Source organism: Camelina sativa, chromosome 17 (genome assembly GCF_030686135.1).
Source record: "Camelina sativa cultivar CO46 ecotype springtype chromosome 17, ASM3068613v1".
NCBI lineage: Eukaryota > Viridiplantae > Streptophyta > Magnoliopsida > Brassicales > Brassicaceae > Camelina > Camelina sativa.
Genome location: NC_141896.1, coordinates 35,335,504 through 35,402,788, shown reverse-complemented (window position 1 = coordinate 35,402,788; position 67,285 = coordinate 35,335,504). Strand labels below are relative to the sequence as shown.

General features: G+C 38.1%; 5 protein-coding genes and 3 pseudogenes across 12 annotated transcripts; 3 read left to right on the top strand and 5 right to left on the bottom strand.

Moving 5' to 3' along the window:
* Window positions 1–24,597: 24,597 nt before the first annotated feature.
* LOC104758273 (F-box protein At1g49990 pseudogene) lies at window positions 24,598–26,931 on the bottom strand (annotated as a pseudogene). 4 transcript variants are annotated; one of them, XR_015586286.1, is made up of 3 exons: window positions 25,608–26,931; window positions 25,377–25,437; window positions 24,598–24,914 (listed from the first exon to the last, which is right to left on the bottom strand). The product of XR_015586286.1 is annotated as an F-box protein At1g49990 pseudogene, transcript variant X1 (transcript). The 4 variants fall into 4 exon arrangements; XR_015586287.1 differs by having other exon boundaries at window positions 24,598–24,881; window positions 25,608–26,915; XR_015586289.1 differs by having other exon boundaries at window positions 25,377–25,417; window positions 25,608–26,915.
* Window positions 26,932–30,680: 3,749 nt separating this feature from the next.
* LOC104758276 (DNA polymerase kappa) lies at window positions 30,681–35,773 on the bottom strand. 2 transcript variants are annotated; one of them, XM_010481103.3, is made up of 15 exons: window positions 35,574–35,773; window positions 35,246–35,418; window positions 34,950–35,123; window positions 34,726–34,849; window positions 34,535–34,635; window positions 34,340–34,426; window positions 34,130–34,225; window positions 33,607–33,727; window positions 33,349–33,477; window positions 32,982–33,073; window positions 32,790–32,901; window positions 32,117–32,687; window positions 31,914–32,027; window positions 31,331–31,756; window positions 30,681–31,032 (listed from the first exon to the last, which is right to left on the bottom strand). In XM_010481103.3, exons 1-14 carry the CDS (start codon window positions 35,659–35,661, stop codon window positions 31,732–31,734), a joined length of 2,007 nt encoding a protein of 668 aa, XP_010479405.1. In that variant the 5' UTR covers window positions 35,662–35,773; the 3' UTR covers window positions 30,681–31,032; window positions 31,331–31,731. The 2 variants fall into 2 exon arrangements, with proteins under 2 accessions (XP_010479405.1, XP_087352461.1); XM_087496335.1 differs by having other exon boundaries at window positions 32,790–32,896.
* Window positions 35,774–39,746: 3,973 nt separating this feature from the next.
* Window positions 39,747–40,643, bottom strand: LOC104758277 (uncharacterized). Its single transcript, XM_010481104.3, has 3 exons — window positions 40,312–40,643; window positions 40,165–40,211; window positions 39,747–40,061 (listed from the first exon to the last, which is right to left on the bottom strand). Exons 1-3 carry the CDS (start codon window positions 40,517–40,519, stop codon window positions 39,927–39,929), a joined length of 390 nt encoding a protein of 129 aa, XP_010479406.1. The 5' UTR covers window positions 40,520–40,643; the 3' UTR covers window positions 39,747–39,926.
* A 42-nt stretch (window positions 40,644–40,685) lies between these two features.
* LOC104758278 (ATP-dependent Clp protease proteolytic subunit-related protein 1, chloroplastic) lies at window positions 40,686–43,537 on the top strand. The gene is made up of 9 exons (XM_010481106.3): window positions 40,686–41,141; window positions 41,629–41,744; window positions 41,885–42,094; window positions 42,204–42,308; window positions 42,485–42,547; window positions 42,659–42,770; window positions 42,890–42,951; window positions 43,035–43,217; window positions 43,311–43,537. Exons 1-9 carry the CDS (start codon window positions 40,907–40,909, stop codon window positions 43,386–43,388), a joined length of 1,164 nt encoding a protein of 387 aa, XP_010479408.1. The 5' UTR covers window positions 40,686–40,906; the 3' UTR covers window positions 43,389–43,537.
* On the bottom strand, window positions 43,407–46,709 carry LOC104758279 (nucleobase-ascorbate transporter 4). Its single transcript, XM_010481107.3, has 14 exons — window positions 46,307–46,709; window positions 46,075–46,172; window positions 45,806–45,982; window positions 45,625–45,725; window positions 45,463–45,538; window positions 45,313–45,372; window positions 45,044–45,228; window positions 44,864–44,960; window positions 44,688–44,774; window positions 44,539–44,597; window positions 44,339–44,430; window positions 44,179–44,256; window positions 43,936–44,096; window positions 43,407–43,841 (listed from the first exon to the last, which is right to left on the bottom strand). Exons 1-14 carry the CDS (start codon window positions 46,395–46,397, stop codon window positions 43,623–43,625), a joined length of 1,581 nt encoding a protein of 526 aa, XP_010479409.1. The 5' UTR covers window positions 46,398–46,709; the 3' UTR covers window positions 43,407–43,622.
* Window positions 46,710–55,440: 8,731 nt separating this feature from the next.
* Window positions 55,441–58,549, bottom strand: LOC104758281 (uncharacterized). 3 transcript variants are annotated; one of them, XM_087496332.1, is made up of 12 exons: window positions 58,433–58,549; window positions 58,249–58,342; window positions 58,041–58,168; window positions 57,906–57,952; window positions 57,660–57,827; window positions 57,241–57,437; window positions 57,089–57,151; window positions 56,925–57,012; window positions 56,308–56,456; window positions 56,110–56,191; window positions 55,946–56,018; window positions 55,441–55,825 (listed from the first exon to the last, which is right to left on the bottom strand). In XM_087496332.1, exons 6-9 carry the CDS (start codon window positions 57,349–57,351, stop codon window positions 56,428–56,430), a joined length of 291 nt encoding a protein of 96 aa, XP_087352458.1. In that variant the 5' UTR covers window positions 57,352–57,437; window positions 57,660–57,827; window positions 57,906–57,952; window positions 58,041–58,168; window positions 58,249–58,342; window positions 58,433–58,549; the 3' UTR covers window positions 55,441–55,825; window positions 55,946–56,018; window positions 56,110–56,191; window positions 56,308–56,427. The 3 variants fall into 3 exon arrangements, with proteins under 3 accessions (XP_087352458.1, XP_087352459.1, XP_087352460.1); XM_087496333.1 differs by having other exon boundaries at window positions 58,051–58,168; XM_087496334.1 differs by having other exon boundaries at window positions 58,132–58,168.
* Window positions 58,550–59,772: 1,223 nt separating this feature from the next.
* On the top strand, window positions 59,773–61,325 carry LOC147924755 (pentatricopeptide repeat-containing protein At4g21705, mitochondrial-like; annotated as a pseudogene).
* Window positions 61,326–61,771: 446 nt separating this feature from the next.
* On the top strand, window positions 61,772–66,847 carry LOC147924754 (F-box/LRR-repeat protein At1g48400 pseudogene; annotated as a pseudogene).
* The last annotated feature ends 438 nt before the right edge of the window (window positions 66,848–67,285 follow it).

The following is a 67,285-nucleotide window of genomic DNA, read 5'->3' as shown; positions in this document are numbered from 1 at the left end:
CATTCTACCCACGTTCATCTTTCTCTGAGTACAGAACTGGCCAAGCTAGTACTGAATCAGAGGAAAGTGTAGAACAAATTTTAACAAAAAGCCAAGGGAAAAAACCAATTATTTTTCAAGCACCAATAGCTGAACCAGTTCAACAATCAGAAGTGGGATCGTCTAACTTTCCTACTTCCCCAACAGCTTCAGATTTTAAAAAAATAAATGTTATTATTAAACCATTTACAATAGACAAAGATTACCTTAAAGAAGAATTTTTAGCAGATAAAAACAAAGATAAAAGAAAATGGTATTTTCAAGCTTTTAATAAAGAAAAACTTACAACTTTTAGAGAAATATGGTATAACTACATGGAAAATATAGAAGTAAATATTCCATTTTTCACATGGTTTGAAACATACGCTTTAGAAAATGGCATATGCTACCATATAAAAATAAATCAATAAACACTAGTTCCACATTATATCACACATGGGAAATGACTAACGGAGAAATACACAAATCAGTCCATCCACCTTTGAAAGATATAAAAATTCACACTCCCCAAAGACAAGTAATAGCTACACCTTTTAGAACTGGGGCAAACCAAGATGATAAAGATTCAATATATATGGCTGACCTTAAAATAGTATATGAACAAAATAATTATCAAAGTCAAATATTACACACTATTTCACAACAAATAGATAACCTCGATAACAAAATAGAAAAAGACGAGAAAAACATAACAACAAACTATCAACCGTTATCTCCACCCTTTAACGCAGTCTCACCACCTCTCTTCAAACCATTAACAAAACCTCTTAAATTCCCTGAAAATGAAATTTTAAAATCAATCTCAACTAGACTAGATAGACTAGACAAAGCCAAGGGGATGAATAATATTGATGAAAACATTCAATCTGAAACCGATATAGAAATAAATAGAATAAAAAGGAACTTTCAACCATCCAAAAAACCATACTATCCAAGGCACTCACCACCTGACTTATTATTTGAAGAACATCATAAATTTCCCTCAACAAACTTTTACAACGGAGAAGGCATATATGAATGGAATATAGATGGTAGATCCGAATATGAAATGATGAATTTATTTCAAGAAATGGGGATGGCAACCCTATCCTATAAAGCTAAAGGAATGTCAGACCACCAAGCATGTGTCATGCTAATCTCGGGCTTCAATGGAGCCTTAAAATTTTGGTGTGACAATGCTTTAGGCGTAGAAAATCAAAATTCCATTCTAAACCATACTGAAACTAGAAGAGTAGAAGGAGAAGATGGTTTTTATGAAGAAGACCAAGTTCAAAACGCTGTAGAAGTATTACTTCACACCATTACCATGCACTTTGTAGGAAACCCTTCGGAAGAACTAACAAGTAAAAAACTTATTTTAACAAATCTTAGATGTCCAACACTAGGGGACTTTAAATGGTATAAAGATATATTTATAACCAACATATTTCAAAGACACGACTGCAACCAACCCTTCTGGAAAGAATGGTTCATCGCAGGATTACCATCATTTTTCGCAGAACGATTAATTAATAAACTAAAAGATTATTCTGGAGGACAACCAATACCATGGGATACAATAACCTATGGTCAATTGTTTGCCTTCATTAAAAAGGAAGGACTATAAATATGCCAAGAACACAAAGATAAACAACAAAGTAACAAATTTAAATTTGGAGAAACTATGGGTTCATTTTGTGAACAATATGGTTATAACCATCTAACTCCACCTTCTAGAGAAAGACGAAAACTACGCAAACAAAATAAACCTTTTTATCCACAACCTTATAATAAAAAGAAAAGATTTACAAAGAAATTTTCAAACTCATACTATACAAAAAACAAAAACACTAACGAAAAACCAACTAGAAAAGAAAGAATTATATGCTGGAACTGTAAAAGGCCAGGACATAAATCTACAGATTGTAAAATGAAAAGAAAAATCAATGAAATATTTCACGATCAACAAGACATTAGAGAAAAATTAGAAAAATTACTTCTTTCAGAAACTGAAAATTCAGAAGAACTCAGTAGCGACCCTTCTCTAGACATAATAGAAGATGAAAGTGACACATCCTCTCAAAATTCTGAAAATATCTCAGATGGAATATGCAATTGTAAAACAATAAATGTAATTACAAAAGACATTGATAAACAATTTTTAATAGATATTATAGATAAAATAGATGATCAAGAAACAAAAAAGGAATATTTATTAAAATTAAAAGATCTAGTGCAACGAGAAAATCAATTATTAACTCCACAACCTTTTAGTCTTAACAAAATAATAGAAAATATCCCTCTCCAACACTATTTAAACAAGTAACTACTGGTGAATTACAAGGAGAAGTTAAAAATTTAAAAATATATATTCACATAAAAGAATTACAACAAATAGTTCACCAACATCAACTTCACCAATTGCAAGTAGACGCTAGATTAGCCCTTATAGAACCAAAACTCCATGAATCTCCACCCACAACAATGGACCAACCCTCCACAAGTAACCCTGAAAACCATAAACAAATAAAAGAAGAAGAAGAATATATCCAGATAATAAACAAAATAAACTATCAAAAATGGTATACAAAAATCACATTACACATAGGGTATGATTTTAAACTAGAGACAATAGCACTTCTAGATACAGGAGCTGACTATAATTGTATTAGAGAAGGAATAGTTCCTACAAAATTCTATGAAAAAACATATGAGAAACTTAGTAGTGCAAACGGAAGTAGTTTAAAGGTCAACTATAAATTACCTAAAGCAAAAATCTGTAACAAAAATTATTGTTTTAAAACTCAATTTATCCTTGTAAAAAACTTAAGCCAAGAAGTTATACTAGGAACTCCATTTTTTACACAAATTTATCCGTTTAAAGTTACAGAACTAGGAATTACCACAAAAATTGTAGGAGAAAAAATAATGTTTGAATTTCTATCCCCAATGAAAACAAAAGAAATCTTAGCCTTACAAAATTCAAAAATAGAGAAATCCATAAACTTAATAGACGGGAAACAAAAACAGATACAATATCTACAACAAGAAATTAAATACCAACAGATAGAAAAACAACTAAGTGAACCACAAGTCACAAATAAAATAAAAACATTAGAAGCCGAACTACTAAACCAAGTATGTTCTGAACTCCCAAATGCCTTTTGGGAAAGAAAAAAACATATTGTTGAAATACCCTACGAGAAAGATTTTAATGAAAAAAATATTCCAACTAAAGCTAGACCCATTCAAATGAATCAAGAACTTCTAGAACATTGCAAAAAAAGAAATACAAGAATTACTAGATAAAAACTTAATAAGAAAATCTAAATCTCCTTGGAGTTGTTCAGCATTTTATGTAAACAACCAAGCTGAAAAAGAAAGAGGAGTACCACGCTTAGTAATCAACTATAAACCCTTAAACAATGTAATACAATTGATAAGATACCCAATACCAAACAAAAGAGATCTATTAAAACGATTATATGATGCTTGTATATTCTCTAAATTTGACATGAAAAGTGGATTTTGGCAAATACAAATTGTCGAGAAGGATAAATATAAAACAGCATTTACAGTGCCTTTTGGGCATTATGAATGGAATGTTATGCCTTTCGGTTTAAAAAATGCACCATCCGAATTTCAAAATATAATGAATGAAATATTTAACCACTACTCCACCTTCTCTATTGTATACATAGATGATGTTTTAATATATTCAAAATCTATCGACCAACACTTTAAACATCTATACACCTTTTTAAACATTGTTAAAAAGCATGGACTAGTAGTATCCGCAAAAAAGATGCAAATATTTCAAACAAAAATACGTTTTTTAGGCCACAACATATATCAAGGTACTATAACACCTATATCTAGATCTATAGAATTTGCAAATAAATTTCCAGATGAAATAAAAAAAAAATCACAATTACAAAGATTTTTAGGTTGCTTAAACTACATATCTGATTTTCTACCTAATCTTCGAAAAACTATACAACCATTATTTCAACGATTACAAAAGAACCCCATACCATGGTCAAGTCTGCATACTAGTCTAGTCCAGGATATCAAGAAAAAGGTTATAACACTACCATGTCTAGTCATCCCACACCCCAATGCATTCATGGTAGTAGAGACAGATGCATCAGAAATAGGTTACGGGGGGATCCTTAAACAGAAAATGCCAGAATCTACCCAAGAGTCTATAGTTCGTTTCCACTCAGGAGTTTGGCTTGGACCACAAAAGAATTACTCTACAGTTAAAAAGGAAGTTTTATCTATAGTAAATTGTATTTCTAAATTTCAAGATGATTTAATAAACGAAAAGTTTTTACTACGTGTCGATTGAAATCGGCCAAAGAGATTTTACAAAAGGATGTTAAAAACTTAGTTTCTAAACAAATATTTGCTAGATGGCAAGCTATTTTATCTGTTTTTGATTTTGATATACAATATATAAAAGGAGAAAATAATTCTTTACCTGATTTTCTAACAAGGGAGTATTTACAGGGAAAATCTCAAGATCACCAAAATGAGTGAAACACAAAAGAAACCAATGAGTGCATCAGACTACGTCAAGAATCAACCACATTTACAAGGAAAGCAATTAACCACTAGCAACCAATTCTCTCCGTTGGCGGAATTTCCTCCCCTATCCTATGCAAAAGCCGTCAACCCCCAGCCACAAAAAATATCCAATCCATCCACCTCACAAAAAACCGTAGACCAAAAATCGTCCTACTTCCTTAAACCACAACGCCAACACCTTATTACAACCTCATTTACCAAACCAATATCCCTTAAAGACCTAACCCAATATACCAACCGCATATTTTACGAAGAAAGCCAATACCTTACCGACAACCTTACCAAAAACCGCACATTCTACAAATTCATTCTCGTAGACACCAAATCAGTAGAAATAACCCACCATACCGACAAGAATGACTCAAACCTCATTTCCTACTCCACCTGCAAAATCCTCAAAGTATGCAATCCCCAAGATCTCGGATTCATAAACCTGCACACTGCAAAAGAATTCTCCATCCCGGGGTTCCATATTCCAAGATTTACCTACATAGATTACCAGAAAGCCTTTATCCACACCTTTTACTTGCGAACCTATGATCACTCCTGGTTCCTCTCCTTCGACTTTCATTGCCCCAAGACAATACCAGGATGGTTCTACGAATGGTGGTAGTGGTTTGGCCCAACCGATGACATATATCCTCCCCAAATACTCAAGGTTTCACTACCCTACTACACTAAACACGAAAAGCACCAACTCATCGGCCCTCTACCAAAGATAGCCTTCCACATAGATATGGGAATACCCTGGATACTATCTTGGCACTACAACCTTCTACCCATCTTACCGGAGATGCCATATTCACTAGTCCGAGAATTCAGAATCAAATGGTGGGACAAGTACAACCTCGACCGCTGCTCTTTATCCAACTTGGAGAAATGGATCCAGACACATCAACAAATTAAGCAATCCATAGCTACAGTATCCCGAACATTACCACCTATTCAAACGAAAACTTCGCCCCGCAAACCACCAAGTCCTACAGAATCAACGACTTCGTCCTCCGGATCCAAGAAAAGTAAAGGCAAAGAAAAACTCAAGAAACTCCTCGAGACAATTGCGATGCAAATATCCTCCTCAGACGACGAAGATGATGTAACGCAAGACAACAATACGCAAGACGACAATCCATTTTAAAACATCTTTATCTGAGAAAAAAAAAAGAAAAAAGTGAAAGTATGCTACTACAGCTCTTTTAAATATTTTGAAATCATGCTTGTAATATAACTACATATATATTTAGTATATAATTTTGTAGAAGAAAGAAGCAACCTCTTCCACCGACTCTATCAAGACTCCAATTTTCAAGACAAGATGAAGACAAAAACTCAATTATGCAACAGCTCAACTATCAATACAAGACTTCAAGACCAAGAAATGAAGACTTCAAGACTATAACAAGACAAAGACTTCAATCAACAAAGGATTACTCATCTATCGCAATCTCAAAAATAGGACACGTCTACAACAATTTATGCAACTTAATGCAACTTCATCCAGCTTTGTATAAATAAGGAAGTGAGAGTAATAGGAGAGGGCAGAGTGTTTTTTAGCGATCATTCACAAATTCCCTATACATCCTACTCTCTAGTTTTCATAAGTTTGTTTTCAAAGTTTGTACCTTTACTCTTGTATTTAAACCAAGTTTAAATAAAGTAAGTTTTAATCATCTCTCTTGTCTTTATTTTAAGTTAATCGTTTTATCTATAAACTTGTTTTTTCCTATACTTATACAACAATCTAATATATATTCTATATATATTATTCTGGATTTTGTTTTAAGAACGAATGGTATCAGATGAAACGATCGACCTTTTTTTTTAATAAATAAATAATAAATATAATATAATAAAATAAACTACAACTAGTGGTTCCATACCCACTAGCCACCTAACCACAAACACATTCAACAGCGGAAATAACCAACCAATATTCAATAATAATCCAATAATAAAATATAACCATTTCCAACATAATCAATATCCAAAACAACAGGAATCATAGAACCAGCAACCTAGCAATGTTCTAATAACCCAACTCTAGCAACCTAGCAAAGTCAGACAACATAAAACAGAGTCCCTAGAACATCCTCCTCTTCATTGCCTGGATTCCACGATCATACTTTGCCTTTACCTGCACCACAAACACATATTGCAATGCATGAGTATTTAATAAACACTCAGTAAGGCAATCCTCCCATCTACTGGGCTATACACAGAAGCAATAGAGTATCAATAATCATCACACAACAATCAACAACAACGAATAACAAACCAGGACTTAGCATCGACCGACGCCACACATGCATCGACCGATGCCAAATGGGGAAGCATCGATCGACACCGAAGCTGCATCGGTCGATACCCAGTCTGCATCGACCGACGCATGCTCGACGTAACACGAAAACCCTAGAGTTTTACGCGCCGTCCTCGCACTTGCATCGACCGATGCAAGATATGCATCGATCGACGCAACGTCGAGCACCGTGATTTCCCCGAAGCTTCTCGCCGGATCTTCGTTCCTACAACCACAAAACTCGATCCCAAGCCACAAGAAAGCTTCCTAACGTCCCTAGCAACGATCTAACAAGCCTAACAACACACAACAAGCAGATTAAAGAATCCTCTAGCTTAGATAAGCCATGGTCATGCACTTACCTTTGCCACAGAAGAACTAAGCCTCAAACAATCAAGAACAAGCCTCTAGGAAGCTCCTACAACGATCCCAGCTACAGATCTCACCAAGAAAAGCCTCAAATCTCCAGAAATCACCAAGAACACTGAAAAACCTTTTCTCTCTTTCGTTTCCTCTCAAAAACGGCCAAACTCGCCGAATGAGACAAAAAGTCGACTTAAGGGTTTCCCTAACCCAAAACGCAGCGTTTGACTTAAGTCAAAACGCAGAGAATTGCACATGCATCGACCGATGCACCTCTTGCATCGACCGATGCAATCCCCTAAACCGGGATTTCGGTTCATGGATGTTACAATTCTCCCCCACCAAACTGGATTTGTCCTCGAATCCCAAACAACCATCAGCCAAGGACTCCCGTGCAACCGTCTCCACGGCCCGCACTCCTCCGACCGATCCACAGAAGGTCACCTCTAGGCAATAAACTCACGCTCCAGGCGTCATTTGCTCTTGACTTTTTGGACTTTCCTTTACTCATAGGCCTAAACCTTGAGTTTTTATTGGCTCCTCATCAGACCTAAGTCTGCAAGCCAAATGATATAAGGAAAAATCCAAACTCGTCTCTCGGGTTGCCACCCTACAGCGCGCCCCCGAATCGTCATCCGAAGTCGATATACCAACCATATTCCCAAGCCACAAAGTCTATGAATATGGCAGTACTAGGAGAACCTAAGTCCCCCAAGAGTCGCGAGCAAACGATTCTGAACACGTCTGAGTCCTATCCCTATCCAGGTTTCCTTCCCGTGACTCGCGTAAAAACATCTCAATGTTCTACCAGCCACATATTCCCTCACTGGAATACTTCATGACCACACAAGGATCATATACACGCCACACGGGCCGCCACAAAGGCCAACAAAATATCCTCACGAGGACCGCCACCAAGGCCAACAAATGTCCTAAAAAGGACCGCCACCAAGGCCACTCGTCCCAAAGGACCGTCACAAAGACCATCTGTCCCGAAGGACCGTCACAAAGACCATCTGTCCCGAAGGACCGTCACAAAGACCATCTGTCCCGAAGGACCGTCACAAAGACCATCTGTCCCGAAGGACCGTCACAAAGACCATCTGTCCCAAAGGACCGTCACAAAGACACTCTGGCTAAACAGCCCGCCACAAAGGCCAACAAATGGCTAAAAGCCCGCCACAAAGGCCACACAATTGGCTAAAAGCCCGCCACAAAGGCCACACAATGTCTAACAAGACCGCCACACACAGGCACTCTGACTCGAAAGTCCGCCACAAAGGCCACACAATGTCTAACAAGACCGCCACATACAGGCACTCTGACTCGAAAGTCCGCCACAAAGGCACAAAAGCCCCTCCAAGGCTTCCCACCGCTAAAATGGACAAATTCTGACTCCCACAGAACTTCCCATATTTAGCACTTTCCATTTTTTGAACTTTCCAATTTTAGAAACTTCTCTTCACAACCCCGCCTCACGGAAACTTTGTACCCCAAACACCACCTCATCTTGTTACTGAGTCGCACAACCAACCACCCCAAGCGACCGAGTAACAAGAGAGATGGGCTGGGATACTCCATTCCCGCTCCAGCCACGGATTACAGATGGGACCAGGCTAAACAAGCTCACGTCGCGGCTTGCTTCTTATACCACTTCTTGAACCTTGCCTTCATCCTTGCCTCAGGCTCCCAAGTCTGCTCCTCAACACCATCACAGTCCCACAGGACTCTCATCAAAGGAATCTTCTTTTTCCGAAGTTCCTTGATCTTCCTCTCGAGAACCCTCACTGGTCTCGCCTCCACAGTCATGTTAGGCTGAAGATCCTCAGGAATCTTAGCCAACACCTGCTCACCCTCACGGAGGCACTTCCGCAACATAGACACATGGAAAACCTTATGGAATGCACGCATAACCTCAGGTAACTCCAATCTATATGCCACTGGTCCAACCCGCTCAATCACTCTGAATGGACCCATATACCTCGGACTCAACTTAGTCTCTGACAATGACCTGTTCGGACCCCGCAACATGGCCATCTTGAGGTACACTCTGTCTCCTACCTGAAACTCAAGATCTCTCCTCCTCCTATCAGCATAACTCGTCTGCCTATCCTAAGCCTCTTTCATGTTCAGCTTGAGAACCTGAATCTTCTCTGAGGTCTCCTGAACAATACTAGCACCAAACATACTCCTCTCCCCCACCTGAGTCCAGCATAATGGTGTACGACATGGTCTCCCATACAAAGCCTCATAAGGAGCCATCTTAATACTCGCCTGATAGCTGTTATTGTAAGCAAACTCTACCAGGTTCAGGTGATCTGCCCAATGGCCACCCCAATCCAACACACACATCTTCAGCAAATCCTCCAGCGTCTGGATCGTCCTCTCAGACTGTCCATCTGTCTGGGGATGATAAGCTGTACTCATATGCACCTTAGTGCCCATCTCTGCCTGAAATGCCTTCCAGAACACCGAAGTGAACTTGGAATCTCTGTCAGACACAATGCTCGCTGGCACCCCATGCAATCTGACTATCTCTCTCACATACTTCTTAGCCAAGACCGCTGCTCCATCAGTCTTCTTAATGGCTAGAAAATGTGCAGACTTAGTCAACCGGTCCACAATGACCCAAATAGCATCAAAGGTCCGTGACACTGGCAATCCTACCACGAAATCCATGGTGATCATATCCCACTTCCACTCAGGAATGGGTAAACTCTTCAGTAACCCGCCAGGAACCTGATGCTCAGCCTTCACTAGCTGACACACATCACACCTCGAAACCCAACTAGCTACATCCTTCTTCATCCCGACCCAATGATAGTACCTCTTGAGATCACGGTACATCTTAGTCGCTCCTGGATGAATAGACAACTTGCTCGCATGAGCCTCTCTCAGAATCTCCTGCCTCAACTCCTCATCCTTGGGCACACACACGACCGTGCACCAAGATAGTACCATTATCTGAGACCTGATACTCTGAATCCACATCCTTAGAGGCATTCACCAGCCCCAAATCCTTCTCCTGAGCCAACCGCACTCTACTCAGAAGATCTGCTCTATCTACTGCTTCCAAACCCAACGGTTCCTGTGAAACAGCACATAAGCTCAAAGCACTAATCTCCCCTACCAGAGACTCCAACTCCTGCTCCTGAGCCGAAGCTACCCTCTTCCGACTCAGAGCATCTGCAACCGTGTTAGCCTTACCAGGATGATAGGCTATCTCCAAATCATAATCTGCCACAAGCTCCATCCACCGCCTCTGTCTCAAATTCAACTCAGGCTGAGTGAATATATACTTCAGGCTCTTATGATCTGTAAACACTTGTACCTTTGCACCATAAAGATAAGATCTCCAAATCTTCAGGGCAAAAACTACAGCACCCATCTCCAAGTCATGAGTAGGATAGTTGCCTTCATGCACCCGTAACTGCCGCGAAGCATAGGCAATTACCTTCCCATGCTGCATCAGAACACACCCCAAACCAACTCTAGATGCATCTGTATAAACCACATAGGGTTCTCCCTGCTCAGGCAAAGCCAACACTGGCGCAGTAGTCAACATCTCCTTCAGGCTTGCAAAGCCTTCCTCACACTCTTCTGACCAGACAAAAGGAACATCCTTCCCTGTCAACTTAGTCATAGGACGTGCTCTGCTTGCAAACCCCTGCACAAATCTCCTGTAGTAACCTGCCAATCCAAGGAAACTTCTGATCTCTGTGGCATTCTACGGTCTAGGCCAATCTCTGATAGCCTGAATCTTCTCTGGATCTACAGAAACCCCCTCTGCAGAAACAATGTGACCCAGAAAGCCCATCTCACGCTGCCAAAAACTACACTTGCTCAACTTGGCAAACAACTTCTGCTCCCGCAGCTTCTCCATAACTGCCCTCAAATGCACTGCATGCTCCTCAGGACTCTTAGAATAAACCAGGATATCGTCGATGAAAATGATGACAGATACATCCAGAAACTCCTGAAACACACTGTTCATCAATCTCATAAACGCTGCTGGCGCGTTTGTCAATCCGAAGGGCATCACCACAAACTCATAGTGCCCATACCTCGTCCTGAAAGCAGTCTTCCTCACATCTGCCTCATCTATCGGTATCTGATGATAACCCGACGCCAGATCTACCTTAGAGAACCAAGTAGCACCCCTCAACTGATCCAACAACTCATCGATCCTAGGAAGAGGATACTTGTTCTTCACAGTGACCCGGTTCAAACCCCGATAATCAATACACAACCTGAAACTTCCATCCTTCTTCTTCACAAACAACACCGGCGCTCCCCACGGTGATACACTAGGACGGATGAATCCCTTACTCAATAAATCCTCTAACTGCTTCTTCAGCTCTGCCATCTCTGCTGGAGCCATCCTGTAAGGAGCCTTGGATAACGGCAACGTCCCTGGTTCCAGTTCAATGGTGAAAGGATCCGACCGAGATGGTGGTAATCCCTGCAAAGACAGAAACACATCCTCAAACTCCTCCACTACCGGAATACCGCCAACCGTAGACTTCCCCACTGACTCTGGCATAGATATAGTAACCAAATAAGCCTCACGGCCCTTCTCGATCATCTTCCCAGCCTGAATGGCTGAGATCACGAGACTCCCCGAAGTCGGTCTAATACCCTGGAATACCAACTTCCCTCATGAACGCTCAAACTCCACTCTACCCCGGTGGCAATCCAAATGCACCCTATGCCGATGCAACCAATCCATCCCGAGAATAACATCATACAGCTCCACTGGACTGATAAGCAAATCTGCTGGCCATGACTCTCCTGCGATCTGAATATCAATTCCTCTAGCCCGTCCAATCACTCTCAGGAACTCACCTCCCGCAACCCTGACAACTCCTGCATGCTCTCCAGGATCCCCGCTGATCCCCGCACACTCTGCACACTCTGGAGTAATGAAGCTATGCGAAGCTCCAGAATCAAACATAACGTGGGACTTAAACCCGCCCACCAACAAGGTCCCTGTGATCGCCCCGTCACTGGTTCCACCAGTCTCAGCTGTCGTGTAAACCCGTGGCGCCTGCTCAATCTGTGCCACCTGCTGACCTCCAGGCTCCACCTGCTGCAACGCTGCCACTGCTGCCGGCTGCAACTTGGGACAAAAAGGCCTGATGTGCCCTGTCTCCCTACGGTGATAACATACCCGTGGTCCTGTCGACGGAACACTCCTCTTGGGACAACTAGCAACCCTGTGATCTCTGCTCCCACAACCGAACCAACCTGCACCACTCGGCTTCTGCGTAGCCTCCCACTTCCTCTTGGTTCCCTGAGCATGCCTACCGCCCCTGCTAGAACCACCCTGCTGCTGAGCCTTACTAGGCTGAACTGCTGGAGTAACCGACACTGACTGTGCCCGGATATCCTCCTCAATCTCTGCTGCAGTCTCAACCAGCTCTGCACGCGTAGCATAATACCTCCCTCTATAGTGAACTCTCAAATCATCACGTAGAGCCCTCATAAACCTCCTGACCTGAGCCTCCTCAGGCTCCATAGCCCGACCCCCATAACACAGAAGTCGACTGAACTCCAAGTCCAGCTCCCGCACTGACCGTGTCCCCTGAGACAACTGAAGGAACTGCACCTCCAGACGATCCAATGCCTCTCTAGGAAAATACTTGCGGTTGAACTCCAAAATGAAGTCAGCCCAAGCCATCTCCCGCTGCACCCTCCTAGCAGCCACAGATCTCCACCACAACTCAGCATCACCACTCAAAAAGTAGACCCCTATGTCCACCCAGAACTCCTCAGGACATCTCAGAGTATGGAAGTTACGTTCCACTCTCGTCCTCCACGCATCCGCAGCAGTAGGATCTACACCTCCCGAAAACTGCTCAGTACGCAACCGACCCATCTCTGTCAACATGCTGAGATAACGAGCATGGACCCCCGCATCCGCAGCCACTGGCTGCCGCTCCTCCGCCACCACTGGTGGCACTACCTGAGCCCGAGCCGGTACCACTGGTGGTAACCGCTCTAACACCTGTGCTAGCAAAGCCGCAACGTCAACACCAGGGACTCCACCTGCTGGGACCCCCACACCCGGGACCCTAGCATCAGTGGCCACTGGAGCATCAACACCGCCCCCTCTTGCCACACTCATGGAATCCCCCGGAACACCCTGCCACTCGCCAACACCCTAAGCTGTCACACTCTGGTCCTCGGTCTCACTAACCACTGGGGCTCTGCCCCTACCACGACCACGTCCGCGATCACGTCCGCGTCCACGACCTCGACCAGCCACAGCATCCTCTCTAACCATCTGCACTACCATGAACAGAAGGCTAAGCAAACAATTTCTATTATAACACAGAAACATAAACTCACCGTGGAATCACACACTCGGCTCGAAGAGGATGTTCTAGGACTCCATGCCACACATAATTGACTAACTCACATAATCAATCAAGACATGCAATCCCAAACATCTACAACAGAAACCTAGTGAACCCAAACCTAGAACCGTAAGGGCTCTGATACCAAAATGAAACGACCGACCTTTTTTTTCTTAATTAACAAATAATAAATATAATATAATAAAATAAAATACAACTAGTGGTCCCATATCCACTAGCCACCTAACCACAAACACATTCAACAGCGGAAATAACCAACCAATATTCAATAATAATCCAATAATAAAATATAACCATTTCCAACATAATCAATATCCAAAACAACAGGAATCATAGAACCAGCAACCTAGCAATGTTCTAATGACCCAACTCTAGCAACCTAGCAAAGCCAGACAACATAAAACCGAGTCCCTAGAACATCCTCCTCTTCATTGCCTGGATTCCACGATCACACTTTGCCTTTACCTGCACCACAAACACATATTGCAATGCATGAGTATTTAATAAACACTCAGTAAGGCAATCCTCCCATCTACTGGGCTATACACACAAGCAATAGAGTATCAATAATCATCACACAACAATCAACAACAACGAATAACAAACCAGGACTTAGCATCGACCGACGCCACACATGCATCGACCGATGCCAACTGGGGAAGCATCGATCGACACCGAAGCTGCATCGACCGATGCAAGTTACACTTGCATCAGTTGATACCCAGTCTGCATCGACCGACGCATGCTCGACGTAACACGAAAACCCTAGAGTTTTACGCGCCGTCCTCGCACTTGCATCGACCGATGCAAGATATGCATCGATCGACGCAACGTCGAGCACCATGATTTCCCCGAAGCTTCTCGCCGGATCTTCGTTCCTACAACCACAAAACTCGATCCCAAGCCACAAGAAAGCTTCCTAACGTCCCTAGCAACGATCTAACAAGCCTAACAACACACAACAAGCAGATTAAAGAATCCTCTAGCTTAGATAAGCCATGGTCATGCACTTACCTTTGCCACAGAAGAACTAAGCCTCAAACAATCAAGAACAAGCCTCTAGGAAGCTCCTACAACGATCCCAGCTACAGATCTCACCAAGAAAAGCCTCAAATCTCCAGAAATCACCAAGAACACTCAAAAACCTTTTCTCTCTTTCGTTTCCTCTCAAAAACGGCCAAACTCGCCGAATGAGACAAAAAGTCGACTTAAGGGTTTCCCTAACCCAAAACGCAGCGTTTGACTTAAGTCAAAACGCAGAGAATTGCACATGCATCGACCGATGCAATCCCCTAAACCGGGATTTCGGTTCACGGATGTTACATCAGAGCCAAGAGATTTTTACCTATAGTATGAATAATATATGTTTATCTTAAAACATCCAAGCTAAAAGATACATGTTTAACCTATACTTAAGCCTAGTGTTAGAAACCAAGCTACCAGTACCTTGTCAAAACGTTGATAGCATAGGTGTTCCAGGCTGTAAGACCAGGAGGCAGTGAGTCCGTTGGTAAGCCCATGCGTCAGACGCCATCGATAAGATCGGTTAGTTTGCATTTTTAGCATCAGTTTAAGGATACTTTAAACATGGCATCTAAGGTTAGGAAGTTTTTTTAAGTCTAAGCATGCATCATCCTCTACATCTCAAAAAACAATTAATTCAAGAGAAATTATGTCAAAAATTACAACTTTTAATCAAGAAATATCAAAAGATCAACTACCGCATGTTAATCCACAAAATATATATCAAATAGGAGCTTTTGATTTTAAAACTGCATATTCAATCAAAGAACATGAACAAACTTTATCATTACAAAATGAATTTGAAGAAATTAAACTACTTTCTTCTATGGCTTTAGAAAACTATAAAAGAAAAAACTTTAATTATATTCATTTTGGTCTAATACAAATAGCAATTAAACATTTATCTAGAACAGGGATTGATTCTCCAATACTTATGTTATTAAGAGATAAAACACTTTTAAAATTTGATGACTCTTTATTAGGAGCAGTACAGTCAAACTTATGTAACGGAGCTATATATTTTAATTGTGCACCAAATTTTCAAGTAAGCTGACCTTACAATATTTAATACTTTAGTTTTAAACGTACATTAACAAATAGAAAGTGTACGTTGTTACTTATAGTTTGTGGATTATTATACTTTAGTTTTATTATACTTTAGTTTTTCTTTAGTTTTATTATACAAAGAGCATCAAACAAGAATATTTATTATACTTTAGTTTTTCTTTTTCGCGTCTTTATTAACTTTGTGAATTGTCTTACCAAGTCAGACCCTTTTACATCATCTTCCTTCACTTCTTCACAGTCCTTCATGTCATCCACCTCTTTAACTTCGCCACAAGAGCCAGACCCTTCCTTGTTTGATGTAAACACCAATTTTCTTCTCTTTTTTAAAAAAACAAGATAGTCAAAAGCTTTTGGTTTCAAGTAAAGCTTTTGGGAAGGATGAAGAATGGGTGAAACAACCGACCTTTTTTTTTTTTTAATAATGAATAATAAATATAATATAATAAATAACTACAACTAGTGGTCCCATACCCACTAGCCACCTAACCACATTCACAACTAACAGCAGAACAACATACCAATAGATATCCAATAAACCAATAACCAATAAAATAATATCCAGTATTGATTCCAAACAGCATAATTCAAATAACCAGCAATCCTAACAATGCTCTAAGACTCAACTCTAGCAACCTAACAATGCCAGGTAAACAATCCATCGAGTCCCTAGAATATCCTCCTCTTCATTGCCTTTGATTCCACGATCACACTTTGCCTTTACCTGCACACCACAAACAACAATTGAGATGCGTAAGTATTATCACAAATACTTAGTGAGGCAATCCTCCCATCTACTAGGCTATACACACAAGCAATAAGATCTCTACATGCCACAAACAACAATCAAATAAACAAACCAGGCAATATACAAGGCATACAACAATCCGTCGTAGCTGAAAGAAGGGTGTCGACCGACACCAGAAGGGGTCGATCGACACTGACAATCTGGTGTCGACCGACAACATACTGGTGTCGACCGACACCCTGCCCGACACTCCCGAAAACCCTAGTTTGTGTCGACCGACACCTCCACATGGCATCGATAACCACTCGCCAAAGTCTCGAGCCGTCCTCGCGTTAGTGTCGACCGACACCCAACTGGTGTCGACCGACACCGTTGCCGAGCAGCGATTTCCTTTGATCAAAATCTCTGAATCTCGCCTCCAATCTTCTCCAATCCGCTCCTTGCACTCCCAGAAGCCAAACCCAGCCAAAACAACGACGAAATACCATAGAGAACTCAAAGAAACAACCACATAAGCACCAAATCACATAAAATCTAGAGATCTTAGCTTAGATAAGCCATGGTCATGCACTCACCTCTTTGCAGGAAGATTCTGACCAATAAGAACAAATTCCCTCACTCCTAGCAAGCTTCTACCACTTTCCCAGCCTCAGATCTTCCAAGAACAGCAAGGAATCTCACCAATCTCTCTCAAAAGCTCCAGAACCAACTCTCTCCTTTGTTTTTCTCTAAAAGCGGCCAAATAACACAAAAACACGACCCTAGGTCGTTTTCCCCCTTTTACAACTCGATTTTAGGGATTTCCTAAACCAACCACGCAAACCGGGCAATTAAAATCGAACCGACCAAACCGGCTACAACTAGTGTCGATCGATACCTCATGTGGTGTCGATCGACACCCTCACCAAAATCTCAAAATTCGGTTTGCGGGTGTTACAATTCTCCCCCACCAATCTAGATTCGTCCTCGAATCTCGAACAACCATCAGCCAAGGACTCATATGCAGCCGTCTCCACGGCCCGCACTCCTCCGACCGATCTACAGAAGGTCACCTATAGGCGATAGACTCACGCTCCAGGCGTCATTTGCTCTCGACTTTTGGACTTTCCTCTACTCATAGGCCTAAACCTTGAGTTTTTATTGGCTCCTCATCAGACGTTAGTCTGCATGCCAAATGTTGGCTCCTCATCGGGCCTAAGCCCGCATGCCATAACATATGAGGAAAAGTCCAAACTCGTCTCTCGGGTTGCCACCCTACAGCGCGCCCCCGGATTGTCATCCGAAGTCGATATACCAACCATACTCCCGAGCCACAAAGTCTCTGAATATGGCGGTACTAGGAGAACCTAAGTCCCCCAAGAGTCGCGAGCAAACGATTCTGAACACGTCTGAGTCCTATCCCTATCCAGGTTTCCTTCCCGTGGCTCGCGTAAAAACATCTCAATGTCCTACCAACCACATATCCCCTCACCGGGATACCCCATGACCACACAAGGATCATATACACGCCACAAGGGCCGCCACAAAGGCCAACAAAATGTCCTAACGAGGACCGCCACCAAGGCCAAACAAATGTCCTAAAGAGGACTGCCACCAAGGCCACTCGTCCCGAAGGACCGTCACAAAGACCATCTGTCCCGAAGGACCGTCACAAAGACCATCTGTCCCGAAGGACCGTCACAAAGACCATCCGTCCTGAAGGACCTTCACAAACACCATCAGTCCCGAAGGACCGTCACAAAGACCATCCGTCCCGAAGGACCGTCACAAGGACACTCTGGCTAAACAGCCCGCCACAAAGGCCAACAATTGGCTAAAAGCCCGCCACAAAGGACACACAATTGGCTAAAAGCCCGCCTTAAAGGCCACACAATGTCTAAAAAGACCGCCACACATAGGCACACTGACTCGAAAGTCCGCCACAAAGGCCACACAATGTCTAAAAGACCGCCACACACAGGCACACTGACTCGAAAGTCCGCCACAAAGACCACAAAAGCCCTTCCAAGGCTTCCCACCGCTAAAAATAGATAAATTCTAATTCCCGTAAAACTTTCCATATTTAGCACTTTCCATTTTTGGAAACTTTCCACTTTTGGAAACCTCTATTCCAGGAAACTTTCCTCCAAAACCCCGCCTCACGGAAACTTTGTACCCCGAACACCACCTCATCTTGTTACTGAGTTGCACAACCAACCATCCCAAGCAACCGAGTAACAAGAGAGATGGGCTGGAATACTCCATTCCCGCTCCAGCCACGGATTACAGATGGGACCTAGCTAGACAAGTTCAAGTCGCGGCTTGCTTCTCATACCACTTCTTAAACCTTGCCTTCATCTTCGCCTCAGGCTCCCAAGTCTGCTCCTCAACACCATCACAGTCCCACAGGACACTCATCAAAGGAATCTTCTTCTTCCAAAGTTCCTTGATCCTCCTCTCGAGAACCCTCACTGGTCTCGCCTCCAATGTCATGTTAGGCTGAAGATCCTCAGGAATCTTAGCCAACACCTGCTCACCCTCACGGAGACACTTCCGCAACATAGACACATGGAAACCTTATGGAATGCACGCATAACCTCGGGTAACTCCAGTCTACATGCCACTGGTCCAACCCGCTCAATCACTCTGAATGGGCCCATATACCTTTGACTCAACTTAATCTCTGACAATGACCTGTTCGGACCCTGCAACATGGCCATCTTGAGGTACACTCTGTCTCCTACATAAAACTCAAGATCTCTCCCCCTCCTATCGGCATAACTCCTCTGCCTATCCTGAGCTTCCTTCATGTTTAGCTTGAGAACCCGAATCTTCTCTGAGGTCTCCTGAACAAAACTAGCACCAAACATGCTCCTCTCTCCCACCTGAGTCCAGCATAATGGTGTACGACATGGTCTCCCATACAAAGCCTCATAAGGAGCCATCTTAATACTCGCCTGATAACTGTTGTTGTAAGCAAACTCTACCAGGTTCAGGTGATCTGCCCAATGGCCACCCCAATCCAACACACACATCCTCAGCAAATCCTCCAGCGTTTGGATTGTCCTCTCAGACTGTCCATCTATCTGGGGATGATAAGCTGTACTCATATGCACCTTAGTGCCCATCTCTGTCTGAAATGCCTTCCAGAACACTGAAGTGAACTTAGAATCTCTGTCAGACACAATGCTCGCTGGCACCCCATGCAATCTGACTATCTCTCTCACATACTTCTTAGCCAAGACCGCTGCTCCATCAGTCTTCTTAATGGCCAGAAAATGTGCTGACTTAGTCAACCGGTCCACAATGACCCAAATAGCATCAAAGGTCCGTGACACTGGCAATCCTACCACAAAATCCATCGTGATCATATCCCACTTCCACTCTCGAATGGTAGACTCTTTAGTAATCTGCTTGGAACCTGATGCTCAGCCTTCACCAGCTGACACACGTCGCACCTCGCGACCCAACTAGCTACAACCTTCTTCATCCCGACCTAATGATAGTACCTCTTGAGATCACGGTACATCTTAGTCGCTCCTAGATGAATAGAAAACATGCTCGTATGAGCCTCCCTCAAGATCTCCTATCTCAAATCCTCATCCTTGGGCACACAAATCCGACCGTGCACCAAGATAGTACCATTAGTTGAGACCTGATACTCTGAATCAACATCCTTAGAGACATTCACCAGCCCCAAATCCTTCTCCTGAGCCAACCACACCCTGCTCAGAAGATCCGCTCTATAAGCCGCCTCCTAACCCAATGGTTCTCGAGAAAACCGCACACAAGCTCAACGCACTGATCTCTCCTACCAGAGACTTCATCTCCTGGTCCTGTAGTAACCTGTCAAACCAAGGAAACTCCTGATCTTAGTGATATTCTGTAGTCTAGGCCAATCCCTGATAGCCTGAATCTTCTCCAGATCTACAGAAACTCACTCTGCAGAAACAGTGTGACCCAGAGAACCCATCTCAAGCTGCCAAAAACTACACTTGCTCAACTTAGTAAACAACTTTTGCTCCCGCAGCTTCTCCAGAACTGCCCTCAAATTCACTGCATACTCCTTAGGACTCTTAGAAAATACCAGGATATCGTCGACGAAAATGATGACAGACACATCAAGAAACTCATGAAGCACACTGTTCATCAATCTCATAAACGTTGTTGGTACGTTAGTCAACCCAAAAAGGCATCTCCACGAACTCATAATGCCCATACCTCATCCTGAAAGCCGTCTTTCTCACATCTACCTCATCTACCGGTATCTGATGATAACTCGACGCTAGATCTACCTTAGAGAACCAAGTAGCACCCCTCAACTGATCCAACAACTCATAGATCCTAGGAAGAGGGTACTTGTTCTTCACAGTGACCCGGTTCAAACCCCGATAATCAATGCACAACCGGAAACTCCCCACAATGACACACTAGGACGGATGAATCCCTTACTTAACAAATCCTCTAGCTGCTTCTTCAGCTCTACCAAACAAACACTCCAGTATGCCGACATCAACTCGAAGCCACCTGAATGTCAACCCTCTTGTTCGTCCAAGAACCTCTAGTAACTTGTCTCTTAGGGAAAACTTCCACAAGATAGATTAATCCAAAATTAGCTTTCCGCTTAGCTATTCTCCACAGCAAATCATCAATACGAGCGTAATAAAACAAACAAGTACCATACGTTCGCATATTCCGATTCACTGTATCAAATGTTTTGCAGACCGCCAATTTAACCTACTTGACTTGTTTCCCCCCCCCCCCCAGCAAGCTTACCAAAACCTTAACTCTAGTAACCCTGTCCATCTCCAATGAACTTCATCCACCATCGTCGCAACGATTAGTTTATCCTGCCATGAAGGCTTCTCTTGAATCTTATGTACCTGGCAACCATGCCCTTACCGGCTCATATCTGCTGCAGCTCTCCTCCCGGGACTCCAGCACCACCGGCCACTCAATCCTGGCACATCAGCCACACATTCTTGACCACTCTGGTCATAAAACCCTGGCCCACCAGCCAACATAATCCTAAAATCCAATATTAAACCATCATCACTCTTGAGGTCTACATTCCATCGTTATGTTTATACTCACGTTCTATACATTGCTTGCTCCCACCTCTTCCACTCTTAGGTCACAACCTTTGAGTCATACCGATCTCACTCTCAGACCAGCGTCTTCGAGTTATACCGTCTCACTCTTGGACCACAATCCTCAAGATCTTGGTATCAGGGGAACTACTCATCCCCTCAGGAGAACAACGTCCCCTCTGCCACTCTCGGAGCCCTCATCCCCTCGAGCTATCGGTATTCAGGGGAATCACCATCCCCTCAGGAGCAACAATCCTTAACGACTAAAAACATCTCTCGACACAATTACCTCTTGTGGTCCGAGTATAACATTGCAATGTTACACCTGCCCACTCAACTTATAATTTCCAACTGCATTAACCACCACGCAGAGAAATATCTGCTCCAACTGCATATGTCCACCTATCCGCCTCTCTAGGCCCGATACCTCTTGAGAATAATCTCATACCGGTCATCTACAACTGCTCCATCCTCTTAACATAAGGTGGAAAGTCCTCAACATCTGCAGCCCTCGACTGCACCCCGCCACATGCGGCACAACTGGAGCCTACACTGGTACCCCTCTCGGTAACCGCTCCAACAGCACGCCAACAGATCCGCCAAGCGATCATCTCGACCCTGGGCTCCACCTGCTGCAACCCCACACCTGGGTTCCCAGCACCCCCGGCACGCTCACCGGCTAATCCCCTCTGGTCCCTCCTGATACGCTTGCGACCCTCTGACGTACCTCCTCGTGGAACTCTGGACCACACACTCGCTGGCCTCGGGACCCGCCCGACAATGACCACGACCACGTCCCTGTCCACGACCAACAACTCAAACACCTTAACCACTGATCTTCCAAGAACAGAGGCTAACAAGCAGAAAACAAATCAATACCACACAAAGAAACATAACAATAAATCACCGTGGAATCTCATTGAAGGCTCGAAGAGGATGTTCTAGGACTCCATGCCACACACAATTGACTAACTCACATAATCAATCAAGACATACAAATCCCAAACATCTACAGCACAAAAGCCTAGTGAACCCAAACCTAGAACCGTAAGGGCTCTGATACCAAAATGAAACAACCGACCTTTTTTTTTTTTTAATAATAAATAATAAATATAATATAATAAATAACTACAACTAGTGGTCCCATACCCACTAGCCACCTAACCACATTCACAACCAACAGTGGAACAACATACCAATAGATATCCAATAAACCAATAACCAATAAAATAATATCCAGTATTGATTCCAAACAGCATAATTCAAATAACCAGCAATCCTAACAATGCTCTAAGACTCAACTCTAGCAACCTAACAATGCCAGGTAAACAATCAATCGAGTCCCTAGAATATCCTCCTCTTCATTGCCTTTGATTCCACGATCACACTTTGCCTTTACCTGCACACCACAAACAACAATTGAGATGCGTAAGTATTATCACAAATACTTAGTGAGGCAATCCTCCCATCTACTAGGCTATACACACAAGCAATAAGATCTCTACATGCCACAAACAACAATCAAATAAACAAACCAGGCAATATACAAGGCATACAACAATCCGTCGTAGCTGAAAGAAGGGTGTCGACCGACACCAGAAGGTGTCGATCGACACTGACAATCTGGTGTCGACCGACACCCTGCCCGACATTCCCGAAAACCCTAGTTTGTGTCGACCGACACCTCTACATGGCATCGATCGACACTCGCCAAAGTCTCGAGCCGTCCTCGCGTTGGTGTCGACCGACACCCCAACTGGTGTTGACCGACACTGTTGCCGAGCAGCGATTTCCTTCGATCAAAAACTCCGAATCTCGCCTCCAATCTTCTCCAATCCGCTCCTTGCACTCCCAGAAGCCAAACCCAGCCAAAACAACGACAAAATACCATAGAGAACTCAAAGAAACAACCACATAAGCACCAAATACATAAAATCTAGAGATCTTAGCTTAGATAAGCCATGGTCATGCACTCACCTCTTTGCAGGAAGATTCTGACCAATAAGAACGAATTCCCTCACTCCTAGCAAGCTTCTACCACTTTCCCAGCCTCAGATCTTCCAAGAACAGCAAGGAATCTCACCAATCTCTCTCAAAAGCTCCAGAACCAACTCTCTCCTTTGTTTTTCTCTAAAAGCGGCCAAATAACACAAAAACACGACCCTAGGTCGTTTTCCCCCTTTTACAACTCGATTTTAGGGATTTCCTAAACCAACCACGCAAACCGGGCGGCAATTAAAATCGAACCGACCAAACCGGCTACAACTAGTGTCGATCGACACCTCCTGTGGTGTCGATCGACACCCTCACCAAAATCTCAAAATTCGGTTTGCGGGTGTTACAATGGGGTTTGGACCTTTTGGTGCCATGAACAGGTTTTGGGAAAGACAAAAAAGAGGTTTTGATGGAAGGAAAACCAAAGATAACATTGTGTGTTTTTTATTGTTGTTGTGGAGAAAAGTGAAGATGAAGATGAAGGATGAAGTTGATAGAAGAAGATGAAGTTGAGAGTAGAAGACAATTGTTGTTTAAAAAATAAATCAAGTCAAAGCATTTTGAGTCAGTCTTTTTTATTTTGAATGGTAATTCACCGAAGTGGAAATAGTAGTAAAAGAGGTGAAAATTTGGTTTAATGATAGATGATATAGAGATATTAGCAATTCATTATATAACTTACACATAACATAATAATCAATGCATCTAATTGTCCTTCTTTTCTTCTATTCCACATCTTTATTATCTTTGTGAATTGTTTTTTTTTTGTTTTTACATTAGATGCTACACTGATATATCATCATACTTAGATTATTATTATTATTTTTTTTGTGTTTTGTTAACAACATACATTGTACCCTAGTGACTCAATAACAACACTAATACAAATTACTAATGTGTTGCGTTGGTATAGGCCATAGTGTATGTTGTTTCAAAAATTAATGAATTAAATAGTATATAATTAAACCCTTAAAAGCAAAACATAAAAAGCTTTTCAGTGAATCAGATTGTAATTCTTATTTTAAACAAATTTAAACCAAACCAAAAGGATTTTTGATTTTTGTTTTTAATATTCATTTACCCATAATGTTTTTTTTTCTTTTGCATATGCATGTTGTGACAATAACAAGATTGCACCCAGAGTTTTTTTTTTTTTAATATGAAGCCCAAATGTAAAATATTCATGTACAACAAAATCTGGAACACGCTTTTAAACCTAAAGTTTCCAACTCATGTATCAGCTAAAACTCTCTTTACATATTCTTACACAAGAGTGTGTTGTCCGTCAATGATACAAGCTGGCGTTAAGTATACCTCATGTATGTCCCGCTCTTCTGCCAATAGAAATCACTTGTTTCTTCTCAGATCTAAAAGATATGAATATTCGAATAAACATAACTCTAAAATGAACAACAGCAACTTTACAAAAACAAACTGTTACGATGAATAATTGCAATTTTTCGTAAAACACACAACTAAAATTTTTTTACAGATTTTTTTTTGAAAAATTATTCAAAAAGTAAAATTGAAAAAACACAACTTTTAGTGACTTTTATTCGGATTGTTATTATATATAAATTATGTTTGAGAGAGGCCATAAATGTTTGGAAGATTGTAAGTGGTTTTTATAAATTTTAGTTTTTAGATTTTAGATTTTGAAAAAAGTAATTACAAATTAATGGAAAATTGAAAAATAAAATTCTAGATCAAAAACAGACTATTTGTTTAATTTTTCAGACTTGGTAGATCACTTTTTTTATCTTCTTTTGAATTTAAAATTTTTCGCTGAAGACTTTATGAGATCATTAGAAGGTAAAAGAAAAAATTACCGTTGATATAATTCCCAATGAGAAACCTTGCCAACGTCAACCTAGAATCACAAGTAAGAGACTGTGGTCTATATAAATAGGATGCATAACCAAAGATAACATCGCAGAGCTGATTGACCTTATATACTGATTAGTAAGCTAGCGATTATGTTATGATTATAAACCAAAATACATATTAAAGAGAGAAAAAAATAAGCTTTTGCAATAAGTAATTGAAATTTGAAAAATTACCAACTCCCTAAAAAAAGGACAATCAATTTGGTGGACGGGGCACCGAGTCCATCCACTGTGGAAGCACAAATTGGGATAATATAATGGGATATACATCGTGAGTAGCTTCCATATACCCATTACAATCACATGTGTTTATGCGACAACAGCCTTCACTACTAGTCCACTTCTCTGATTCTTGATGAACAATAAACTCTTGGGTCCGCAAGTTACCCGTTACCAAACAATGGTCTCTTTTACGCCATAGGTAGACGATATCAGTATCAAATGGATTCATCGCAATGGGAATACAAAAGGCAAAAGACCATGCCACGTTGATTTCCCGTGAAAGTTGCCACCATCCGTTCTCGGAGTTGTCATTCATCCGTTCTGTTTGAAATCGTCGTAAAATGTAGATAACATCTCCTCCTGAAGTAGTCAAGCACCTCTTACCATTAATTTGGTTAAATATACTAGGGTCAGGGAGAGGTATAACTTGACATTGATCATCATCTTCAGGGCCATAGAAGTCAAAAGATACAATGACCTCATGTTTAGTAGAACTACCTCTTCGTTCCCACATGTAAAGCGTCCCGTTGAGATTCACGGGAGGGTGGTTAACGGGACGAGAGTTTAAAAGTCTCTTCAAAGTCCATAACCCTGTCTCGGACGAATATACATACACTCTCCGTACATACATCCCCCGGTCTCTAGCTTCAACATTTTGACAAGTCCTAACGACTTTGAAGCTTGAAACGACGCCGGCCTTGTCCTCACGCGTTACCAAACCCGTTGCGGCACATGGACATGGAGGCGGAGGTATTTCAACCCATTGTTGTAAAACTGGATTACCAACGAAGGATTTATAACTGCGAGTCGTGCTCTCGAAGACGTCAATCCAACTCAATCCGTTGGAAGAAGCAACGTAGAAGTATTTAGTGGTGGTAGGGAGATTCGGAGGCGTGATATAAGAAGCTAAAGGTTTGGGAAGATTCCATCTCATGCATCCATGGAAGCTTATGGCTTCTGTAATGGGATGACTATAACCAGTTGGGAACATGATCGACCATGACGAAGAGGAGTTCCGGTGCAAAGAAGTGAAGACGAGGCGGAAGTAGGACGATTCTATTACTGTTTTCCAGCTTTTGCACACCAGTTTGAATCCTGCGATGCTTCTCAATGGGAACATCACGAATATCTCCACCAATATGGCATCTGGGATTGTTCTTACTTCGGTCTCCATTGGGATTTTGCTAAAGCTCGTATAAGGTGGGCATGTTTCATATGATGGATGAAATCTCTCTTTTATAATGTGGCTTTACGTTTCGAATTAAGTAACAAGTGTATGAAGATGGACAACAAAATTAGATAAAATAGAATTAGATAAAAATTTTAAATTTCTATTTTATATATATCTGTTTTAAAGATATATATCAATAATTAGATAAAATTATCTATACATTTTAATTAGATATACTAATGTCACTAAACAATGCTATTATTCTTAAATAAAATTATGAAACATATCTTTTCACTTTATTTCTATTTTTTCAAATAAATATAGAAATTTATTTGCATTTATAGATTTGAAGACATTATAGATTTTGCATTTATATCCTACAAAAGGAGTGATAATATACATTTATTTGCATTGTCTATTTAATTTTGCATTGCTCTTTCCCATTAGAATACCAATACTGTACATATGATTTCTTGGACTTTATAGAAAGAGAAAAAAATTATAAGATAGGAATCTTATATAATATGACAAGGTTTTTTTTTTTAACATTGCCTATCGATGCGACATTTGGCGTTTTATTTTTGCAACAGGTGTACTTTACATTAATTTGAAGTTTGATCTTTAAAATTTATTTATTTAGAAAAGTATTCATTTCTTTTATCTTCCACTACCAAATCTTTAATTATTTTCGTTTGTATTATTTATAATATTATTTTATAGCAAGAATCTATATAGTTTATTTTGGTAAAAACAAAATCGTTTTACAAGAATATATTTCATCTAATTTAATTTATAAAACGATTTATAAATTCCTTACTAATGTTCCTTTAAATTTTTTTACTCTTCGTCTACCAAATCTTTAATAATTTTTGGTTTTTAATTTAGTATTATTTCATAGTAAAAATCTCTATAGTTTACTTTTGTTAAAGAAAAAGTAATCTATTTTACAAAGATATATTTATTCTATTTTGTTTTTACGATTTATAAATTATTCACTTATTTTTTTATCACAACCGTAACTTTATTACTTAACTATTTTTATCGGTTTCACATGTCAATATTTACTATATATTAAACTATAATAAAATAGAGTTGTGAGAAATTATCATTTGGTACCACCTATTTTTTTAATATGTGTCATTTTTACAATTTTAATCAAATAAAAAGATACATTATTGCTAATCTAAAACTGAATTGTCTACACACATTTTTTTTAATTTGGGACATTTTATTTGTTCAGTTTTTTTTAGATTACATTTACTTCTCTCAATCAATTACCTTTATGACATTATGGATGGACGTTTTCTTTTGTTCAAACTATTCATGTTGCAATAATGTATATGACCAAATTAATTACAATTAATATGCTTTATAACTGTATTTATTGCCATGAATGTGATTACTCAGAATAATGTGTCAATAAATTCCTTACAAACTTCAAACAATGTTTAGTGTTTTATATAAGATCCAATGTTCACATGACTAATAATGAAGAAAATGATCACTCACTATATGTCTTTCTTTTCCCATCATTTCCCATGGTATTTTTTATTTTATTTTTTCTTATGAAGTTTTTTGTGAAAAAAACATGATGTCTGGCAGTATGATGATTAACAGATTAATTTCTCTATAACTATTTGAAGAAATCGTTTACAAAGCCATGTCAATGTTTTTTTTTTGGGTATCAGAGTTTTGTCAATATTTATTAGCTTCTTTCAAAGGATTATGTTTTATATAGTCATGATTTTAAGTTTTTGTATTGTTTTGTAATGTGGTTTTTTTTGTTGTCAATCATTGGGCCACAACAGGCCGGCCCATTAGCATAATCCCTACATTCATAGGGAGCAGGACTCGATCCCTGGTGTGATGGTGTCTTGTAATGTGGTTTTTTAACTTTGAAACTATAGTTAGAAGTCTTAAGTGATGAAGATGAGCCTAATGCTTGACTCCTAAAGAACAATCTCTTTGGCTTTGAACATTCACTCATAATATTATAGTTGTAAGTCCCTTAGATTTCTCCTCTTAAGTCCATTTAATTTATACGATTTATAAATTCCTCACTAATATTCCTTTAAATTTTTTTACTCTTCATCTACCAAATCTTTAATTATTTTTGGTTTTTAAATTAGTATTATTTCATAGTAAAAATCTCTATAGTTTACTTTTGTTAAAGAAAAAGTAATTTACAAAGATATTTTATTCTATTTTGTTTTTACGATTTATAAATTATTCACTTATTTTTTTATCACAACCGTAACTTTATTACTCAACTATTTTTATCGGTTTCACATGTCAATATTTACTATATATTAAACTATAATAAAGTAGAGTTGTAAGAAATTATCATTTGGTACCACTCTATTTTTTTAACATGTGTCATTTTTTCAATTTTAATCAAATAAAAAGATACATTATTGCTAATCTAAAACTGAATTGTCTACACACATTTTTTTAATTTGGGACATTTTATTATGTTCAGTTTTTTTAGATTACATTTACTTCTCTCAATCAGTTACTTTTATGACATTATGGATGGACGTTTTCTTTTGTTCAAACTATTCATGTTGCAATAATGCATATGACCAAATTAATTACAATTAATATGCTTTATAACTGTATTTATTGCCATGAATGTGATTACTCAAAATAATGTGTCAATAAATTCCTTACAAACTTCAAACAATGTTTAGTGTATTATATAAGATCCAATGTTCACATGACTAATAATGAAGAAAATAATCACTCACTATATGTCTTTCTTTTCCCATGGTATTTTTTAATTTTATTTTTTCTTATGAAGTTTTTTTTGAAAAAACATGAGGTCTTGCAGTATGATGATTAACAGATTAATTTCTCTATGACTATATTTGAAGAAATCGTTTACAAAGCCATGCCAATGTTTTTTTTTTTGGGTATCAGAGTTTTGTCAATATTTATTAGCTTCTTTCAAAGGATTATGTTTTATGATAGCCATGATTTTAAGTTTTTGCATTGTTTTGTAATGTGGTTTTTTAACTTTCAAACTATAGTTAGAAGTCTTAAGTGATGAAGATGAGCCTAATGCTTGACTCCTAAAGCACAATCTCTTTGGCTTTGAACATTCACTCATAATATTATAGTCACTAGAATATATTTCTAAGTTTATGTTTTGTAAATTTGCTTTGTTTTTCGTTATTAAAAGTTCTTTATCCCCATTACAAAAAAATATTTTACTTTGCATATTGATCAAAAGATTGAGCCTAATTTTACCGTGTAATGCATATATATATATATGGTGAAAAGATCACATTCTTCTTTATACCTCTTTGGAATCACTTCCCAAACTTTACAACATCCTTTTGCATTACACGGAAAAAAATTACACACTTATTGTAAAATATTTAATATATATATATATACACATATTGTAACCTCAATACTTTCATCATAGACATATGTCAATCGTTAAAGTGATATAAATTAACAAGTAGACTCACTTGTACAAAAGCAAAACTACTTTAATATTGCATTGGTATTTTTTGAGTTACCAATTATACCTCATGTCTATTTTCCTGTAACCCTTACTCCATCCGTCATTATGCTGAAAAAAACTACACCATTTCCAATGGTTTTCTATATTTTTTTTTGTTTGAATTTTATATTTTACATTTAGGATATAGTTTTGAAGAGATATGGTTTAATATTTAGAGTATAAGATTAAAAACATGATGCTATTTTAGTATTTTTAGAATTTTAGAAATAATTTGCTAAATTAAAACCAAAACTTATTTTTATCCAATATATATGAAAATTGTCCTTTTTTAACACACTAATAAATATAAACTCATAAATGTATGTATTTAAATTCTTTTCAATGCATATATAATATCATGTACATTTCATATATAATTTAATGAAATTTTATTTTACATACAAAATTTTTGATTTATAATCCACACATCGCGTGAGTAAATTTCTAGTATAAATATAATTTTTGGTCAGAAATTATATGGCGATATTCGTATGGTGTAGGCACAAACATGTACAAGTAATTTAAGAATGTGATTTGAGGAAAACTTTGGACCATTTCACAAGGAGATGATGGATATTAGCATCCATGCGAGTGCCAACTCCACCCCACACTAACATGTCAGCCATGTCTCCCATCGACGACCCGCTCACTTCTTTCACCTCTTCGAATCCAATTCTTCTGTAAAACCTAACCAACTGATACATGAAATATTCGGCTCGGTTCAGTATGTATTTGTATTATTAGGTACAAGTTAAACTGAATGAAAATCAGAATTAGCTCGTATTGGTCCGGTCATACAACCAACCGGGTATGTTGAATGGGATACCAAATTGACAATGGAACCGAATTTAATGTTAAACCCCTTAACCCATAGAAACCAAATTGACAATGGAACCGAATTGAAAGGTTCTATCTTAGATTCAGTTTGGTATAACCAAACCAAATTCTCAATTTCAATTTCGATTGAACGAGTAGAGAGAGAGAGAGAGAGACCTTGGAATGGTAGAGATCGGAGTCGTAGATAGCGAGAAGCTGAGCAGTGCTGCAACCGCAGTCGTAACCATGGCGAATAGCTACAGCTCCGACGTACAAACCAACTCCAAAAACAGACTTATCCATAGCCATCGTCTCTTTCGTCAGTCTTATCGTGTCCAAATGCAGAACCAAGCCGCGTCCGAACCATGGACGCACCACTCCCTCTGCTCTTCCCACCTCAACGCCTGTGTCTGCGTTCTTCCCCGTCACTCTGAAAAACGGTCCTAAAGTCTGGATCTTTAAGTCTAGCTTCCGAGCTCTTGATGACGTCAAGATGTCTGACATCGACGGTATGGATTTGGGATCGCCTAGGGAATTGTACGGTGAGAGATTGAGTTTCGGCGGGCTCAGAGCCATCTTCATTTCTTCTGTGTTTCGTTGCTCCTGAAAGAGGTTCAGATATATAATTAGATACAATGATGGGGATAATATAGGTAACAAAGACGACACGTGGCGTCCACCCAGAGAATCGAACGTTTCTAAAGGGAGCACTATTACTAACAAGGAAAGCTCAACTATGCACAACATAAACAAGGCTTACGAGTTTTGATTGCTCTTTGTGAAGAATGTGTGTATTGGGATGTATTTGCTACTGTCCTTTTGATCTGGTTTCTGCTTCTTTGGCTTGGAGTTTGCCTTTTCCTTTCCGAGAATCCTGATTAAGTGTTTGGTTATGGAAGTTTCAGAGAAGATTCAGCAGAGACTTGTGAGAACAAAAAGACTAAAATGTTAGTGTGAACTCACCTTCGTTTTGAAGGTGTCGTGGAAGAACTAGAGCCAGATTCTTCGTTTTGAAGTCTCTGAGCGAGATGAAAATCAGAGTGTTCTTGTCGTTCCTCAACAAAAGATGGTGGTAACTCTATACCACACAAGATGCATTTGTAGCCATCAACCCAAATTAATGGCTCCATCTGCGGAAATACTGAGACTGCTTCGGTGTTTTGTGTATAACAATTATCATTCATTGAGTGGCTCGTATCTCGTTTGCACTCCTTGTGTTTTATGAGCAGAGCATCTCCTTCCAATACTTGTGGCCTTTCTTCATTTTCCATACATTCCTGATTTGCAGTTACCTCTTCGGAATCGATATGGGACCGTTCTTCATATTCGACAACATCCTTCAGATGGGCATAGCTTGTCTCATGGGAACCAAAGGATAAACTCCCTCCCTCGTTGTTACTAGCATCTATGCCAAATGACTCACTATCATCCAGATCTTGCCTTGAGGAATCCTTTTGAACGATGAACTTTGTAATAGTTCCTTGTGAAGGATCAGAATTGCGGATTTCGTCAAGGAACTGAGACATGCGCAACCCTGCATATACGCAGATCAAATTCTAGAATTTAGTATATAGGCTAGTACATTTAATATTATGTTTCTAAAGAAAGAAGAACAACCAACACTATAGAGCCATACCTATCAACCTTACGGAAACAGGAAGTTCCGCCTTCAACAGCTTTGTAGCATGCTTTAGTATATCATCGCTTGAACATGTGTACCTCTGCAGGCTAACAGCTCTGCTCCTGATCTGAGGATAGCAGATTGTCAAGCTTTCAGAACAAAGATGGATTTCAAATAGGAGAAATAATATAAATTTTAGACGAGCACCTCAAAGGAGGCAGTTTTTAGTTTAAGTGTCAATGTCCTTGCTGTTAGACCCTCCTTTTCCATGTCTTGAGATAGCATTTCTGCAATTTCAGCTGCCCAATACAGAAGAGATAACAATTCAATGGAAATTATGTCAAAGCAAATCTTTTACGCCAAATAAAGATTCGTTAAAGGCAAACAGGTTAACCTAAGATTGCTCAATAGTCACTACCCCAGGAACATACTTTTGATTTCAAGTAGTCTTGTTAAACAATCCGTTCTTCTGTTAAATTTCTCTAGATTCGTTTATAATTGGTTTGCCTTTGATTATTGAGTTATGTAGGTCTTATGAGAGGTAAAAAGAAACACGAATACGCAATCTACTCACCCAACTTCGAGTATAGCAATCTTTCATCTCCTGTCGCAGAAAATGTCCTCTCACTGCTAATACTTTTACGAGACCTAACCCGAGGGGTGTCTGTTCCTCCAAGCCCCAGTCCAACCGACAAAAAAAAGTCTACAAAATTTTGCCGAGCAATCAACAAAGAATGATAAGTTAACATGACTTCATAAGTAATGCCTACAAACAAACAAATTGTTCGCTAGAAAGGATTAGTAAAAAAAAGGAAGCAGGAGATGCTGCTACCTGCTGAAGACTGAGAGAACAGTGCATAGAGAAGAGATCCCTTCTGCACCATCTCCTCACAAGTTTTAATTCCCAAAGCATCCTTCAGAATATGTTCAGTAACCTTACCAATTCCACCGATCTGTTGACCAATTTCCAACTGAATTAATCAGACTAATAGACATAGAAACACAGTATCTTTTCCAAGCAAAAAATTTCAACTCAAACTCTAACCGACTTTACTTTCAAAAACCTAGGCTAATGGTATTAGAACCTCATAAAGAACCAACCCCCAGCCGTCACAAACAATGCGAGGTTTTTTTTTTATCCTGTACCAAACAGAAACTAAGTTCTGGATGGCATCTCTACTACAACCAATACTCAAAGTTTCAATTGGATATAATCTCGCCAGCGTAAAGGACTTCTATGTAGCAAACTAAAAGATCTGGGAAATAAGTGGAGTGCTAGTTTATCTTTATAGACTTGAAGAGAAAAAAAGCTTCCAACGATTTGACAGCTAAGGCAACAATACGGGAACAAATACCTTTCTCACGGGAAGGGAAGATATGAATGTCATGACAGTTGATCGGTCATTTTGTAGAACAAACTGTCCATTAGGCTTGTTAATGTCTGAGCAAACCTGAAATATAGTAGCGCTAGATTAGGAAGAAATTTTGTAAATTGTAACATGGAAAATAAGAAAAAGGATAAATTTTGGAAGAAGTATAGTAGGTTATGCACATATGAGGAGAACCTTGGCTAGCAAGCGGTTTGCGGCTACTCCAGCACTGCATGTCAGCCCAGTCTCGGAATAAACAGAAGATCTAAGCTCCTCAGCAATCTGAACAAATGAAGAAATAAACAGGGTACAGTTGCAGCGTCAGCCAGAAATTCTCTCAAAGAAAGATACACCATCACAATAGAATGCATCTCATGAGCTCACACTTACTTCTGCACCTGAAAGACCTCTTACTCGACAAACCTCAGTTATGTCAAGGTAGGCTTCATCCAAACTTCCAGCAATGAAGTTAGGATCATAGTTCCCAAAAACTAAATGAAAAACATATATGCAAGTAAGAGCAGAGAAACGAGAGAAGCAGCAAGAATAAAGCTACACATGTCAAAAGAGGAACAACTAACCCTTTCTTGTTAAGTCACTGTAGTGAGTATACTTAGTGAAATCTACAGGAACAAATATCAAATCTGGACACAATTTACGAGCAATGAAGCCAGGCATTGCTGCACGGACCCCAAACTTCCTTGCCTAAGAGAGATAGTAGAAACTTAACTATGAGTACAAAATCGTAAGCATAAGTTGTAGCAAACTATTTATCATCCACCAGTTGAAAACAAGAGCATAATACCTCATAATTAGCGGTGGAGATCATGGACAAGCCTCCAACAGCCATAGGCTTTTCCTTAAGCGAAGGATCACTCAAAGTTTCAACAGCAGCATAAAAAGCATCCATATCAACATGCAGCCAAATCCTGGATAAGTCACGGGTAGCTTCTAGCTCTAAGATCCTTCTATCAACCACCTTCAAAAAGTAAATCTTACATATAGTTTACGGCTCACAAAACAAAAGTGAAAGATCACAGAAACCAGTATTCACTATCATAGCCAACTATTCCTCAAAAAAAAAAAATGGGTTTTACATACCTTTTGATAATTAGATAAATCAGAAGAAGAGAGCTTTTCACATCGATAACGCATGTGGTCAATCTTTTGTTTCATAAGAGCATCTTTACGTTCCTCATTCTGAAAATATTTGGACCCTTTACTCATTTCATAGACAATCCTCTGTACTTTCTCCTTATCAACTCCCTCCATTCCTACCGAATATACACATTGACGAGTTTTAGGAACTTAATATATAACCGCAAGACCCACGAATTGATCAATCCTCCAGATTTTTCGGAGTGATTCTACTCAGGACGACAGATTAGTGAAAGAAGAAGAAACCCTATTGGGGGTGGGGGAAACAAACCGGCTTTGGCGTTGGTGAAGACGGTGTTGTAGGATTCCCATGGCCGCGACGAATTGTTGGTGGATGATGATGATTCGCCATTATCCATCTTCCTCCTCCCTCTAAGTCTTCTTCCTTCTCTACGAAGCTTGAAACAGTCTGCTCGCCGAATATTTTTTTTTATTTAGAAGGTGTATCGGAAAAAGCCCGCCCCGATTCATAGCCGAACCGATCCGAACCGGTACTATTATTAATTTGAATAACCGAAATAGTTTACTTTATTTACGATTTAACGCCTCAATTTTCAGCTTTCTACCTTAAAATTTTATTTTGTCTCAAATATTCCAGAGGGATCCATAGTAGCAATTATGTTTGTTCAATTTTATTTAGCAATTATGTTTGTTCAATTTTATTTTTTTTCTCCTCCAAAAGTGTTAATCTGGATTTTGGTTTCAAATTTTTGGTTTTTCATAATTTTTTTTTGTTTTTATAAATCCAACTAAACACATTTACATACGTTTAAACTTTAGCCTTCAAAAATTATAAATTAATTTATCTTTTGAACAATTTGCTCTCATAATCATGCCGTGTAGATGACTCTGTTTTATTTGGTGATATATAAAAGCTTTGTGTTTTATAATCTGCGGCCATGTTTTATTTGACTGTAGTTAGAAGCTATCAATGTCTTGGTACTCTTGACTAAGTCTGAAAGCAATCAATGTCTCGTTGATAATGGCGTTATTCCATTGTTCGTCCAGCTTCTTAGTTCTGACTTGGAGATTTTGATTTTTGTATTTGTAGTTTCTATTGATCACATATTATACCAACAAAATCAAAAATATGTAATAGCGCAGTGGATTAGTTTATAAAATTTCATCTCGTATTTTGTAGTATGTCCGGGGACTGTAATTAATTTTTTTACTCTGATCCGTAAATATTTCACTATAAAAGTGTGATGCATTTATTTTTTATATAATACTCTACTATATTTGATTACGGTAACAACTGTAGTGTGATTGTGTGACTATAGCGATTGTAGCTTCTAAAATAATATTATTATATCATATGAAAATAGCTTATTTTGTTATATTAGATTAAATATGATTTGTTGTTTATAATCTAGTTAAGTTTCTATATTTGTCTGATTTTAATTTTGTAATTTTATATTTTTAATGATTAATTAAAATTCATCTTTTATTCTTCGTTTAGTCAGGTTGAAAGAATGAGACTTTGTGGTTAATCTCTTTCTCGTACATAAACTTCTCTTATCGATTAATATTTTAATTCGGGTTTAATTGAATTCTTATAATTTGGTTTAAAGATTTTTGGTTTGATGATAAAAAGATAAGCTAAATCTCGATGGCCGGAATTGGCAGATAAATTAAAAATGAAAGACTATACATCTAGTATATCTTCCAATCAAATGGATATGGAATGAATACATTTCAAAAATTCAAAGTTTGGTTTTGATTGATGGGAGGATGAACTCTTTAAAAGAGAACTCAACTGAAATTAAACGTTTTGATCACATATTAATTGCGTAGCTTATAGAAAAATAATATATGAAAATATCTTATTTAGGTATATTTGATTAAATATGAGTTGGTGTTATTTGATAATCTATTAAATTTTGTAACTAAAAATTATGTATGAAAATTATTATTTTAATTTTTTCACAATATGCGATACGAATTAGTACAAAATTAATACAAAATTGATTGGAATATATAACAAAATTTAATTAATCATTAAAAATACAAAATTGGAATCAGACAAACATAAAAATTAAATGCAAGAAAACAGTTTTCTAAAACATAATGTATCTCTAACAATAATTTAAGAAAAGTTATTTATCGGTTTGATTGCCATGATGATTGCATTGGAACTTTCACCATTTCTTCATGTTGGTTTGGTTGTGATTTTGTTTCCAGAATCATCTCTTTCATTTTCAATATATACATAAAATGCTGGATCATTTATTGATCGAATTATAGATCAAGAAGCTCATATTGAACTTTGAAATGTATTCATTGAACATACAATAAAACTTCTATAAATTAATAATGTTGGGACCATGACATTTTATTAATTAATATGTATTATTTATATTGTAAATATATGATTATTAATTATAGATATATTTTTTAATTGTTTAAATTTTTTAAATTCTGAATTGAGACAATTTTAACAAAATAAGTTTACGCTTTCAGATGTTGTAAATTTTATGATTTTGGAATGGAATTTTTAATATATAGAAAAAATTATTGACAAGAAATTACAAATACTATAGACAATTTCACTTATACAAATGACATACATAAATTCAAATTTATAAAAATATTAAATGTCATATTTTAATAGTCTATCAAACTTGGCTTTTTCAAAGGTCTTTCAAACAGAAACTTCTATATTTTAATAGTCATACTCATTGTTGACATTTCAGGATCTTACTCTCACTTGTAAGATCAGTTTCTCTCATATCTCTATCTCTGTTTTGAATACTCTGTTTTGGTCATTCAATAACATTAGAGAACTTAGAGAGATAACACAAAGAGATTACATTTTATTTTCGGATCTCAAGGATACTTTCTTACAACACACACACATCATACTTATACTACTTCTACTAGTTGCACCTCCCACATACTCCCATACTTAAGACCATCATGACTCTTACACATTAGACCATACTCCTAGTTACTAACCCTTACACATCATAGGCTTGCTTTCTTACACAAGCCACACTACTATTACAATAACTCTCTTAGCTAGGCTTTAACCAAACAAATGACTAAGTCACAACACAACTTTCTACTTTGTCTTGTTCTTGGTCTCTTGCTTCTACTTGCCGAGTCCATCTTCCACATGGACCACCAAAACATCTTTCTTGGGCCTAAATCAAGTTGGTGGCCCATGACAAAACACACAGGCTTGTTGACATTTTTCTTGTCGTTGACTCTGCTTCTTCTTCTTCACGGAGCTTTGCTTCTTTTTCTTTGTTCTTTGACTCACTGATTTCTTCTTTCTCTTTGTTGCAGATTTAATCAAGAACTCAATTCTCAACATTCATACTCATTTTCATACTCATACTCATACAGTCATACTCATACCTTTATATTCATACTCAGTAATTTTTATATGCTTTTAATTGTGTTGTTTTACATTTTGTATTGTTTCTTGTACCTAAACTATGTTGTTCTTTGGGGGAAGAAATGTTACAGAGTATTTGAAGAAGACTGAGGAAAACAAAGCCAAGAATGATAAGGAGGTATAGAAAAAGGTTTCCACCTTTGTAAAGCCAAGTTTGAATGTATTTGGTGTAAATTTATGAAAACATTCCAATTGTCATAACCAAAGACGTTTCCACCTTTGTAAAGGTATGAGTATGACACTCAAGAATGAGTCACGTGTATGAATATGCAGTCTTCATTTGGAGAGCAACACTTCAGCAACTCATAAAGATCACATAAAGTTTTGTAGTAAAATATTCTTTGATCGGCTTACCAAGTTTGGACATCTCTCGGCTCTGTGTCACTCACAGATAAACTTAAAATAATTGGTGGTAGCTTACTGTATATGATAATTTACATATACTTTATTTTGTTTGATGCATATCATGACATGTAATAACAATTGGATTTATGACTTGTGTTTAATATGAAAGTATATCAAATAATTAAGTTAAGTAATACGATATGAGTTTGTTCTTATTTGGTTTTAAACTCACTAAATCAAGCTCAAAGAGATTGCTGGAATAACTTGATAGATGCAAGAAACCCATAAGAATGCTTACTAATGCTTTTGTGCGCTCTATCTTGTGATGCAAACAGGTGTGGAGGTTCTTGAGATGATACCGCTAGTGAAAGGGCACTGTATTTCTGGTCCCGGTGGAAACCATAAAAGATACTACAAAATGTGTCTAACAGATAACAGTTCAAAGAATATAGCAACCGGGAACGCCGTGGACAAGCTTATCCACGAGTAGCTAGCAAGACAGGTTCAAGCAACATCCTTGACTGGAAACGCAGAAGGTTTAGGCTCTTTCCAAAAATTTATCTCCCATGGAGACGAGAGACTACTAGCTTCAAGTCACTTGTCCACTCCACTCTCTTGACTCTGTCATTGCATCCACAAGACTGAGCTTGCATTCTGGTACTCCGTTTTTCGAACATATTGAGAAAGGGAAGAAACAGATTCAACCAAAACTTAAAAAGATTTTAAACTACTGAGCTGTCTTTTTTTACGAAAAATTTTCATAGACAAACAAAAAGTTATCATCATCATCATCATCATCATATCAATTCATCATCATCATCATCATCATCAATTCATCATCATCATCATCATCATCAATTCATCATCTTCAATTCGTAATCATTTGTTGGCTTTGAGCCATTCAAGAATCCGTTTCTCAGACTCACTGAGCTCTGCTTCTGTCTTTCCCTTTATAGATCCTTCAACAAACTCAAAATAGTCTTTATAATTCCTCTTGTAATACCCGTCCAATCTCTGTTTAATTTCTCCCAACATGAACAGAAAAAAAAAAAATCATAAGAAAATTTCAGATAAAAGATAACAAAAAAATGCGTTTTGGTATATAACTCTTTAATACCTCCTTATCATTCTTGGCTTTGTTTTCCTCAGTCTTCTTCAAATACTCTGTAACATTTCTTCCCCCAAAGAACAACATGCTGAGTTTAGGTACAAGAAACAATCAAAAAATGTAAAACAACACATTTAAAAAGCATGTAAAAATTACTCTGGAGAAGTTGATCGCTGGTGGTCAAAGCGGCTGCGATGAAGGAGGAAGAGGAGAAGAGGACGTTTCTGCGTCCTAAATCAGCGGTTCGAGCGGCTAAAGAATCGCGTTTGGTATCGTTTCTGCGTACAGATTGAACATTGGAAGAAGCATATTTGTTAACCGTTACTGTTAAAGCCATGAGAATGCTTTGGCCTACGGAACTCATCTTTCTCTTCTTCTTCTTGACCAGAGGATAAGATTCTCATTTTGTATCAGTGTCTTCTTATCTTCACTACAGAGAAACAAACAAACAAACAACTTTTCATTTATTTTTAAAAAGCCCCTAAACTATGTAACTTTACAATATAAACCCTTAAATCTAATTCAAAAATAGAATTCAAATCCTAAAGACAAAACCGGTTTAACAGACCGATTCTGGTTCGGTTCGAGATTTGACTGTTACAGAGTACTTCTTACACATCTTCTTCATCTGACGATAGCAAAAATGACAAGCAATCCCTAGTTTCGCCTTAAAAATTTCCCAAAAAAGCTTCGTTCTTTTTAGTCATCATCTTCTTCTTCATCTTCTTCTTCGTTGGTTGCTATATCGGAGATGGCGACTTCTCTGTTTTCTCCTCTTACTTCACAACTCAACCATGAAGCTGTCTGTTCCAAGTTTGTGCTACCCAAATCGTCGTTCATGTCGGGATCCAAGCTTTTTTCATCGAACATGCCTTGCTCTACTGTTCCTAGACGCACAAGAAGATCACGCTGCTTTGCTTCTGCTAAAGATATGAGCTTTGACCATATCCCTAAACAGTTTCGAGGAGACAATCTCAAAGACGGAGGTTTTCCTTCTCTCTCTCATCTCATCTTTCTTAGCTTCTCTCTCTCTCCTACTGATAGATTTGTTCTTAGGTCTCCAACTTTAAATTGAGTCATAAAGTTTTGTATTTTCCTTTGATTAGCTTACATACTAAGTGTTCAGACGATGAATCGATGCAGCAAAGATTGTTTCTTTGGGGGTTTAGTTCCGTTTGCAAATAAGTCGATGTTGTTTATCATCTAAGTTTGTATAGCAAATCTCTATGGGCTTTTGCCTTCTTTAATGTCTTAACCTGGAGTTAGTTAGTTTCAGACATACTAATCTCAGTAAAATGAAAGTCTTTTTTTCTTGATAAGTTGTTGTTTATGTAATGGAATGGCGAAATATATTAGCTTGATTGCTACAATCCTTGGTTGGAATGAACTTTATACTTAGGAGAACTCTGTTTTTCTTTTGTGCTCTATTTATATTTGACCTGACATACTGTTTTACTTCGCCTTTTTGTTTAGTGATGCAGAACTACAAGAATGTACCGCAATATTTTTACGGGCTTAATCCAGCTCAAATGGATATGTTCATGACGGAGGATAGCCCTGTCCGTCAGCAAGCAGAAAAAGTTACAGAGGTTAGTTTTTCTCTTTAAGCCTTTCTTATCAGTCTATTTACAGTTACGAGTCTGGAAACGGCTAAATAAAAGGTGAACAAAGTTGAATCTCAAATATATGAATCTGGACTTGTTTGTTTGTTGTGCTACTTTGTTAACAGGAAAGCATCTCGTCTAGAAGAAATTATTTGGACAATGGAGGGATATGGAGTATGTCCGGTATGAACGCAGCAGATCCTAGAAGATATAGTATGAGTGTCCAGATGTACAGAGGTGGAGGTGGCGGAGGAGGATCTGCAAGACCAAGAACTGCTCCTCCAGATTTGCCTTCTTTGCTATTGGATGCTAGGATATGCTACCTTGGGATGCCGGTAAGACCGTCATGTCTCTAAAACTTGTTGTTAAACCCATTTCTTTGCTATTGTGTTTCCTCTCCTCTCAGTTAATACATCTTGCTCTTTTTCTGTTTTTGACTTGTAGATCGTACCTGCTGTTACTGAGTTACTCGTTGCCCAATTTATGTGGCTAGACTATGATAACCCAGCGAAGCCCATCTACCTATACATAAATTCACCCGGGACACAGGTCAGTACAAGAAGTTTGATAACATATTGTGTTTTTGCTGGTAGTTTTCTGGCATTATTCTGATATGCTTGTCACCTATTACGAGCTATCAATTCGGCTTTTTTCCTTTTGCATATGCCATGTCACCTATTATGAGCTATCAATTCAGTTTTTTTCGTCTTGCTTATGCTATGCAGAATGAGAAGATGGAAACTGTTGGATCAGAAACAGAGGCTTATGCGATAGCTGATACCATCTCTGTGAGTCATCTCACTAAACTGTCTAAGCATTTATCTATATTCTGAAGATAAGTTCATCTAGTGTGTTTTCTTTGCTGATTTGTGTCACCTTTTTTTTGTGTGGTATAAAAGTATTGCAAATCAGATGTATACACTATCAATTGTGGGATGGCTTTTGGTCAAGCAGCAATGCTTCTTTCTCTCGGGAAAAAAGGTTACCGTGCTGTACAACCACATTCATCAAGTATGTTTCTATTCTTTTAAATATTTGTACTCTAACTTTGCATTTAGATCGTAATAAACATATGCTTTATCTGTTGCCCACTTGTCTAAGCTTCTAAATTTTGATGGTTGATGGTGCAGCAAAATTATATCTGCCAAAAGTGAACAGATCGAGTGGAGCTGCCATAGATATGTGGATAAAGGTGGCGCTCATATTCTTTTACTCTTCTATATAATTCCTTTTCAAGTTTCTTCACCTGTACTGTAATGAATAATCCTCTGGCAGGCCAAGGAACTTGATGCGAATACCGATTACTACATCGAGCTATTAGCTAAGGGAACAGGGAAATCCAAGGAGCAGATCAATGAGGACATTAAGCGACCGAAATATCTCCAAGCACAAGCAGCCATTGACTATGGAATTGCAGACAAGATAGCTGACTCACAGGATAGTTCCTTTGAGAAACGGGTAACTTTCAAATTATACTTTACATTCATCGAAACCAAGTCATCTTTGTGTTGCCTTCATTCATGCTAAAATGGAAAATATATCTTGGTTTAGGATTACGATGGGACTCTTGCACAGAGAGCCATGAGACCTGGAGGAGGCAGCCCAACCGCTCCAGCCGGACTAAGATGATCAGTTCCCACCAGAAAATAAGAGGTTGAATCTTGATTTTCCTTGTCACTCTGGGATATGTAGCTTTTACAATCTATATGCAAACACATGTAGTAGTAACATACAAAAGTGTTGCAAAAAGGAAAAAAAAAACATCAAAAGTTCTCTAAGTGGAAAGTTATTTGCGGTATACATATATATCTCTAGATGCAGGTTTCTCACTCTGAAAACCCCGAGTTTTGGGTTTTGGGATTTTCAGAAAGAAGGGAAGAATCTGTTGAGGTTGTAAGGCAATGCGTAAAACTCTTCTGTTCGTGTATCAGTGTGGTAGACTCTGAATTTCTCCCACCAATGTCTTCCACTGTCTCTCCTCACCGAGGCATGTCCATAGCTATGAGTACAGTCCAACAAAAATGCTGCCATTATCCCAACAGTTGCAGCCGAAGAGAATATCACTTGCATTATTACATTGAACTTTATTGTTGGCAACACCAGACAAGAATCAGTACACAGGACAAGACCAATAAAAAAATGATAATGAAGGTTTCTGTTTCTCTTGGACACTTACAGCAGAAGTACGAGTGTGAACAGGTCCACGACCAGAGATGAATAGATATTCGGTGAAGTATTGTGCCACAGAGAGACCGATGAAGATGGAGAAGCCGAGGATAAATTTAGTCCTAAAGCTGTTTAAGTTGCAGAATTGAAGAAGGCCGAGTCCTGCAGAAGCTGTTCACAAGGTCACCTGCTTAATCTACATTATTTTTATAGAAGCTAAAAGGATCAGAACGACTTTGCTTGTAATACATACCAACATAGGCGAACAGAACACAGTACACAGCTGCAAAGATCGGTAATGGTATCGATGCAAGAACAGCCCCAAACTTCCCTGTTTTTCACCAACTTAAGCAGTCAATTACAAAAAACAAAGACCAATTGTTTCGGAGTGACTTCACGGGTTTGAGCATTACCGAAAATGGAGAAGAAGATCATGAAACCTGCAGATATCTGAACCACTCTTCTGCTCCCAACCTTCGTTAATCCTAGAAGCCCTGTATTTTCACTACACATGACAAGAACAAACCAAAACAGAGTTTAAGATCCGTAGTCCAAAAACTAGTTTTCTTGATTGAAGAAATACTTCACAGCAGAAAGAGAATGGTTCCATTACACCAAAGCTGTTGAACCAGTTGCTGTTCCAAACAGTCCATCCAGCAAAACGCCTATGCCCTGTTTTATATTCAGTTCCCACAAAGCACACACATCAGACTCACATACTAACATTCTTGAAATCAAACCTTATATAACAATCCGTTTTACCTGCCATCCAATACCACGGCTAAGCACCGAGGGAGGGATATGTGTTGCGCTGCCAAATCTTGAAGCAGCGATGAAGGAACCTGTCGTCTACTCCATTAAACAAAAGACAAGGTGATCTTTCAGAAAGATAAGTCCTTCTGTAAACCAAAAAATGTGAACTGAAATGGTAACAAAACCTCAACAATCGCCACATAAGTAGCTGCCATCATTGCGAATGCATCGCTTCCATGAAAACTTGGACGTCCCCATTGCAATGGATATGGAATTTTCACCCTAAGAAAGAATGATAAAAATTTGTCAAGAGAGCCTATCTCTGAAACAGAGGATATCCAGTGAAATATGGAAGATGATCAAACCATGGAGAAGCACTAATGAGACCGGACCGGTCTGTTCGACAACTGAGTTGTGTATTGTCAGGTCTTTTATCGTAAGCTCCAGCTGCTGTCAGAATCTCTGCGTAAGCCCAAACGATCGCTATTGTGAACAGAACAGCGAATTGCTCGCATATCGATCTTTTACACTTGAACAAGTGAGGAAGATACTGAAAACATTCATACAACCACTGTCAGAGACTTATGAAATGATAAAGGTATTACAGAAAATATCACAAAATTAACCAAAAAACCTGAGATAAAATTATCAGTATGATCAATGCTGGGAGTCCAACTTCTATACATCTCGCAAGCTGCAACAAAAAGACTTAATTAAGCTTCTCTCTCACCCTAAAAAAAAATCCTAAACCAATTCGATTATTTTTGCTTGCAGTTAATCTTACCTGAGGAAACGCAAAGGCGACAAGGCCAACGCCTGTGAGAATCACGAGAGGAGCAGCCGAAAGAGGAGTAAGAAACCTGAAGTAAAGAAAAAAACTTTAGAGCTAAAAGGTTTCTTGTTCCACAAGTAGTTAGACAAAGCTTTAATATATTTTTCTCCGGACCTGACCAAGATCCTCCACAAACCAAAGAAACCCATAATCATATGACATATAGAAGCAATGATAAGAGCTCCTTGAATTGCTCTCATTGTCTCCTCAAATCTCTGCAATGACCACACAAACTTTTCAGTTTTCGATTTACAAATATCTTCGAAGAATTAAAGAAAACGGATTGTGATCTAACCAGGTGAGGGTGAAGATAGTAAGTGAAACGGTAAGAGAAAGTGATGTAAAGAGCAGGGATGACGTAGGCATAAGAAGCTCCGATGACGACAGGGAGTCTACTTCCGAACAAACTCTGTAACAACGTGTTTATTCCGGACACGAACAACACTGTGTTGATCACTTCTGCTTTCTCTACCTGAAACGTCGTACGTTATTTTTACTGAGACAACTCTGTTTGTGAATTTGGTATTAATAATTTAGATGAGATTAGCGTTATATACTGCTTACGTCGCCACCACCCATGAGAGGGACAAGTATGGAAGGTATGATTACAGTAGCACCAAGCATTACAATGTAATGTTGAAACCCAAGAACTATGCCTTCCGCTGCATTATATTTGTAATCATAGCAAACCTCATCAATCTGTTAGTACTTCTAACATATACATCATCTTTCATAAGTCTACTGCTATAAATAAACTATTCACACACTAAATGATAAATAAATAAAAAGTGCATACGCCAATTTGGAGAGCTCGATACACAAAACTCGACTCCTGGAAGCTGATCTTTAACTGGAAATGGTGCAAAATCATCGTTCTTTGTCGCCATAACTATTTGTTGCTGCTGCTCTCTCTCTCTCTCTCTCTCTCTCTCTCTCTCTCTCTCTCTCTCTCTCTCTTTCTCTCTCTCTCTACTCCTCTTTGTGAAAGCTATAAAATTTACATTACGGCTTTGCTTAAAACAGATTCAGAAGTGGTAATTAAGCGTTAGGCGGGCAACTTTGTTGACTCTTTGTTGCTTTTCTTAATTTATGTTCTTGTGTTCTCGTGCACGTAATTAACCACTAGCTAATGCAATATGTAGAAAAATGAACCGGATTAGACCACTGGTTTTGACTTAGCCAGAATTTCCCACTTGTCTAGTATATGATATTCTAGTATTACAAAGTCTTTAAGTAGCAAATTATTCTCATCTTAATGCCAAAAAAGTATACAACTAACTCCATCCACCACTTATACATTTTCTTTTTTACCAAGTTCAAAAATGACTAATTGGTATGACTTATTGTTGGCTTTGATCAAAATAAAATTAAAAATCGATAGGATAGTATTTAAGATTTAGCTACATTTAATTTCAATTTAAGTATGAAAGAATTACTCAAATGTTATTCAAAAGTTGGTTTGTTACTCATATCTATAAATCTTTTAAATATTATATAATTACAATTTAACTCTTGGGTTTAGTTTTTCGATTTTGAGTAAAAAGATAAAAAAAATACACATCAGCAAATTAAAATACACATCAAATATGATTTAACATGTCATTACGCAGTTTTTCTTCAGATCAACAGTTATTTTTTTTTTTTATCAAAGAGAGTGAAAAACAGTTTTCACTGTTCACAAACCGCGAAAAAAAAAAGAACTCTTCTTCGTCGTCTCTCGTTGCCGGTGATACTCTGTCATTGTCCACTCTGTCGCTGTCATTGTCCACTCTGTCACCGTCAATCTCTCGCCGTCTTTGCTCACTCTCTCTCTCTTCGTCGTCGCACTCTCTTTCTTCGTCGTTGCTCTCTCTCTCTTCGTCGTCGCACTCTCTTTCTTCGTCGTCGCTCTCTCTCTCTTCGTCTTGTTCGTCTTCGTTTAAACGTTCCGGTATGTGTCGACTGTTTAGTTTCGAGTTTTCCGGCTTAATGTGGGTTTTTATCAATGATTTACGGTTGATTGTCGCCATCGTTAATAATGGCTGATTTGTTAGATCTATTCGATTCAATGGCTGATTTACTTTTTGTTTTACATTGCGGCTCTGTTATTTTAGGGTTTACGACTGATTTGTTAGATCGATTTGATGGCTGATTTACTGTTTGTTTTATTTTGCGGCTGAGTTATGTTATGCTTTGTGTATGAGTTTGTTTTATGTCATGACTGATTTATTTTATGATTTACTTATGAATTATATTATTTATCAGATGTCGATGGTGATTTTTTCTGAAGAACAAGCAAGGGATTACCTCTCAAGACTATACGCTGAAGGAAACTCTAATCTAGAGTTTAGAGATATTAATACCAATTTCAGGATGGGAGAATTCCCTGCGACCAGGGACCAATAGGACAGGATGCGTGGGAAAAAACGAAGGACGTACCTATTGGAATAATCTCTAAGCTAGTTGATAGCCAATTCGTTTGGTCTGGTAAGATAGTACATTTCCTACTATGTAACCAGTTAAGGGTACATAAGAAGGAGCTTTGGTTTGTCGTCGGCGGTCAACCTATCAGATTTGGGTTGAATGAATTTGCTTATGTGACGGGGTTAAACATAGACCCAATGCCTACTGAACGGTTTGAACTTGAAGAGGAACACAAAGAGTTCTTCAGACTTTTGAAAGTGTCTGGTGGGGAAGGTCCATCATTAAATGAACTCAGGAAAGGAATGAAAGTGTGCCGGCAATGGGTAAACCGTGATCATCGTAAATGGTTGGGGATGTTGCTTCTTCAACACATTGGACTTTATGGTTTGCATCATAGCCGTACACAGTTGAGGTAGAATGCGACGCATCCGACGTTGACATTGTAGCCGTTTTGATGCAAGACGGTAAACCGGTGGCCTATTTCAGCAAGAAGCTCAGCGGTGCAACCCTCAACTATTTCATTTATGACAAAGAGCTATACGCGCTGGTTCGTGCCATGGAGACTTGGCAGCATTACTTGCTAGCTCGGGAGTGTGTGTTCCACATGGACCATGAGACTTTGAAGCATTTGCGCGGCCAAACCAATCTCAAGAGGAGGCATGCCAAATGGCTGGAGTTCATCGAATCCTTCCCATACATTATCAAGTACAAGAAAGGAAAAGAGAATGTCGTAGCCGATGCCCTGTCTCAAAGACACGCTTTGATCACCACCATGGACGCCAAAGTATTGGGGTTTGAGAGAACTTTGGCAAAGGAAACTATGCAGATTTCTATGTGTACGAGGGCTACTTATTCAGAGGTCAGCGCCTCTGCATTCCGGCCGACTCTATCCGCGACCTGTTGATCCAAGAAGCGCATAGTGGAGGTCTGACTGGACATTTTGGCGTGGCTAAAACTTTAACCATGCTTCAAGAGCACTTCTTCTGGCCAAGGTTGTGGAGCATGGTCGAAAAGCATTGCGGACAGTGCGTAGTGTGCCGAACCTCCAAATCCACCACTCATCCTCACAGACTCTACACCCCGCTACTAGTCTCGACAGGTCCTTGGGTCGACTTGTATGGACTTTGTCCTCGGATTGCCACCAATACATCGGAAGGACAACATCTTAGTCGTGGTCGATCGATTTTCTAAAACTGCGCACTTTATTCCTTGCCATAAGAGCAACGATGCAGTGCACATAGCCGACATGTTCTTTAGCCATGTAGTGCGTCTCCATGGCCTTCCCCGGACGATCATCTCTGACCGGGAACCAAAATTCCTTGGTCACTTCTGGCGCATCTTGTGGAAGAAGCTGGGGACAAAGTTACTCTATTCCACCGCCGCGCATCCTCAGACCGATGGACAGACCGAAGTCGTCAACCGGACCTTTGGTGTATTACTACGTACGGCTATCACAAGCAACAAAGGGACTTGGTTAGATTGCATCTCACTCATCGAGTTTTCCTACAACCAAGCGGTCAACAAAGGACGGTTGACAAGCGGTCAACAAGCCTACAACAAACGAGCAATACACACAATTCGCCAACAAAGGACGCAAGCCAATGTAATTCCAACCTGGCGATTAGGTGTGGCTACACCTACGGCCAGAACGGTTCGCACAACGGGAAGGACAAACTCAGCCCCTGAGGCGACGGACCATTCCAGATCGTCGAGAAGATCAACGACAATGCCTATCACCTTGAACTACCCGGTGAGTATAATACAGCCACATCGTTTAATGTTGTCGATCTTGTTCCGTTTGATGCAGGTGATGACGAAGATGTTTTGGAGACAAAACTTTTGCAAGGGAGAGAGAATGATGTGAGCACCGGACCAGATATGCGGCCAGAAACGCTCGCACCAGACCATGACACCAATGGGACACTCATATCGCCCGCGGAATAACTCGGAGCCAGCATGCCTAGGATCACTCCCGGCGCAACCACTCGTACCAAGAGCTCGGCCAGGACCGCCAAGCACAAGCTCAACCACTTTGTCCAAACCTTTGTCCTGGAAGACCAAGAGAACGACCCGACCAAGGCAACCATCGGCGAGACCGTTCCTACGACCTTCGTCCTTACCCAAGGATGAAGGCGCCAAAGACGTCAGGATCATGACTCGTACTCTTTTTCCTTACTTCGGATTTTCCCCATGAGGTTTACCGGAAAAGGTTTTAACGAGGCGACGAGTACTGACGCACAACGCCGCGTTTTGAAGCCAATGACGTGGTTCCCGCATTCAGCCTGAGGACGTGGCCTATTTTATCTTTTTCTTTGTGCTTTACGTTTTGAACTTTCTTAGTTTCTTCCTTTGTGAACGTTGAAAGAGTGTGACCTTGTTTAAACCACATAGAGGGCAACGTGTTCACCATCTGTGGAGACGCGTCAAAGGAAAACGTGTGAGGACCATAGCGAATTCGCGTGTCCCTAGTCCCCTCTAAATCCTTTCACTATTTATGTTCCCAACGCCACTTGCTTAGCTCTTTAGACTTGAATGAAATTATAATTTTCCATAGAGTGAATCTTTGCGTTCTTGTCTCAACTCTCTTTCTTGCAACCTAATCTTTGAGCTAAGCATGAAAGAAACCCTAGAAGGATCGATCCAAAGTGGCTCTCCTTCTAGTCAGCGTACGACATTTTCCCATCACTCGTACAAACCGTGGTTCAACCCATACCGTTTCTAGGCACGGCGTCCGATTCCGATCGTTCGTTGTGTTCCATTTTGACTCCATCTTTCGGGAACCAAGGTCGAGTTTCTTACTTGGTTCGCTAGCCGCCATCTATTCCCACCGATTTTGCCATCCGCTACTGCGTTCATCCGTCTGAACAACCGCTATCATGCAGCTGCTCGTACAAATCCGCGTCCCACTCGTTCGTTTGTCCTCAAATCTCATATCCACCGTCCATCCTCGTCCTACTTTCACCGTGTTTCATTTGGTCCGAAGAAAATCATTGATTTCCTAAGCGTCCCGCAACTGCGATCTCCGTCCGAGCCGCTACGCCATTCGGCGCTCACATCAATAAGAATGGATTTTTTACATAAACCTTTGTACTAAAGTAGAGATTTAAGAACTTCTAAGTCTAAAAACTATTATAGCAAACTACGAAACAAAATATTAGATAAAGGATACATTTAGTCGACCTAAACAACATAGAAGAACAAAGCATACGTTTCACATGCCTACAATGATTGTAGATGATAAACGTGAACTAATTTCTGATTTTGTCATCAATCATAGAAAGTGTTATTCAAACAAACAAACCAAACACAAATCAAAAGGGACATGTATATGCTGTCCTATGCCTAGTATCAAACATAAGAGTATAAGACTGGATTGTTTACATAAACCTTTGTACTAAAGTAGAGAGTTAAGAACTTCCAAGTCTAAAAACTATTATAGCAATCTAGAACCGGAAATGAAATATTGGATATAGAATACATTTAGAAAGTGTTACTGAAAGAAAATAAATTTTTAAAAAGAAAAACAACATGGAAGGGAAATAAAGTAATATGCATTGCACATTCTACTGTTTCAACATATTTTCAAGCTCCATCAATACACTGTTACCATCACAGAAATATTCTCATTCATTTTGTAGTAAAGACTCAAGGTAAGTGATACAATTTATAGAATCTAACACATTAATCATCAGTTAAAAAATGCAGAATACCAAAATATTAATCACTAAGAGTTTTAAGGACAACACAAACAAAAAGGCATTCAAGATTCATAGAAACTATTGTTATCATTTGCAGGTGTCTAATGTACGTTAAAATAAATATATCTACTACAAAGAAACATCTATTTTATAAAATGAGAAACCTTATGTTACATAGAAGCACCAAAACATAGATAACTGGTAATTAATACACAGTTGAATGTCAAGAATATCCAAGTCTAACAGCTATTATAGAAATAATAGAGACATAGAATAATACATTAAGTCGACCTAAAAAACAGAGAAAGAACAAGGCAACTATTCCACACGCCTACAAAATGAACTAATTTCTGATTTTGACATGAATCATAGAAAGTGTTATTCAAACAAACAAACCAATAACATTCTAGTGATTCAATTGATTTAAAAGCTGCATCAACTATGCAAGACTAAGAGCAGACCTATTACCATAACAGAGATGACTAAGAGCAGACCTACTACCATAACAGAGATCATTTCAATCATCAATCATTGTATAGTAAAGACTAAGCCAACATGTACAATTTATAGAATCTAAACACACTAATTCATCTGTTAATAATGCAAAATGCCAATATGTCAATCACCAAGAGTTGACTTTAAAACATAACGCAAAACGTAGACATTCAAGATTCAAGGAAACTACTTCAAGATTCAAGGAAACTACTACAATCATCTACATGAGTCTCATGAACGTTAAAATAACACACCTATAAGCAACTACAAAATGCATCCATTTCTGATGGAGTTAAAAGTAACAAGGCTAGGAAAGATGAGAAATATAACTGATTTTATAAAAAAAGAAAGATAAACAAAAAGACAAGCTCTCCCTACAAGGATCGAAAACCCTTGTCCAATCCTAAGAAAATAATTTTTATGTCTAACTTTCCTGTTTTCTCCAAAACCTAAGCTCTTTATTTAGAGAGAAACCTAATATAGAAACGGAAACAAATCATATGACTTTATCAAGTCTAATTAAGATAGTACTTAGTATAAATAAATTATGATCTCTATCAGTTTCATAAAATAAAAAATCTTATATTACATAGAAGCACCAAAACAAAGATTATTAGTATCGAAAAGGGTTTTTAGAGCATAAGGTCAAACAAAGACACTCAAGATTCAAGCAAACTACTACTATCATTTGCAAGAGTCTCATCTACGTTCAAAACTACAATAGACTACAAGAGCATTTCCATTTATAAAATGATAAACTCTATGATACATAAGTACCAAAACAGAGACACAATAAGTTAACAATGAGTTTCTACAATCCGACAGACTACAATAAGTACCGATATAAGAAATTCTATGTTACATAAGTACCGAAACAAAGACACAACAAGTTAACAATGGATATGTTAACAATAAGTTGTCAAGACAACTATTCAAGATACATCTTTAATTAGAATGGTGTTTTAGATATACATATCTAATATCTTTATGTTACGTAGATATATAAGTTAACTTAAACATGTAATTTCCACAGGTGATAATAACAATTAATCACAGACAAGTTGAGAAAAGTCTATACCTGATTATGAACACGTTTTTCAAGCATACCTGAACAAATCGAAATTAGTATTTACTTCACGTCTCTGTTTCATACTTGTGATTTTCATAATATAATCAACTAATTACAAAAAAATTTTAAAAAATACATACCAGTTAAAGCAGTCTGCTACACTTGTAATATCCTCAAAGTTTGTCCATTTGAACGCCTTCAGAACCACATACCTGAGGAAATCATAATTAGTTAGTATCCATTGAACACAAGTGTCCCTTTACTTACCTTGTTTTTTTGCTATTTAAATGGCCCTCTGCTTAAACACTCTTTAATTGGTTTGCCAAATATCTCTGTCTTATAACTTCTTTAAGTCGTGTGTCTGTCAGTAATATGTTCAGTCTTTGTCTTAAGACTTTGCTCTTTTCTCATGTAATTTTTCTAAGCCGTGGGTACCAGAGCTCTTTTGTGTTACTCAGTCTTTGTCTTAAGACTTTGCTCTTTTGTCTTGTAATTTTACTAAGCCATAGGTTGTTTCCATCCAAAGCCGTGGGTACCAGAGCTATTTTGTGTTATTCAGTCTTTGTCTTAAGACTTTGCTCTATTGTCTTGTAGTTTTTCTAAGCCATAGGTTGTTTCCATCCAAAGCCGTGGGTACCAGAGCTCCTTTGTGTTATTTAGTCTTTGTCTTAAGACTTTGCTCTTTTGTCTTATAATTTTTCTAAGCCATAGGTTGTTTCCATCCAAAGCCGTGGGTACCAGGGCTATTTTGTGTTATTCAGTCTTTGTCTTAAGACTTTGCTCTATTGTCTTGTAGTTTTTCTAAGCCATAGGTTGTTTCCATCCAAAGCCGTGGGTACCAGAGCTCTTTTGTTTTATTCAGTCTTTGTCTTAAGACTTTGCTCTTTTGTCTTATAATTTCACTAAGCCCAAGGTTCTTTCCATCCAAAGCCGTGGGTACCAAACTCTTAGAGCTCTTTTGTGTTATTCAGTCTTTGTCTTAAGACTTTGCTCTTTTGTCTTATAATTTTTCTAAGCCAAAGGTTCCTTCCATCCAAAGCCGGGGGTACCAAAGCTCTTTTATTTGTCTTTGCCTTAAGACGTTGCTCTTTTGTCTTATAATTTTGAGCTTTTGTGTTATTTAGTCTTTGTACTACTTTTCTAAGCCAAAGGTTCTTTCCATCCAAAGCCGTGGGTACCAAACTCTTAGAGCTCTTTTGTGTTATTCAATCTTTGTCTTAAGACTTTGCTCTTTTGTCTTATAATTTTTCTAAGCCAAAGGTTCCTTCCATCCAAAGCCGTGGGTACCAAAGCTCTTTTATTTGTCTTTGCCTTAACTCTTTTGTCTTATAATTTTGAGCTTTTGTGTTATTTAGTCTTTGTACTTTGCTCTTTGTCTTGTAATTTTTCTAAGCCTAGGTTCTTTCCATCCAAAGCCGTGGGTACCAAACTCTTAGAGCTCTTTTGTGTTATACAGTCTTTGTCTTAAGACTTTGCTCTTTTGTCTTATAATTTTTCTAAGCCAAAGGTTCCTTCCATCCAAAGCCGTGGGTACCAAAGCTCTTTTATTTGTCTTTGCCTTAAGACTTTGCTCTTTTGTCTTATAATTTTGAGCTTTTGTGTTATTTAGTCTTTGTACATCATTCCCATTCCAACTCTTAGAGCTCCTCTTATGTCTTGTAATTTTTCTAAGCCATAGGTTATTTCCATCCAAAGCCGTGGGTACCAAACTCTTAGAGCTCTTTTCAGTCTTTGTCTTAAGACTTTTAACCCGTAGGTCATTCCCATTCCAACTCTTAGAGCTCCTCTTATGTCTTTTAATTTTTCTAAGCCATAGGTTATTTCCATCCAAAGCCGTGGGTACCAAACTCTTAGAGCTCTTTTCAGTCTTTGTCTTAAGACTTTTAACCCGTAGGTCATTCCCATTCCAACTCTTAGAGCTCCTCTTATTTCTTGTAATTTTTCTAAGCCATAGGTTATTTCCATCCAAAGCCGTGGGTACCAAACTCTTAGAGCTCTTTTCAGTGTTTGTCTTAAGACTTTTACCCGTAGGTAATTCCCATCGAAATATCTTTTCCAACTCCCAACATGCATGCACTACCCAGCCAGTTCAATTCACAGTTTGCAAGGGACAATGTCCCCAAAAAGAATCTGACAGAACACAATTAGACTAGTGTCTGCCAATGAATCTTCTTGGGTTTTGAAAGAAAAACAAAAACCAAACTGTTCACAATATATCCCAAGATTAAGAATCTGAAGGACGATTAAAAAGGTTTTGAAATCCTATTGAAACAAACATCTTGATTCCAAAATCCCAAAACGAATTGTCAATTGCAAAACAATCTCATCGAAAAGAACTTATCATACATGTTTGTTCTCTAGTTCGATTTCAATCCTCCAAAATTCAGAAAACAAAACCAACAAAAAAACCAAAAAAAACAACCAGATATTGAAATCATCTTGATTCCAGAATCCCAATAAAATTGTCAATTGCGAAACGATCTCATCTACGAGAGCTGTTCATACATATTTGTTCTCTCGTTCGATTTCAATCATCCACAACTCAGAAAACAAAACCAAAAAAAAAAAAAAAAAAAAAACAGAAAGTGAAATCGAGAACAGAGTTTTACATACCTCAACAATTGCTTCAAGCCGAGACAAGCTTCAACCCCTATAAACAAGAATAAACTATTAAGAATCTTAACCAATAGCTGAACAATAGCCGACTCTGTTGAGAAATCATCATCAGATGCAAGTGTTTCCGAAGCTACTCCAGAAACTAGCCCATTACCAAAAGTGTAGGACAAGAGTCTATCATTGTTGCTATCAGAAGAATGGAAGCCAATACTGAAAGCTCCACCAAACTACAAAGACAAACACAAATTTAGAAATCAGGAGTCCTGCACAAAGAACCCAAAAGCAAACAACGAAGATGAGGCAGATATACATTATTACCTCTCCTTTCCAGGAAATACTATATAAACATCCATCAGAGAGTCCCAAAAGCATAGTTTTGCTGTCCCTCACAAAATTGCTCCTACACAGAGTGAAAGAATTGGCCTCACATTTCCAGTCACAAAACATTACTGTGTCAACTCAACTCATACGGTAAATGCTGGGCACGGCAGAGACACGTACAGAAAAAGCACTTACACAGACAAGTCCTTCCCAGCAAAAGGGACCTGCTCACTTAGCAAAAGAGATATGGTTGCAAAACACAACTCCGACTGTTGTCTCTCTCCCGGTTTTACTCGTTTATCCGTAAATTTTATTTTATATATATGAAGAAAAAATGATTATGTCTGCAAAACAAAAACAAAAACAAAAATGAGATAGGCTTAAGAATGTCTGATATCATCAAGCTTCACGCCTATTGATTAAACGATCGAAATGAGATAAGGCTTAAGAATGTCTAATATCAAAGTAAATACAATGTGTGTTTCTTTTGTCATCCTTAAGATCCAAGAACTAGATTCTGTATCCCCAAATCAATAAATTCTCAGCTGAAAGAGGATTGAGTAGCAGAAACAATGGATTACTTAGGTCAAATCTTCTGGTTCAAAACTTAAACATGACATGATTCAAGATTTTGTTTTCCTATTATGACCAAAATAACTAAAATAAAATAGTAAAAGTACATGCGTAGTGTGGGGATGTATTTCTTATTTCTTCTAAAATTATGTTTATCTACACGAAAAGTGAAAACTCAGGCAGAAAATGTTAACGTGAAAAAAGCTTCAGAAATAAACAATATTATCAAGAGATGGAACCTCTATTGCTTTCTTCTCCGACGGTCGCTGACAGTTTATCCTCTAAAATCTGAAGCAAGTCATGGTACTGAGCGAAACCCAGGTGAGACTGAAACAACGAACAAGTTTTAAAGAGACATACAACTGGTGAGATGGAGAGTGATTGTTATGGAAACAAGAGTTACCTGTAATGTCATACTATATGCTTTCCACAACCGTAGATCATACCGGAAAATATCATAAAGAACCTGCGTTGTGACAATTAAAGAAACAATCTGGCTATGTCAATGTCATGCTTTAAAGTCGTGATAACGGTGGTAATCTAAAAGATTTATACCTCGGACCGTTGTAATAGAGTGGCAAGAACAACTATCCATTCTTTGAACTTGACAGAACACATCTGAGCCAATAGAAACTCTGCATCTAACCGGTTCTGTAGCTCACTCATCTGCAGCTGTGGACATTTAATTGTAGAATTTAAGGTAAGATAAAGTTACTCAGCAATGCTCTCGCTGATCCCACTCTTTCGTCAACCTGCAAATTACCCCCATCAGGTTTGAGTAGTCATTATAGCCAAGTGTAAACACAAGTTTCAACGTGTAGTAAAGAAACATATGCAAGCTGTGTTGGTAAGAAACACAACTACTTGCTCTTATTCAACAGACTTTCAGAAGAGTAAATATGTGACATTAACTGCCACAGAACTAGTTTATATCGACTCAAGGAGCAGACAATAAATGATTTTTACAGTCGTACCGTTGCTTCTGTAGCATCTTTTGACTTGTTCTCGCTGAGGTACCGCTCAAAAGCCCCGTCTACTTTAAGTACTTTTGCTGTGCAACCACGAGAAGCTTCTGAGCCTGTTAATTCCTCATCTAAAATAACCGCGTCGATTCTTTCATCTCCCTTTTTATCATCTGGAATCTGAGAAAAATATGAAAAAAGAAGTGTGAAGGCAAGAGTCATTTTGGAGCTAAACACTACTTGCGGTAGCTGAAGTACCTCAAACATGGCTTCAGTAAGAATGCTTTCAAGTAATCCTGGAAACCCTAAGAAACCAAAACAAGAACAAAATATTAAGAATCCTGGAAACCCTAAGAAACCAAAATCGCAAAAATATAAGGAACAAATCTTAACCAATTATCACCAGGACGAAGAAGAAAGAACTCAGTTGTACGCCGAATCAAACATCATCCAAATACGATAGTAATAACAAAGATTTACACACCTCGAAGAATGTTTCATGCGGAGACAATCTTCAAACCCTAAAAACAAAGAACAAACTATTAATAATCCTGGAAACCCTAAAAATCAAAATCGCAAAAAGATGAGGAACGAATCTAACCATTCACCAGGACAAAAAGAAGAAGGAACCCAGACGATTCAACCAGTTTAACGCCGAATCAAGCATCCTTCAAGTACCATCATAAACCCTAGATCTGTACCGATATAAGATCGATTACACGAAAGCTTATAGATCGATCCTTGAAACAACAATTCATAATCTGTAGAAGAAAAAAAAAACTTACTGATCTACAGAATAAATCTTCGATCGATCACGAGATTAGAAGAAGAAATCTAATTTGGGAGAAAAAAATTCTTTTTTTTTTTAACGAAGAACTGTGGAAATTATTATTGCATCCAACGCGTTTTGCAAACGGTTATATCTTTTTCAATGAGGAGTACGTTTAGCAAAATGACCAAATATCCTCTCAGTATTTACTTAAATTGCCACTCAATATTACATGAAGGAAAACCGTTTCTGCAAATTGACAAGGGCACAATCGTCCGAAATCAAAAGTTCGACGTTACCCGACCCGTTTAGTGCAGGATCCGCGTGTTTTTTAAAGAACCCGATCTCCTGCTTAAATGGATCAACTCTGTCGCAGAAAAAAACCAAAAAGAAGGGCCGATCAATTGCACATCAATTTCAAATAAAAATTCGGCCCAACACCGAAAAATCTTACAAAAATCAACCAAATTCTACAGAGTAGTAGTAGGTTAATTGGGCTTGAATAACTTACTACTTATAAATCTATATATATAAAGTTACATTTTTCTCTCTTCTCGTGAAGCCACCTCAGCATTCCTTCTCAAATATTTTGGGTTTTTCGGATTGGACTTGGCCCAAATTTTTGCAGAGAAAATTCAGGCCCACATGTTTTTCTATTCTATGGATTTAACCTATTTTTGCCTCTTCTCCGTACCGTCGACGACGCTCCATCTTCACCGGTTGCTCTTCTTCTTAACTCATGATCCATGGTGTTTCACCCTTTGATCTTCCATCTTCTCTAAATTAATGGACAGTCCACTACTTCTTCCTTAAATTGTCATAAATCCTTCTGTTATATAAACCAATCTCTTACAATGTTTTTGAGAAATGAAGTAGAAAAAAACCTCAAGAGCATGACCAAATCGTTTGTACTTCATCAACTTCTTAATCATTCCACGAAGGTCTTCTTTACTGGTGTAGTTCCCTTCTCCAAGCCATTCGTCAAGTACAGGAACAATTGAAATATTAAGATCTCCAAGAGGCGAGATCCTTTTGTAAAGATCAAACTTTCCCATAGAAGAAGATCCATATCCACGAGAAAGTATTCTCCTTTGTATACCCAACAGGAGATTGACTCCATTGTTAAGTTTGTTGCAGAACCACATAGGAAAGAAGAAGGAACAAGGTATTGTGAATCTTTATCAAAGGTTTTAGCTTTTAAGTTGCAATTGTCACTCATATCATAAGTCATAACCCTTCAAAAAACAATTAAAACATGTCGCTGCTAAGATTGAACTGCAGACCTTTATGTTTTATTTTCATTTTGTAAATAATTTTCCAAGCTTTCAGAGAGGTTTCGTCGTCTCTGTCGCCGGAATCAATGAATATACTGAGGCGATTACCGGCGAATTGGATAGCGAGCAGATACTACTACACCAACAGAGTTAAAAAGACGACACTTTACTCCAAAATCAGTCCTTTAGGAGACCCTAAATCAAGTGTATACCCAAAACTCTAAAATTGGGTTCAATGCGGCAAGAAGGTCTCTGTTGCTGAGCTTATTCGCATCGTTCACGCAAACGCTTCCTCCACGCTCTCGAGGTCAGTAATTTTATAGAAATCTAGCATCTTTCTCTCTTTTACCTGCCGAATTAAAATCTTAGGGGTTTAACTATATTATGCAGGTTTCGAAATGGATGAACGAGACTGGTGTATGTGTGTGTTCTTACCAACAGAACACGCGGTTCATCTTGATCTCATTGGTAGAGTTCATGGATTCGTTACCGCGGAAGAGTACTTCGAGAACCTCAACGAACAGTACAAGAACGATAAGACTTACGAAGCGCTTTTGAATTGTTACGTTAGGCAGCAGAACGTTGACAAGGCTCAGTTTCATTTTCAGAAGATGAAGGAGATGGGTTTCGCTTCTTCCTCTCTTATTTACAACTACATCATGTGTCTTGACACTAATCTCGGTCAGCACGAGAAAGTTCCCAGGGTTTTAGAGGAGATGAAGGAATATAATGTTGCTCGGGATAATTACAGTTTCAGGATATGTATTAATGCTTTTGGTTCCATGTCTGATCTCGTGAGGATTGGTGTGATCTTGCAAGATATGGAGAGAGAACCGGATGTGACAATCGACTGGAACACTATATCTTGCTGCCAAGTTCTATATCGATGGTGGTGATCGTGATAAGGCGATTGAGCTTCTGAGAATGTCGGAACATAGACTGGAGAATAAGGATGGTGAAGGTTACAATCATCTCATTACTCTATATACTAGGTTAGGAAACAAGTTAGAGGTATTAAGGCTATGGGGTTTGGTGAAAGAAGCTTGTAAGAGGAGAATAAATCAGGACTATCTAACTGTGTTGCTGTCGCTTGTGAAGATTGATGATCTTAAAGAAGCTGAGGAAGTACTAACGGAATGGGAATTATCCGGGAACTGTTACGATTTCCGAGTCCCTAACACTGTGATTCGTGGGTATACTGGGAAATGTATGGAGGAAAAGGCAGAAGCAATGCTTGAGGATCTAGCGAGGAGAGGGAAAGCTACTACACCTGATTCTTGGGGACTTGTGGCTATTGCTTATGCTGAAAAGGGTGTTTTAGATAATGCTTTTAAGTGTATGAAAACTGCCTTGGGTATAGAAGTGGGTAACAGGAAATGAAGACCTGGGTTGAAGCTGGTTACAAGTGTTTTGAGTTGGCTAGAGGACGAAGGAAGCTTGAGAGAAGTAGAAAGCTTTGTTGCATCTCTTAGGAATTGTATCGGTGTGAACAGACATATGTATCATGCTCATCTTAAGGCTGATATACGAGAAGGTGGAAGTAACATTGATATCTTGTTACAGCGCATGAAAGACGACAAAGTTGAAAGCGATGAAGAAACCACACTGATTCTTAGCACAAGAAGCTCATGCTGAAAATTTTTCTTTTTCTTGATGTATTACCAAATATTTCGTATGAGAAGTCTATGGCTAAAAGATATTTATAACAAATGTGATCACCAATTTTATTTGGTAGCTAAACTCCAATATAACCCAAGAAAAAAGATAGAAAAAGTATTAAACCTGAAACTGGAAACTAAACAATTTTATAAAAGTAAGCAAAGCAGCGTCTCTAAAAACAAATCCATAGCTTTTGGTAAGTTTTTCTTTTGTTTAGTTCTCAAAATTATGTTATCTTTCTGAATAACCCTCGGACTTTGCCTTTTGGTTCTGGAAAGGGGGTTCGTTTAAAGATTCGAACTTTGGGCTTTATTGTTTTGGATTCAGGTCGATAGGAGGAAAGTAGAGAACTTAGCGATCATCCAGTTTTAGTGGCGTGTAGGTTGTTAGGTTAGGTAGGTAGAGAAATAAAGCAAGCCCTAATAAAATTAATGGCGGGTAGAGATTTGATAAGCAATTTGCCAGATGAGATTCTTGGCAAATTCCTGTCTTTACTTCCGACAAAAGTGGCAGCTTCCACATCGGTTCTGTCCAAGAGGTGGAGCAAGGAGAATCTGCTGCTTCTTGTAGACACCCTTTGTTTTGATGACTCGGTGGTTGTGTATCCCAGCGAGGAAGAAGAAACTACTGGTCCACATCTCTTCTCTGATTTCGTAGATAAAACACTTGCTCTTCTGGTCACCAAAACCAATTCTCACATCAACAAGTTATCTCTGTCGTCTCTGTGTCGTCTGCGCCACAAAGAATACTATCATTGTCTCAACCGTTGGATATTGACTGCATTGGAACACCCTTATTTATTGGGACTACACTTGTACGCACCTCACACTCTTTTTTCCGGTATTTGTATCGAAACCAAGTTGTTCATGAGTAACACACTCGTGAAGCTCACGTTATCTGGTGCATATGATCTTGAGGCCGAGCGTGTGTTTCTCCCAGCCCTCAAATCACTTTCTCTCTTATCAACTTCGATTGGTCATGACTACTACTCTCTCCTCATCCATGGCTGCCCTGTGCTCGAAGAATTATACATACGTGATGGTGATTGTCCCGACTCTTCTGCTGGTTGCGGTACGGACGTGGAGAGTGCATCCATCAAGCGACTTGTGATTTTTTCCATTCTTCCCTATGACCAACCGGCTCACCGCCGAATCGTTTTTTTCGAAGCACCAAGCCTTGTGTACCTTGACTATTCTAGCTATGTCTCCAACCAGTATGAGGTTGCTCCCTAAGAAACCAAGATACTTTTTCAATTTCAAAATCTTTGATTTGTTTTCCGAAAGATAATTAATACCTAATCGAATCAAGCAAAGCAATCCGTTGATGCTGGATCAAGAGAGAAATCAGTTGGATTTAAGATAGAGGTCAGTTTGTCCGATTTATATTCTCTGTAATTAGCTTTAGTTAGATTATTACCCATGTAATAAAATTAGAAATTGTTTAAATTTGTTCAGTAGAAATCGTGGCTACAATCTAATAGTTATTATTTAAAATTTTCAATACAAAATTTGTCAGTTCCCTAATTTAAAGGATTATGAACCGTAGTGAAATTAATAATTCAATCACGATAGTTTGATAAATTTGTAATTCTCTTATTGTATAATCACGCTATATACACAAATTTAGCTTCACAACTCCGTCTCTTTGGTTCACAACTTATATGTTTCTTCTTGACATGTATATATCTGTAGGACATAATATGTTTGTTTGGTGCTTTGAATGATAGCGTGGATATATGCAACCTCCTCTTATAAAAAACATAAGTTGTAATCTATATATGATCAAATTTCTTTATTGTTTATAGTTAATTCGGTTATGTTCTTGCTTGAGTTCATAAATATTTGTATTTAGATCATAGTTGTTAAACAAAATTAACTTTAAAGAGAATAAATCATAAATCCAGAAATCACTTCAAATATAAGCAAATATCTCTTGAAACAGAAACATAAAAATGCAAACTAAAGTTTTTAAATAAAACTTAAACTTTCAAATCGGAGAGCACCACATGTGTCTTATTGAAAATTTAAAACCAATCTTTCTTCAATCATTTTCATCATCTTCAGAACCTTGGGTTTACTCAAGCCTGCATAATAGTTTTGTACAAAGTTAATCAATTGTTCTTTCATTATTTATGTCATATAGTAGAAATGAAAGTATATGTATTACCTCTTCTTAAAATCTTCGACCTCTGCAATTGGTGGTTTAAAATAAATCTTTGAAACCCCTGGTGTAGAATACAATTTCATTCTTTTACCTAAAAATACAAGAAGTATATAAGTTTAAACGATTACAGTAGTATTATAAGAATTAGGTTGATTTACTATTAAATATACCTCTAAATACTAATGTACAATATCATTAGCAGTTGTATTATAAACATTCGGCTGGTTTATCATTTAATATAGACCTAAATACTAATGTAGCATAACATTAATCATAAAGTTTTATTATATTACCACCACTTTGGTATTTGACATGCCAAAATTGGAGGACTGCAACAACATGATAATATCCTGTGCTCCACCAATTATTGGTATGTCAAGTCCACTATAGTTTACACCAAAACATGCCTTAGTATGAAATTAATTTAAGCACATCAACAAATTCATATGCGCAAAATCAATGAGAAAGTTAACAAACCTCAAATCTCTTAGAGAAAACTGTAAGATCCTAATCATCTCATGTGGCATCTCGGCATTTGGATCATGTAGATTAAAGAGAGGTTTCACATTCATGACTTCACCCATTATGTCTTTTAAAAAAACCAAATATTTGTATAAAATTATTGATTACAGAAAGAAAAAATATATATAAAAATGTACAAATAGGATTATATATTAAAAAACATATCTAATGGGAGATTTCTCACAGCATGATATCCTTCGAAAACTCTATCAAACCTTTCGAGATCAAAAAAGTGATTGTTGGAAATCACTGCTGAGTTCTCAACGGTGGTTTCATTGATGAACATGATCCTGTAATCACAATCAGTGTGCTTAAGCTGTCGGTCATTGTAACAGACATAAAAAGTTGAAAATATTTTCCAATCATTTTCTTCTATTTGATGATCAAATGTTTCAAACAAATCTTCAGTAATCGTTGTTTCAATCTTGTCACCCTATATCAAATGAACAAAAAACAATTACTTAAACATATATTGCTAATTGTTAAACTAATCTAAATGATATTAACAGGTAAATATCTATATAATTACAAATGCATCACACATAATTAGTTGAATTGTAGCATCGTCCTGAGTAACTTTCCTCCACTTCCTTAACACCTTCACTTGAATCTTCCAGCCAGATCTCCATGAATGTAGATCTTTAACTCTATCATATTCACCCATTTTTCGTGAAAAATTTTATAAATATTTTCGGAAAAAAAATCTGAAGAAGATATCTTCACAAATGACATGTATTGCTTTCTTTTATAGGCAAAAACCAGATACTAAGCGTTATAACGTTTTGTTACTAATAAATACAAAAGTGAGAAAACGTTAAAATTTAAAATGACAAAACCAACTTTTACTGTTGAAAAATGGCATGCATAAGTTTAGTCAATGCATTCACTTTAAACTAACAAAATCAGTAGACGTTATAATAAAAAAGGAAAAAACCATTTGAAACAGTTATAAAAAATGGCATGCATAGGTTCAGTAACTGCAATTATATTTAAAACTTATGTATTTCTCTCTTTCATTTTAGTTTGCAACTATTTGACAGATATATATATAGATTTAAATTAATTTAATCTACCATTATATATATATTTTTTTCAATTTTCATCATAATGCATGATGTGCTAATGTGTGAAAGAAAAGATAAAAAGAAGAGAGAAAACGATTCTCCTGAGTTTTAGAGATTTCTAGCCTTTTCTTGAAAAATATGAAAAACCAAAAAAACACACAAAATGATCTCAATTTTTTTTAGGAAAAACAGCATACTAAATTATACTTACTGCAAAACCTATTTGTATATAAAATATCCAACAAAACAACATAAGCAACCAAAATCAAATACAACAACAAACGTAACCAAAAAAAAATACACAACAAAATTCAGAATACACCTTAATCTAACTACCGCGCGTAGCGCGGATCAATTGCTAGTTAAACCATATAAACGGGGTACAGCTAAAATCGAAAAGATTAAAGGACCATGTATATGAGAGACGTATATACTATATACCAAGAGGTATACTTTTTAATTCATTGAGATACTTACCTGCTATTGCATGGTATCATGAACGATGATGACTACGGAGGCTGGAGAATCCGGTACACCTTGATTGATGGAGACGTGTGTGTTTTTTATCTGTCTCACTTTGAGAAAATTGCAGAAGTTTTATGCGGATATATCACACGACCTACTAAAACTAATATTATCAAGTTAGTTCATTTAGTCAAAAAATATTACTTAGTTAGAGTATTTCATCCACAGTGGCGGAGCCAGAAAATGTATCCACGAGGGTCATAATTTTTTTTAAACAAAAATACTTAAATTTAACTAATTTTTGTAGACTAACGATAGTGTTCTATTAACCGATAGAGTTCAGAAACAGAGCAAACAAAAACAGAGCAAATTAAGCAAGACCAACACGAAACAAAAACACAAATATGCTTAAATAAAAAAAACGATAGTGTTCAGGTGTTAAATAAAAAAAACTAACGATAGTGTATAAAAAACAAATTAGATGTTAAATATTTAGGTTAATTTATAGAAATATGCTTAACAATATAATATATTTACAAAAAGCCTTATTGAATTTAATATTGTTTATAAAGTTTAATGTAACTTATAATTTCACATGGGTCAATAATCTTGTTAGACTAATTTTCACATGGGTCAATTGTCTTATTAGGTAAGGGTTAATTTTTTTTTTACAGCAAAATTCAATTATTTTTTATTTTTCACCAGGGTCAATTGACTCCGCCACTGTTCATCCATTAGATTCCTATTGAGTTTCTTAAAAAAAATTACTAATATTTTAACACAACTGACATGTATAACTAAATTTTAATTTAAAGTATAAAATTGAACCAAGCGATGAATTAAGATGTACACATGAAAAGAATTATAGAGGTGCTCTTAGAAGTATAGTTCTGTGCTTAATGATGATATACGTACAAATGGTCTTGTCAATCCCTCGTAACTGTTAATTAATAGCTAACTATTTTTAAAGAAAAAACATCCATTATAAATACTGTATTTTTTTTTTTGTCAAACACTTGATTTCATTCATTTCTAAACGAAATACAAGGAAAAGGATTCAAGAATCCAAATTTTAAACCATACAACAAAAGAGGCATTCCCCAATGCCAAAGTAAAATAAAATAGATCAACAAAGAGTCCAAGAGAGCTTTAGAGCAAAAGCTAGATAGCAGGTTGCCCCATGTGAGATCAAGGTTTGTTGAGAGGTCTTCCATGAGTAGCTCAAAGGTAGACAAACTTGTCATAGTCAAATCTAGACTTAATGACGTTGAAAAGGTGTTCTAGCGAACGGTTGGTAGACTATGGTTTTGTAGTCAGGACAATGTTGCTTTACCAAACAAAGCATAAGGATTGGATCATATCGATGATTCGCACTAAACATTAGATGGTCTTGGATCCGAGTGGTAGGAGTGGGACGAAAAGGATGCTTTAAATCATCAGGTGACCAGCTTAAGTGATACTCGTCAATGAGCATAAAATCAGAGCCAAGTTTATCACTAGTGCTAGAACAGACCGAGATACATGAACTAGGGAACCATATTGAATTTTCCTCAAACCACAAGCCCCTAAAAACATCTAAAGCCAGGTTCTGTATAGGATGTATGAGTAGCCAAAGCAGAGCTGGTGTTACCTTTCGCCGATGGAGTCTTCGACCATCAGTTATCGGGAAACATATCAGTTCAAGACAATGGCGATTCATATGCGGTGAGGAGTTGGGCTGAG

What these genes read in the sequence shown, in the direction of transcription:
- LOC104758276 (XM_010481103.3), bottom strand. Translation starts at nt 35,661, where the DNA reads ATGGATAATGGCGAATCATCATCATCCACCAACAATTCGTCGCGGCCA. An exon ending in TCTCCACCGCTAATTATGAG is followed by an intron (nt 34,850 to 34,949) that starts GTATTATGCTCT and finishes TATCTCTCTTAG; the next exon opens with GCAAGGAAGTTTGGGGTCCG. An exon ending in CAGTGACTTAACAAGAAAGG is followed by an intron (nt 34,636 to 34,725) that starts GTTAGTTGTTCC and finishes TTTTTCATTTAG; the next exon opens with TTTTTGGGAACTATGATCCT.
- LOC104758277 (XM_010481104.3), bottom strand. Translation starts at nt 40,519, where the DNA reads ATGAGTTCCGTAGGCCAAAGCATTCTCATGGCTTTAACAGTAACGGTT. An exon ending in CAGCGATCAACTTCTCCAGA is followed by an intron (nt 40,212 to 40,311) that starts GTAATTTTTACA and finishes GAAATGTTACAG; the next exon opens with AGTATTTGAAGAAGACTGAG. An exon ending in AAGCCAAGAATGATAAGGAG is followed by an intron (nt 40,062 to 40,164) that starts GTATTAAAGAGT and finishes GAAATTAAACAG; the next exon opens with AGATTGGACGGGTATTACAA.
- LOC104758278 (XM_010481106.3), top strand. Translation starts at nt 40,907, where the DNA reads ATGGCGACTTCTCTGTTTTCTCCTCTTACTTCACAACTCAACCATGAA. An exon ending in AAGCAGAAAAAGTTACAGAG is followed by an intron (nt 41,745 to 41,884) that starts GTTAGTTTTTCT and finishes CTTTGTTAACAG; the next exon opens with GAAAGCATCTCGTCTAGAAG. An exon ending in TGTACAACCACATTCATCAA is followed by an intron (nt 42,771 to 42,889) that starts GTATGTTTCTAT and finishes TTGATGGTGCAG; the next exon opens with CAAAATTATATCTGCCAAAA.
- LOC104758279 (XM_010481107.3), bottom strand. Translation starts at nt 46,397, where the DNA reads ATGGCGACAAAGAACGATGATTTTGCACCATTTCCAGTTAAAGATCAG. An exon ending in CTTATGTGGCGATTGTTGAG is followed by an intron (nt 44,775 to 44,863) that starts GTTTTGTTACCA and finishes TTAATGGAGTAG; the next exon opens with ACGACAGGTTCCTTCATCGC. An exon ending in ACTGGTTCAACAGCTTTGGT is followed by an intron (nt 44,431 to 44,538) that starts GTAATGGAACCA and finishes TGTCATGTGTAG; the next exon opens with TGAAAATACAGGGCTTCTAG.
- LOC104758281 (XM_087496332.1), bottom strand. Translation starts at nt 57,351, where the DNA reads ATGAGTGAGCTACAGAACCGGTTAGATGCAGAGTTTCTATTGGCTCAG. An exon ending in CTCTATTACAACGGTCCGAG is followed by an intron (nt 57,152 to 57,240) that starts GTATAAATCTTT and finishes GTCACAACGCAG; the next exon opens with GTTCTTTATGATATTTTCCG. An exon ending in CATATAGTATGACATTACAG is followed by an intron (nt 57,013 to 57,088) that starts GTAACTCTTGTT and finishes TCGTTGTTTCAG; the next exon opens with TCTCACCTGGGTTTCGCTCA.